Here is a 72,089-nt window from a genome sequence, read left to right on the forward strand (position 1 = left end):
TTTAAAACCCAGAAAATTATTGCAGTATTTCAAGCTTAAACTTCACACTGACTAAAGCAGCAAAGGCCCCAGATGGAGGGTTTTGCCAAAAATGGGTGCTTTTTTAAACCCAGAAAATTATTGCTGTATTTCAAGCTTGTATTTAACAATGACAGATGCAGCCAAGGCCGCAAATTTAGTATTTTGCCCTAAATGGGTGTTAGATAGTAATGTCAGAATATGACAGTAGTATCTAGCGCTTGTATTTCACAATGACAGATGCAACAAGGGCTGTATAATTTAGTATTTTGCCCAAAAAGGGTGTTTTTTAAAACCCAGAACATTATTGCTATATTTCAAGCTTGTATTTAACAATGACAGATGCAGCAAACGCTGCAAAATTTGGATTTTGCCCTAAATGGGTGTTTTTTTTAAATAACAGAATATGACAGCAGTATATAAAGCTTGAATTTCACACTGACAGATACAGCAAGGGCTGTAAAATTTAGTATTTTGCCCAAAAAGGGTGTTTTTTAAAACCCAGAAAATTATTGCTGTATTTCAAGCTTAAATTGCACACTGACTAATGTGGCATAGGCCCCAGATAGAGGGTATTGACAAAAATGTGTGTTTTTTAAAACCAAGAAAATTATTGCTGTATTTCAAGCTTGTATTTAACAATGACAGATGCAGCCAAGGCCGCAAATTTAGTATTTTGCCCTAAATGGGTGTTAGATAGTAATGTCAGAATATGACAGTAGTATCTAGCGCTTGTATTTCACAATGACAGATGCAACAAGGGCTGTATAATTTAGTATTTTGTCCAAAAAGGGTGTTTTTTAAAACCCAGAAAATTATTGCTATATTTCAAGCTTGTATTTAACAATGACAGATGCAGCAAATGCCGCAAAATTTGGATTTTTCCCTAAATGGGTGTTTTTTTAAAATAACAAAATATGACAACAGTATATAACACTTGAATTTCATACTGACAGATGCAGCAAGGCCTGTAAAATTTAGTTTTTTGCGCAAAAAAGGGTGTTTTTTTAATAACAGAATATGACAGCAGTATCTAACGCTTGTATTTCACACTGACAGATGCAACCAGGGCTGTAAAATGTAGTATTTTGCCCAAAAAGGGTGTTTTTTTAATAACAGAATATGACAGCAGTATCTAACGCTTGTTTTTCCACATAAGGATGCAACAAGGGCTGTAAAATTTTGTATTTTGCCCAAAAAGTTTTTTTTTTTAATAACAGAATATGACAGCAGTATCTAACTCTTGTATTTCACACTGAAAGATGCAACAAGGGCTGTCAAATTTTGTATTTTGCCAAAAAGGGTGTTTTTTTTATAACAGAATATGACAGCAGTATCTAACGCTTGTATTTCACACATAAAGATGCAACAAGGGCTGTAAAATTTTGTATTTTGCCCAAAAAGGGTGATTTTTAAAACCCAGAAAATTATTGCAGTATTTCAAGCTTAAACTTCACACTGATTAAACCTGCACAGGCCCCAGATAGAGGGTATTGCCAAAAATGGGTGCTTTTCTAAACCCAGAAAATTATTTAAGTATTTCAAGCTTATATTGCACACTGACAAAACCTGCATAGGGCCCAGATGGAGGGTATTGCCAAAAAGGGGTGCTTTTTTAAACCCAGAAAATTATTGCTATATTTCAAGCTTGTATTTAACAATGACAGAAGCAGCAAACGCCGCAAAATTAGGATTTTGCCCTAAATGGGTGTTTTTTTTTAATAACAGAATATGACAGCAGTATATAATGCTTGAATTTCACACTGACAGATACAGCAAGGGCTGTAAAATTTAGTATTTTGCCCAAAAAGGGTGTTTTTTAAAACCCAGAAATTTATTGCTATATTTCAAGCTTGTATTTAACAATGACAGATGCAGCAAACGCTGCAAAAATAGGATTTTGCCCTAAATGGGTGTTTTTTTTATAACAGAATATGACAGCAGTATCTAACGCTTGAATTTCACACTGACAGATGCAAACAGGGCTGTAAAATTTAGTATTTTGCCCAAAAAGGGTGTTTTTTAAAACCCAGAATAATTATTGCTGTATTTCAAGCTTAAATTGCACACTGACTAATGCGGCATAGGTTCAGATGGAGGGTATTGCCAAAAATGGATGTTTTTTAAAACCCAGAAAATTACTGCAGTATTTCAAGCTTGTATTTAACAATGACAAATGCTGCAAAGGCCACAGATGTAGGGTATTGCCAAAAATGGGTGCTTTTTTAAACCTAGAAAATTATTGCTGTATTTCTAGCTTAAATTGCACACACACAAATGCTGCAAAGGCCACAGATGTAGGGTCTTGCCAAAAATGGGTGATTTTTTTAAACCCAGAATATAATTGCAGTATTTCAAGCTTCTATTTGACTGTCACAAATGCACATATGCTGTGCTGGTGCACAGAACTTCCATAAAATGGCTGCCGCCACCCACCTAACTAACAGACGGATAAAAGTTATTTTTCTGGGTCACTGGGCTCAGGGCAGGGTAAAAAGATTGTGCACTGCACCCACAAAACAAAATCTAGGTAGTTCGCTGAGTTAACAAGCACTTCAGATTAAAGTTTTTTTTTCTATTCTCTCCTTCACAGCAGCAGCATTCTATCCCTACACTAATCAGAGCAGAGCGATGTGCAGCGCTACGTCGCTCCAGCTTATATAGAGGCTGGGTCACATGCTACACTGGCCAATCACAACCATGCCATTAGTAGGCATGGCTGTGATAGCTTCTGAGTTTAACGCTTATTGATTGGCAGCTCTAAAGCCTTTCAAAAGCGCCATTAACTCGCCGAACACCGAATCCGAACCCGAACTTTTACTGAAAAGTTCGGGTTCGGGTCCGTGGTCCAAAAATCCTAAAGTTCGGTACGAACCCGAACTTTACAGTTCAGGTTCACTCAACCCTACTCACAATAACTGATCAAAATAACTGTTCAAATAACTGGTGTGACCTCAGCCTAACAAAGTTTACTAAGGTCCCCCAGTAAACCAGTGTATTAGAATTCAAGTAAAACCCCTGCTACCCTTATTTACATTATAAAAACTGGAGGCTTTAAAAATAGTTAAGTGCATTCTAATTACATAAATCTATAGCACATTTGTTGTTTTCTTTAACTACAAAATAAACGAGTGCATATTATTCAAGTGCAGAAATAGGTATTCTTTTGGTGAAACAAAGTACCTTAGACGATTTTTCTTAATTACTAAATATTTATGATATAATTCTAAATAGATTATTTAGTACCAGTATACAAAGTATTATGGGAAAAAAGACAAAATACATAAAAATTAGAAAAATATGTATTTTGTACATTATTCCGTTGTAGTAAAATAAATAGATTATATAAAGTATGGAAAGTAATCTCTATTTCTGCATTTCATGATGGTTGCCAGGATACATACAAACAAGTGCTGAATTGGGTTATCTAGCTAGAATGGGATGGGCAAGCTTCAGTTACAAAGGATGGATATGAGATTTTTTTTTCTAATAATAATGACTAGGGATGAGCGAATTGACTTTAGATTAAACATCCGAAGTCGATTCTCATAAAACTTTGTTCCAATACTGTACGAAGCAGGAGCTCCGTACAGTATTAGAATGTATTGGCTCAGATGAGCCAAAGTTATTGCTTCGGGTATTAACTTCATAAATTAATTTGTACTGTAAAAAAACATTTCCCCAACTCAGGTTCGGTTCCAAGTGGTACCTTGGAACTCAACCCGAGTTCGGGAAATGTTTATTTACAGTACACATTTTATGAGGAACAAAGTAAAGTGAAGAATATTAAATAAATTAAATAATAAAAATTAAATAATTAAACTCAATGTAAAAAATTTGAAGGAGTTGTGTATGTTGTAGCATGATAGTGGTAGCTAAAAGTAATTACTAGTCCAAAATTGCCTTTTCTTCTGACTTCTGTATGAATTATGTATGTGTCCTTGCATGTTCATAAATGTTAAAACATCTACAAAGCACATAAAAAAATCCTTCCATTTCTTTGAAAAGTGTTGCTGAAAGCAAAGGAACCTGCAGCAAAAACACATAAAATGATACTGTAAATTTTAATTCTTTTTGTTCCAATTTCCTTGCTGTGTGAAATCATTTGTGTTATAATGAACGGTCTTCACAGACTGCATTACAGACATAGCAATGTAATAAGTAGGCAGCAACAATCAGTGAGAGATTGGTAATCTTTGATCAATCTACTCTCTGCATTCTAATAACAGCATTTGCACAATTCTGCAGATGTTCTGCAGTGAAAAGTTTTATATAGCTGAATGACTAACAGATCCTACAAGTAAAAGGTTTCTATTAGTAAACTGCAGAAACAAACATTAGGCAGCTGCAGACTTTAATTTTCGAAGAGTTGACATTTGCAAGCTGACTGCCTTTTAAAGAAAATGATGTCATTCCCACCAAGCTTAATGACAATCACCAAGCTGATAAAGCACACTGCTGACAATCATCGCCTGCCCAATTCATTTCATTCTGTTCTCGTTACTGAAGCATTGATGAGTTTCAAATAAATTGAGTACTTTTTTTTTCGATTGTGAAAAATTCTTGCTGTTTACTGATAACACTCCTAGAAGAAGTAATCACAGTTGCCTTTTAAGTAGCAGAATAACTTTGCATCCCTTGGGGAAAAAAAGTATGCAATTTTATGGCCTATTTGACATTAACACACAGACACACACACGAAAATGTATAACAATTTTTTTTAAAAAAAAGCTTTGGTTACATCTTTTACTGCATTTATCCAAGCATTTTAATAGTTTTTTTGTATAATCTACAACAGGCGCTTTTTTTTTTTGTGTTTTTCAAAAATGGATGAAAATGTCAGCAACCAGCAGAGATGGCTTTGCGGTTCGCCTGGCGGTAATTTCGTGGCAAACGTTGCATGTTTGCGTTTCGCCGAACATGCGAACATATGGCGATATTTGCACACGCCATATTTTTTTGCTAAGCGCCGAACTTTGACCCATGACACATCCATCACGTGGGACAGGACAGCCAATTGAGATGTCTCAGCACATGGACACACCCCCTAGCCTATAAATAAACCCGATCTGGCAGCCGTTTTAGACTGTTTTTTGCCAATATGAAAGATAGCTGCTAGGCCAGGACAGGAATCAGGGAGCAGGTCACCTCCTATCACATCCCTAATTCTGACCCTGTCTCCTAGCCGTATGAGCCGACCCTGATGGTAGGAGGGCTTATACTCAGTAACCTAAGATCCCTACTAGCCCTCAGGATCACCCTGGACTAGGAGCAGAGTAAGACGACCTGTTCCTCCACATCATGGACGAACAGGAGTCTCAGTGGCCAGGCTGCAAGGAAAGGGGCACCTGTACAGCATATGGCAATGGCAGGTAAGTAAACTAGTATTACACGTACCTGCCACAGACACACAGCCCACACCACATATCACACAGGAAGCCAGGACCATAAGCTGCAATAAAGATAAAGACACCACTAAGACATATAAACAATACCAGAACAATAATGTCTAACATAACTTATGACCACAAGGGTGGCCCTCACTGGCAGATGGTATATAACCAGGAGGATGACTCCAGCTCAGATACAGGCATCCAGTACCCCTCAGATACAGGCATCCAGCGGGAGCTAAATAGCCCAAGTAGCCACACCCACACACAGACACACCCAGTGTTCACACACTAAGAAGGGAGTTAACCCTTCCTACACCAGGCAAGGGAAGAAAGCCACTAAAAGGGGAAGTGTACAATCAACTATCACACTGCAGCTGTTACCGCAGGCAACGACATGCGTGGCAACCATGTCCTGGGAAATAGCCCAAAAGGCCGAGACACTGCCACCACATGTACACAACACCACATGGTGCCACGGGCAGCCACAAGTGAAGGGAAGTGTCACAGTGCACACATACATAACCTCGTGCACAACAAACCGGGAATGTGCACACATACACACACACGTAGCCAGAGGCAACCGCACGCATCAACAGTGAGGCGCCTAGCAACCAGCTCAGGCTGCTACACTGCCAATAAACACCTGTTGTCCGCGGCAACCGCACTAGAGGCAAACTACTAACAGCCCCCAGCTGCGGTTGACAAAACACCCAGACCGCGGGCAACTGCATGCGGCTCCCAAGGAGTCACGACCATGCACATGGGCGTGACAGACAGACTGTTAGTGAAACCAAACCCTAGCTAATAGGGCCACAAAAGTCCTTTTAAGGACTGGTATAGGTGCGCTATCAATAGGTGTGGCATACTGAGGGATGTGATATACTTATAATATACTTTCTAACATATAAAGTATATTATAGTGTATTAGTATTGTGCAGCAGTTGTGTGTGGTTCTGCTGCGATACTGCAGCTAGATAGAGGGACAAACGCTATTGGAATAACTAATTGCAACTGGTGTGATATACCTGTTGCCCCTCAAAAAAAAAAACTGATTGAGGGGTTGTGATATACCTATAACATACCTTCTAAAATAGAAAGTATATTATAGTGCATTTGTATTGTGCAGCAAACGCTATTCGAAAAACTAATTGCAACTGGTGTGATATACCTGTTGCCCCCAAAAGCTGATTAAGGGGTGCGGTATACCTGCCTCCACAAAATAATGATTGTGAAGAGTGATACACCGGCTTTCACAAAATTTTTATTGAGGGGTGTGATACACCAGCTTACACCAAATATTGATTAAGGGGTTTGATATACCAGCTTCCAGCAAATACTCATTATTGGGTTCTATATACCTGTTTCCACAAAATACTGATACAGGGTATTGATATACCGGCTTCCACCAAATATTAATTGAGGCCTGCGATACAACAGCTTCCACCAAATATTGATTAAGGGGTTTAATTTACCGGCTTCAAGCAAATACTAATTATTGGGTTCTATATACCTGTTTCCGCAAAATACTGATAGAGGGGATTGATATACCGGCTTCCACCAAATATTGATTGAGGCCTGCGATACACTGGCTTCCAGCAAATATTTATTAATGGGTTTGATTTACTGGCTTCCAGCAAATACTCATTATTGGGTTCTATATACCTGCTTCCACAAAATACTGATACAGAGTATTGATATACCGGCTTCCACCAAATATTGATTGAGGCCTGCGATACACCAGCTTACAAAAAATATTGATTAAGGGGTGTGATTTACCAACTTCCAGCAAATACTCATTATTGGGTTCTATATACCTGTTTCCACAAAGTACTGATAGAGGGTATTGATATACCGGCTTCCACGAAATATTGATTGAGGCCTGCGATATAACTGCTTCCACAAATTCTGCTCTTCTATATTGACTTTGGCACAGGGTCATTTTGAAAATGACAGGCAGAGGAAGAGGCAGGCCATTCCGCAGGGGTGGTAGGGGTCAGGCAGGTGCACCAGGCCGGAGGCTAAGTAGGAAGTTGGAGAAAGTGCATGCGATTACGTCAAAGGAAACACCAAGGTTGGTTGAGTGGCTCACTCAGCCTTCCGCTTCTGCACCCTCCTCATCCTCTGTATCAGCACCCTCCTTACTCTCTGCTGTGTGCACCCCCAAAGACACCACCACCAACACCACCATAGCCCCCCCACTCGAGTCAGAGGAATTATTTTCCCATTCATTCCCAGACCTTACCGATGCAAAGCCATTATTGGCATCAGATGAGAAAGAGGGGGTAGCAACGGCCGCAACCCAGCGGTCTGACGACAGTACGCAGATCAGCCTAAAGAGGGTGGTCCCCACTGTTGCTGCCTACTCCAGGATCTCTAATGTCAGTGGTGGTGAAAGTGTAGATGATGACATGTCGATGGACGTCACGTGGGTGCCCACAAGAGAGGAAGAGGAGAGGATTTCAGATGGAGAGACGGAGCAGCAGATAGGGAGGAGAAGCAGGAGAAGCAGGCAGAACTCGCAGTGCACAGGAGGCAAAAAGCAGACTGCAAATGTATCTGGAGTGAGCCATCCAACATGCACGGTCACATCTGGCGCTCCCAGGATGCCGGCACATGGCTCCGCAGTCTGGGCTTTTTTTAACGTGTCAGCTGCTGACAATAGTGTTGCCATCTGCAGCCTGTGCTGTCAACGCATAAATCTCGGTAAGCACGGATTGCTTGCAGGCCTGCCTCTTCTTCTTCTCCTCCTACTCAATCATCCATCTCCTCCTCGGCTGAATCCTCCTTTTCTACTGCTACCGCCTTCTCCTCTGCGTCCCCATAGCTCCCCAGAACCTATTCGATGTGCCAGGTAAGACTTTGTGCTGCAGCTGTTGTGCCTGGAAGCCAAGCGTCACACCGGTCCTGCACTCCTTTCAGCTCTGAGGTCACAGGCCTATCAGTGGCTAACCCCACTCAATTTAACAGTTGGTAAAGTGGTGTGCGACAACGGTGCCAAACTGCTGAGTGTGCTGAAACAGGGCAAAATAACACACGTGCTGTGCATGGCACACGTCCTGATCTTAGTCGTGCAGCGATTGGTTGCCAAATACCCTGGGGTCCAGGACGTCTTGCGGCAGGCCAGGAAAATCTCTGGCCATTTTAGAAGCTCTTACACGGCCATGGCTTGCCTTGCTGACGTTCAGCAGCGACACCACTTGCCCATCAGACATCTGATTTGTGACTGGCCGATGTGCTGGAACTTCTCCCTTGTATATGCTTAATAGGCTGCTCCAGCAGAAACATGCAATTAATGACTACCTGTACGAACTCTGCGGCAGTACAGGTTCTGGGAGCTTGTTTTTTTCTTTTCACCGCACCAGTGGCTACTCATGCTTGACGCATGCAGACTTCTGCAGCCATTTAATGAGATCACCAAACTGGTCAGTTGCAGCCAGGGTGCCATCAGTGACATCGTACCTTTCGCCTTCTTTCTGGAGTGTGCATTGCTTCATGTCATTGATCAAGCCGTCAAGGAGCAGGAGCAGGAAGATGAGGAAGTCGCAATGCTGAATGAATTCCCAGGGGGATTTATTCCATCTGAGACAAGTCAGCAGGAGTCTGATGAGTAGTCAGTGGAGGATGGTGACTGGGGGGAGGAGGAGGAGGAGCAAGAAGAGCAGCCTTTAAACTTTTCTGGGATCCCTTGTGTTGTCCGTGGATGGGGGAGGAGACCGAGGACGACATTCTCCTGGGCGATGAGTAGGAGCCAGGCCGCTCCACCGCTTCCAATTTAGTGCAAATGGGGGCCTTCATGCTCCAGTATTTAAAGAGGGACCCCCGTATTAAAAGCATAAAGGGCAAGGACCAGTACTGGGTGGCAACGTACTTAGACCTCCAGTACAAACACAAAATGGTGGACATGTTACCAGCGTCACAGAGGGCTGTCAGAATGCAGCATTTCCAGGCCTTGCTTCGAGAGATGCTGCATTCTGCTGTTGCGGGCGCTGGCAGAGGAATTTTCACCCACAGAGAAACAGTTGCGGGTACCAATCCTACAGCGCATGCAAGAAGAGGGCGATTTGAATATGTGTTGGTCACTTCGGATATGCGATTATTCTTGCAGCCAATTCATCGACAGCCGCCCTCCGGATCTAGCCTCAGGGAACGCCAAGACCTACAGGTGTCCGACTACGTCGGGTTAACAGCCGATGTGGACGCTCTGAGAAGCAAGGAACTCCTTGACTACTGGGTGTGCAGGCTTGACCTGTGGCCAGAGCTGGCACAATTTGCCATGGAACTCTTCTCTTGTCTCTCATCGAGTGTCCTGTCCGAAAGGACGTTCAGCGCATCAGGGGGGGATCGTGACCAATAAGCGCACTCGCCTGGCTCACGACAGTGTGGACTATCTCACATTTCTAAAAATTAAAGAAGCATGAATAACGGAGGAATTCAACACCTGTGACGATCACGTGTTATCGAATTTCAATTATTATTATTTAGATTTTTTTCAAGAGGGTGGATTTCGTTAGCCATGTTTTTAATCTAATTTTATATTTTTAGTTATTTTAAACATATTTATTTGACATGTATTTGTACTTGCCTGCAGTAAAATTGATATCCAATGACTGTCTAATATACCTCCAGCCACATAATCACTTGTTCTTTTCTGTACCTTGAATGAATAATTTTTGGGGCAAGTACTACACTGGCCTGCATTTAAATTGTTATCCAATGACCGTCTAATATACCTCCAGCCACATAATCACTTGATGCTTTCTGTCCGGTGTATGTCTAATGTTTGGGGCCTGTACTCCCGTGGTCTAAAATAAAAAATTTCTAGGCTACAGCAGGGCACATTTTTGTCAGTTTCCCTTTAAGACGCATAAAAATGGCCCCTGATTAAAATACATATTTTTTGTGGGAATTTTTGCCATTGATCCCCCTGGTACGTCACTGTCCATGTTGTGGGATAATTTGTGCACTTCTAGTAAGTATTTGGTGGTTGCAAATATGACCTGAAGGTTTTTCAGGTTCGCCTGCCATTAAAGTGAATGGGGCCCACCGCGAACTTGCGGTTCGCGAACATTTGATCGCAATTGCGCATCGTCCCGGCCAATATTCGTCCATCACTAGAAACCACCATACCGGAAGCATGCTGCTTCTGAAAATAACATGAAATGAACGAAAAAAGCCACCAAACCAACACTGGAATTGAGGTGGCTGTGTATGCACTTTAATTGCATGTTCAAAAATAGTCAAGTCAGTGCCCATGCACATACAGTACTGTGCAAATGTTTTAGGCAGGTTTGTAAAAAATGCTGCAAAGAACCTGCTGCAAAGGAATAGCATGTTAATGGTTTATCAATTTTTATCAATTAACAAAATGCAAAGTGAGTGAACAAGAGAGAAATAAATTTTGGTGGTACCATCCATTGCCTTCAAAACATCATCTGTTCTTCTAGATACACTTTACACAGTCTTTGAAGGAACCCAGTAGGAAGGTTGTCCCAAATATCTTGAAGAATATAATCCCAGGCAGACACAATGATGTTCATCAGGGCTTTGTGGGGAGCATATCATCACTCCCAAAACTCCTTGTTCTTCTATACGCTGAAGATAATTTTTAATGAGATTCACTGTGTGTCTGGGGTGATTGTCATATGGCTTCCTGATTTTTACTGCATCAGGGATATGCATACTTAGGGCTCAAAGGGGGCTTGAGCCCCTGCCTCCTACTGCCCCTGCCACTTTAATGCCCAGCTACAGGGGAGTGCTGCCATGCTTGCTGGTAAGGTGTAGTATTCTCACAGAACACAGGCAATCCAGAGCGAACTGTGAGAGAGTGAGAGCTGTGGGAGAAAGGACCTTACATGACATTATCACCATGTGACCAGTAACATAGCGATTTTACTGGTCACATGGCTATGGAATAATCAAAGGTCCTTTCTTTCTTCCAGGACTCAGTGTTGCTGCAGCCTGCAGGAGAAGGGTAGGTCACGTGGGTAGGCAGCGCTCTGCTATCACAGGCACTGGCCAACTGTCTGCAGAGTAGGAAGATCAGGGATGGCTGCTCAGCAGGGTCTGTAGAGGTGAGAGAGTGTGTCAGTGCTGGAGAGGTCGATGTGTCTACTGGGGAGGGTCTGAGGATTGTATGCTGGGGGAGACTGTGTGGGATTATATACTGGGGGGGCTGTTGTGGGGTATTATATACTGTAGGGCTGCTGTGTGGGATTATATACTGGAAGTGCTGCTGTGTGGGATTATATACTGTGGGGCTGCTGTGTAGGACTATATACTGGGGGGCTGCTGTGTGGGATTATATACTGTGGGGCTGCTGTGTGGGATTATATACTGTGGGACTGCTGTGTGGGATTATATACTGTGTGGCTGCTGTGTGGGATTATATACTAGGGGGGCCACTGTGTGGGATTATATACTGGGGGGGCTGCTGTATGAGATTATATCCTGGGGCCTGGGGGACTGCTGTGTGGGATCATATACTGGGGGGCTGCTGTATCAGATTATATACTGGGGGGCTGCTGTATGAGATTATATACTGGGGGCGCTGTATACTGTGGAGTGCTATACTGCTCTACTGTATACTGTGGGGTGCTGTATATTGTGGGGTGCTGTATACTGGGTGCTATACTTCTCTACTGTATACTGTGGGGTGCTGTATACTGGGTGCTATACTGCTCTACTGTATACTGTGGGGTGCTGTATACTGGGTGCTATACTGCTCTACCATGTACTGTGCTATACTGTATTCTATAGGATGCTATACTGCATACTGTGGGGCGTTATATTATTTATTGCATACTATGGGGTGCTGTATACTATAGTCTGCTATACTGCATACTGTGGGGTGCTATATACTATAGGGTGCTATACTGCATACTGTGGGGTGCTGGGGTGGACTGTAACACTAGGGTGAGCCGAGCCCCGGTCTCATTTCTAAACTGCAGAGCGGTGCCCACTTTCAGCCCTGAACGCCCAGCTGCCCAGAGCACTGGTCCTGAGCCTGCTGGAGTCTTCAGAACTGTAAGTATTTACAGTCACTCACTGTAAGCTATATTTTATATAGTGGTGGAGGGTGTGATTGCCTGCTAGGGTGTGGGAAGGCAGGATCCAAGGGGCCCAAGAAAATTCTCGCCCAGGGTCCAATCAATATTAAACACGGCCCTGCCCAAGCCGACCCACTGCAAGCGCGGCACGAGTCTGCACGCGCTCCCCCCTCCATCCTGCCGGCGGCAGTGCAATTTATTCACCGATACAATTTATTCACCAGTCCGCCCGCTCACCAGTGCAGGGTCAGGGTGACAGTGTCCTTTAAAGTGATTCTGTCACCTCTTTTTCCCCTATACAGATGCGGACATGCATGGCTAGATCGCCGGAAGCTTGTCCGCAATATACCTGTCCCATAGCTCTGTGTGGTTTTATTGAGTGTAAAAAATAATTTTATATACAGTACAGACCAAAAGTTTGGACACACCTTCTTATTCAAAGAGTTTTCTTTATTTTCATGACTATGAAGGCATCAAAACTATGAATTAACACATGTGGAATTATATACATAACAAACAAATGTGAAACAACTGTAAATATGTCTAATTCTAGGTTCTTCAAAGTAGCCACCTTTTGCTTTGATTACTGCTTTGCACACTCTTGGCATTCTCTTGATGAGCTTCAAGAGGTAGTCCCCTGAAATGGTCTTCCAACAGTCTTGAAGGAGTTCCCAGAGATGCTTAGCACTTGTTGCCACTTTTGCCTTCATTCTGCGGTCCAGCTCACCCCAAAACATCTCGCTTGGGTTCAGGTCCGGTGACTGTGGAGGCCAGGTCATCTGGCGCAGCACCCCATCACTCTCCTTCATGGTCAAATAGCCCTTACTTTCAAAGTTTGCCCAATTTTTCGGCTGACTGACTGACCTTCATTTCTTAAAGTAATGATGGCCACTCGTTTTTCTTTACTTAGCTGCTTTTTTCTTGCCATAATACAAATTCTAACAGTCTATTCAGTAGGACTATCAGCTGTGTATCCACCTGACTTCTCCTCAACGCAACTGATGGTCCCAACCCCATTTATAAGGCAAGAAATCCCACTTATTAAACCTGACAGGGCACACCTGTGAAGTGAAAACCATTTCAGGGGTCTACCTCTTGAAGCTCATCAAGAGAATGCCAAGAGTGTGCAAAGCAGTAATCAAAGCAAAAGGTGGCTACTTTGAAGAACCTAGAATATGACATATTTTCAGTTGTTTCACACTTGTTTGTTATGGATATAATTCCACATGTGTTAATTCATAGTTTTGATGCCTTCAGTGTGAATCTACAATTTTCATAGTCATGAAAATAAAGAAAACTATTTGAATGAGAAGGTGTGTCCAAACTTTTGGTCTGTACTGTACAGGGAGTGCAGAATTATTAGGCAAGTTGTATTTTTGAGGATTAATTTTATTATTGAACAACAACCATGTTCTCAATGAACCCAAAAAACTCATTAATATCAAAGCTGAATATTTTTGGAAGTAGTTTTTAGTTTGTTTTTAGTTTTAGCTATTTTAGGGGGATATCTGTGTGTGCAGGTGACTATTACTGTGCATAATTATTAGGCAACTTAACAAAAAACAAATATATACCCATTTCAATTATTTATTTTTACCAGTAAAACCAATATAACATCTCAACATTCACAAATATACATTTCTGACATTCAAAAACAAAACAAAAACAAATCAGTGACCAATATAGCCACCTTTCTTTGCAAGGACACTCAAAAGCCTGCCATCCATGGATTCTGTCAGTGTTTTGATCTGTTCACCATCAACATTGCGTGCAGCAGCAACCACAGCCTCCCAGACACTGTTCAGAGAGGTGTACTGTTTTCCCTCCTTGTAAATCTCACATTTGATGATGGACCACAGATTCTCAATGGGGTTCAGATCAGGTGAACAAGGAGGCCATGTCATTAGATTTTCTTTTATACCCTTTCTTGCCAGTCACGCTGTGGAGTACTTGGACGCGTGTGATGGAGCATTGTCCTGCATGAAAATCATGTTTTTCTTGAAGGATGCAGACTTCTTCCTGTACCACTGCTTGAAGAAGGTGTCTTCCAGAAACTGGCAGTAGGACTGGGAGTTGAGCTTGACTCCATCCTTAACCCGAAAAGGCCCCACAAGCTCATCTTTGATGATACCAGCCCAAACCAGTACTCCACCTCCACCTTGCTGGCGTCTGAGTCGGACTGGAGCTCTCTGCCCTTTACCAATCCAGCCACGGGCCCATCCATCTGGCCCATCAAGACTCACTCTCATTTCATCAGTCCATAAAACCTTAGAAAAATCAGTCTTGAGATATTTCTTGGCCCAGTCTTGACGTTTCAGCTTGTGTGTCTTGTTCAGTGGTGGTCGTCTTTCAGCCTTTCTTACCTTGGCCATGTCTCTGAGTATTGCACACCTTGTGCTTTTGGGCACTCCAGTGATGTTGCAGCTCTGAAATATGGCCAAACTGGTGGCAAGTGGCATCTTGGCAGCTGCACGCTTGACTTTTCTCAGTTCATGGGCAGTTATTTTGCGCCTTGGTTTTTCCACACGCTTCTTGCGACCCTGTTGACTATTTTGAATGAAACGCTTGATTGTTCGATGATCACGCTTCAGAAGCTTTGCAATTTTAGGAGTGCTGCATCCCTCTGCAAGATATCTCACTATTTTTGACTTTTCTGAGCCTGTCAAGTCCTTCTTTTGACCCATTTTGCCATTACATTACAGAGATGCACATCACCTAATATGCTTAATTGGTAGTAGGCTTTCGAGCCTATACAGCTTGGAGTAAGACAACATGCATAAAGAGGATGATGTGGTCAAAATACTCATTTGCCTAATAATTCTGCACGCAGTGTATATGTATGGTTACAGGCGATGCTGGGCTCCTTCACATGGGGCGTGGCTGGGCTCCAGAACGGTTAGTACAGCCCCTTGGGCTCCTTACCAGGCTGATTTACATATATATAAAATCTTTTTTTACACTCAATAAAACCACTCAGATATGGGACAGGTATATTGCGGACATGCTAGCAGCGATCTAGCCGTGCATGTCCGCATCTCTATAGGGTAAAAAGAGATGACAGAATCCCTTTAAGGCTAGCGCAGGGGCTGCCTGGGTAGCGGACGTGTGTGACGCACGTCTGCTACGTCACATGACCCCCCCCAGCTGGATTAATGCAGGGGAGCAAGCGCCGGCCTGTGTGACTCCGTCTGCTGCCTAAGTTCCTTTAGTGCCTGTCTGCCCTCAGTGCCCGCCCTGGTAATATATTGTATATAATTTAAAGTCCAGGACCAAAACAAGTATTTGTAGCGCTTTGTCTCTTTGCATTTTAAAGTCTGTAGAGTCTTGTAATGACATCATTTTACCATAATATGTACGGTGAAACAAAAAAAGTTATATTTGTTGATTTTGTCGTGTTTACAATTACAGTATCAAAACATTCATGGAGAACAAGGTAGGACTTCTAGAAAAGTAAGCTTCGTGGTACAATTTTTTTTTTTAAATTATGACAAGTACCCCTTTTTTTTTTTACTTAAGCCCCTGCCCTTCAAAATGTCTGTGCACGTCCCTGTACTGCATGAGGCCTCTTTCACACTACCGTTTTTTTTTTTTCGTTTTGCGGGCTGTTTTTTGCGTTCCTTATGCGGTCCGTATACGGAACCATTCATTTCAATGGGTCCGCAAAAAAAAGAATGTACTCCGTATGCATTCCGTTTCCGTGTTTCCGTATCTCCGTTCCGTGCAAAGATAGAACATGTCCTATATTTGGCCGCAAATCACGTTCCGTGGCTCCATTAAAGTCAATGGGTCCACAAAATAAACGGAATGCATACAGAAATATATCCGTATGTCTTCCGCATCTGTTCCGTTTTTTGCGGAAGCATCTATTGAAAATGTTATGCCCAGCCCAATTTGTTCTATGTAGTATACTGTATATGCCATACGGAAAAACGGAACGGAAAAACGAAACCGAAACGGAAACACAACGGAAACAAAAAATGGAACAACGGATCAGTGAAAAACGGACCGCAAAACACTGAAATAGCCATACAGTAGTATGAAAGAGGCCTGATGGATAATTATCTGCCTGTATCAAGCTCTTTTGAAGAAGCACAAAGAAATCGCAACATTGAGGACCATACACACAGTAGTCAGCCAAGGAAACTAATTTAATCTTTTTCTATGAGGAGGTAAGTTCTAGACTTCCCCGGGGTGAGTCAATGGATCTCATATCTTGACTTCTCCAAAGCATTTGATACTGTGCCAGATAAAAGGTTAATATATAAAATTTGAATGTTTGGACTGGGAGAAATGTATGTCTGTATGTGGGTAAGTAACTGGCTCAGTGATAGAAAACCAAGGGTGGTTATTAAAGGGTTTCTGTCACTAGAATTTTCAGTATTAAATTGGCTGATATTAGCTATGTGCTAATGTCAGCTGCACCTAACCCTGCTATTCTAATGATTATCCATGCCCCTGTTACTGTAGAATTCTTACTTTTACCATATGTAAATGAGCCTCTAGGATACCGAATGGCGCGAGATTTCCCCAGTGCACAGGGCAGGCAGAAGGATGCAAACAATGCCTGGCCCTGTCAATCAACACTTGGAAGGTGTGACTTGAGGTGGGAGACGGGAGCCTCTAGGTGCAGGAGCAATGCCCCCTCTGCTCCTAGAGGCTCATTTACATATTATAAAAGTAAGAATTCTACAGTAACGAGGCATGGATAATCATTAGAATAGCAGAGTTAGGTGCAACTGACATTAGCACATCGCTAATGTCAGCCAGTTTAATACTGAAAATTCTAGTGACTGAAAGCCTTTGACGGTACATACTCAGATTGGGTCACTGTTACTAGTGGGGCCCCACAGGTGTCAGTATTAAAGCCCTATTCTCTTCAAATATTTATTAATGATCTTGCACAGTAAAATATCACTTTTTGCAGATAACACTTAACTGTGCAAAGTAATTGACACAGAAGAGGACAGTATACTGCTACAGAGGGATCTGGATAGATTGGAGGCTTGGGCAGATAAGTGGCAGATGAGGTTTAACACTGACAAATGTAAGGTTATGCACATGGGAAGGAATAATGCAAGTCACCAATACACACTAAGTGGTGAAACACTGGGTAACACTGACATGGAAAAGGACCTAGGAATTTTAGTGGACAGCAAACCAAGCTGCAGAAACCAGTGCCAGACAGCTGCTGCCAAGGCCAATAAGATAATGGGTTGCATCAAAAGGGGCATAGATGCCCATGATGAGAACATAGTCCTACCACTTTACAACTCACAAGTCAGACCACACATGGAGTTCTGTGTAGAGTTCTGCGCTCCTGTGAACAAGGCAGACATAGCAGAGCTGGAGAAGGTTCAGAGAAGGGCAACTAAAGTAATAACTGAAATGGGTAGATGACAGTACCCAGAAAGATTATCAAAAATAGGGGAGATCTAATAGTTATGTATAAATATATCGAGGGTCAGTACAGAGATCTCTCACATCATTATCCACAGGACTGTGACGAGGGGACATGCTCTGTGTCCGGAGGAAAGAAGGTTTTCACACAAACATAGAAGAGGATTCTTTACGGTAACAGCAGTGAGACTATGTAACTCTCTGTCTGAGGAGGTGGTGTGGTGAGTTCAAGAAGGGCCTGGATGTATTTCTGGAGTTACAGGTTATAGTTATTAGATTTCTGGAGAAGGGTCGTTGATTATTTTAATATTCTGATATTTGATCACTGATAAACAATAGTTGGCTCCTTCTTTGGGTCATCTGCTGCACAGTTTAAACAGGGCAATTATTGTGTGTAGATAGGATAGGTATCTAGTGTACAAGATCTTGTTCCCAATAATTTCCCCCGAACCTCAGGCTGTGTAAAACGGCTTTCAGTCAGTCATGCTTATACTCTAATACATTATAGCATTTGAGAATGAAGGTACAACAACAACAACAGCAACAACAACAAAACATTTGTAAAGCGCTTTTCTCCCGTAGGACTCAGATCGGTACATAGTGATATGTACAGGGGGGGGAAGTTATGTGATCGTAAATGTCAGGCTAAACAGGTGGATTTTCAGTTTTGATTTAAATGTGTCCAGGGTTGGAGCTGTCTTTATTGCGTTTGGCAGGGCATTCCACAGGGTAGGGGCAGCATGACAGAAAGCTCTGGCTCCAAAGGTTTTTAGTTGAATTCTGGGGGTGGTCTCTGGGGGTGGTCAAGTTATTGGATCCTTTTGATCTGAGGTTGAGTGAGGTGTGATGCAGATTCAACAAAACCTTCAGGTATCCAGGGCCTAGGTCGTGTAGGGATTTGAATAGCATGCCAATTTTGAAAAGGATTCTCCATTTTATGGGTAACCAGTGTAGTGAGCAGAGGATTGGTGTTATGTGACAGGGGCTGGGTTGGCTTGTTAACAGTATTGCGGCAGCATTCTGTACTAGCTGCAGGCAGTGTGGGTCCAGCCGTGATGTGATGAAGGCGTGAACTAGGGTTGGAAGATCTTCTGAAGGAATGAGTTGCTTTATTTTTGCAATATTCCTTAGGTGAAAAAAGGAGTGTTTCACCACAGCTGAAATTTGGTTCCAGAGGTTTAACTTATCCATCAGTAAACCCAAGCTGTGCACAGTGTTGGAGCTAGTAAGGTCTGAGTTCCCTACCCTCAGTGGTGTTGACTGTGTCTGGAACTGTTTTGCTGTTAGGCACTGGCCTCCGATGACAAGAACCTCTGTTTTGTCAGCAATTAGTTTATCACCTTAAGGACACAGCCTTATTTCACCATAAGGAGTTCGCCATTTTTTGCAAATCTGACCAGTGTCACTTTAAATGGTGATAACTTTAAAACGCTTTGACTTATCCAGGCCATTCTGAGATTGTTCTTTCGTCACATATTGTACTTCATGACACTGGTAAAATGGATCAAAAAAAAAATCATTTTTATTTATAAAAAAAATTACTAAATTTGACATTTTTTTTTCTACATTTGCAAATTTCCAAGTTTCAACTTCTACTTCTATAATGCATAGTAATACCTACAAAAATAGTTATTACTTTACATTCCCCATATGTCTAGTTCATGTTAGGATCATTTTGGGATTGACATTTTATTTTTGGGGGACGTTTCAAGGCTTAGAAGTTTGGAAGTAAATTTTTAAATTTCTCAGAAATTTTCAAAAACCAACTTTTTAAGGACCAGTTCAGGTCTGAAGTCACTTTGTGAGGCTTACATAATAGAAAAAAATTACCCCATTCTAGAAACTACACCCATCAGGGTATTCAAAACAGATTTTACAAACGTTGTTAACCCTTTAGGTGTTCCACAAGAATTAATGTAAAATAGAGATACAGATTTTCCACTTTAATATTTTTTTTTCCAGTTACAAAGCAAGGGTTAACAGCCAAACAAAACTCAATATTTATTGCCCTGATTCTGTACTTTATAGAAACACCCCATATGTGGTCATAAACTGCTGTACGGGCACACTGCAGGGAGCAGAAGGAAAGGAATGCCATACGGTTTTTGGAAGGCAGATTTTGCTGGACAGTTTTATTTTTACACCATGTCCCATTTGAAGCCCCCCTGATGCACCCCTAGAGTAGAAACTCCATAAAAGTGACCCCATCTAAGAAACTACACCCTTCAAGGTATTCAAAACTGATATTACAAACGTCGTTAACCCTTTAGGTGTTCCACAAGAATTAATGGAAAATAGAGATACAATTTAAAAATGTCACTTTTTTGGCAGATTTTCCATAAAAATTTTTTTGGGGCAGTTACAAAGCAAGGGTTAACAGCCAAACAAAACTCAATGTTTATGGCCCTGATTCTGTAGTTTACAGAAACACCCCATATGTGGTTGTAAACTGCTGTACGGGCACACGGCAGGGCGCAGAAGGAAAAGAATGCCATACGGTTTTTGGAAGGCAGATTTTGCTGGACTGTTTTTTTTTTTTACACCATGTCCCATTTGAAGCCCCCCTGATGCACCCCTAGAGTAGAAACTCCATAAAAGTGACCCCATCTAAGAAACTACACCCCTCAAGGTATTCAAAACTGATTTTTACAAATGTTGTTAACCCTTTAGGTGTTCCACAAGATTATTGGCAAATGGAGATGAAATTTCTGAATTTAAATTTTTGGTCAAATTTTCCATTTTAATCCATTTTTTCCAGTTACAAAGCAAGTAGAAACTCCAAAAAAGTGACCCCATTTTAGAAACTACGGGATAGGGTGGAAGTTTTGTTTGTACTAGTTTAGTGTACATATGATTTTTGGTTGCTCTATTTTATACTTTTTGTGAGGCAAGGTAACAAGAAATGGCTGTTTTGGCAAAGTTTTTTTGTTATTTACAACATTCATCTGACAGGTTAGATCATGTGGTATTTTTATAGAGCAGGTTGTCATGGACATGGCGATACCTAATATGTATACAATTTTTTTTATTAGTTTTACACAAAAATCATGTTTTAGTGTCTCCATAATCTGAGAGCCATAGTTTTTTACAGTTTTGGGCGATTATCTTGGGTAGGGTCTAATTTTTTGCGGGATGAGATGATGGTTTGATTGGCACTATTTTGGGGTGCATATGACTTTTTGATCGCTTGCTATTACACTTTTTGTGATGTAAGATGACAAAAAATGGCATTTTTTAAAAAAAAAAATTTTTTTTTACGGTGTTCACCTGAGGGGTTAGGTCATGTGATTTTTTTATAGAGCTGTTCGATACAGACGCAGTGATACCTAAAATGTATACTATTTTTTTATTTATATAAGTTTTACACAATGATTTCATTTTTGACACAAAAAAAATCATGTTTTAGTGTCTCCATAGTCTGAGAGCCATAGTTTTTTTCAGTTTTTGGGGCAATTATCTTGGGTAGGGTCTAATTTTTTGCGGGATGAGATGCCAGTTTGATTGGCACTATATTGGGGTGCGTATGACTTTTTGATTGATTGCTATCTTTTTGTGATCTAAGGTGACAAAAAATTGCTATTTTTACACTTTTTTTTTTACGGTGTTTATCTGAGGGGTTAGGTCATGTGATATTTTTATAGAGAAGGTTATTATGGATGCGGTGATACCTAATATGTATACTTTTTTTATTTATGTTAGTTTTACACAATATCATTTTTGAAACAAAAAAATATCATGTTTTAGTGTCTCCGTAGTCTGAGAGCCATAGTTTTTGTCAGTTTTTGGGCGATCATCTTGGGTAGGGTCTAATTTTTTGCAGGATGAGATGACGGTTTGATTGGCACTATTTTGTGGTGCATATGACTTTTTGATCGCTTGCTATTACACTTTTAGTGATGTAAGGTGACAAAAAATTGCTTTTTTGACACCATTTTTTTGTTTGTTTTTTACGGTGTTCATCTGAGGGGTTAGGTCATGTGATATTTTTATAGAGCCGGTCGATACGGACGCGGCGATACCTAATATGCATACTTTTTTAAATTTACTTAAGTTTTACACAAATAAGAGTTTTTTTAAAACAAAAAAAAATATGTTTTAGTGTCACCATATTCTGAGCCATAGTTTTTTTTATTTTTTGGGTGATTGTCTTAGGTAGGGGCTCTTTTTTTGTGGTATGAGGTGACGGTTAGATTGGTACTATTTTGGTGTTCATACAGCTTTTTGATCGTTTACTGTTGTACTTTTTGTGATATAAGGTGACAAAAAAATGTTAATTTAGCACAGTTTTTATGTTTTATTTTTTACGGTGTTCATCTGAGGGGTTAGCTCACATGATATGTTTATAGAGCCGGTCGATACAGACACGGCGATACCTAATATGTCTACTTTTCCTATTTATTTTTTTAACTTTTGTTGGGGAAAATGACCTTTTTGTTTATTTTTACTTGAAACTTTTACTTTTTTGGGGGTTAACATTTTTTTAACTTTTTTTTACATTACATTGGGACTTCAACTTTTGGGGGTCTAATCCCTTTTACAATGCATTCCAATACTTCTGTATTGGAATGCATTGGCTGTATGAGTAATACTGTGTGTATTACTCATACAGCTTCTGGCCTATGAGATCCAGGGGGCTGGATCTCACAGACTCGTCACAGGAAGGCAGCGCCGATGCCTCAGGAAGGCATCACGCTGCCTTCCATGCCATCGGGTCCCCACTACAGCCCCATGGGGACCCGATGGCACCGCCGCCAGCCCAGCCGCCCCCGCAACATTGAAAAGCCGCAAACCGCATTTCTGAATTGACCTGCGGTTTGCGCCGATCGCTGACACGGGGGGGTCACGGAACCCCCGCGCATTTAGCCAAGGTGCCTGCTCAACGATTTGAGCGGCAGTGATCGGAAATGCACATGACGTACTGGTACGTCATGTGTCCCGAAGAGGTTAAGCCAGTTTCCATTCATCGACTCCTGAAGCTCGGCTAAGCATGTGTTTATTTTTTGCATTGGGTCTGTCATATCGGGTTTGAATGACATATATAGCTGGGTGTCATCAGCATAGCAGTGGTATGTTGAATGATTTTCCCAAGTGGCAGCATGTATATGGTAAACAACAAAGGGGATAGGATTGAGCCCTGGGGCACACCATATTTTAGTGGTACAGGGTTGGACTGGAAACGCCCCAAGGCTACCCTTTGAGTTCTGCCAGCCATGAAGGAGTAGAACCATTGGAGGACTAAACCATCAATGCCACAGTATTCTTGCAGTCTGTTGAGCAAGATTTCATGATCAATTGTATCAAAAGCAGCTGAGAGATCAAGCAGTACCAGGATGGAACACTCACCTCTGTCTCTGGCCATGAGCAGGTAATTGCAAATCCAGACAAGAGCTGTTTCACAGCTGTGGTGCTTCTTGAATCCAGTTTGTAGGGAGTCAAAGATGTTGTTCATTGAGAGCCTGGCTTCAAGTTGGAGATATGCAGCCTTCTCAATAACTTTTCCCAAAAAGGGAAGGTTGGAGACCGGTCTGTAGTTGTTCAGAATATCCGGATCTAGGGATGGTTTCTTGAATAGTGGCCTGATGATTGCTTCTTCCAGACAGGTAGGAAACTTCCCGGCTTGCAAGGAGCAGTTGACTATCTTATGGAATGCTGGCATGAACAGATCAGGGTTAGGGTTAGGAAACCTGGGTCGAGCGGTGTTATAACAACAGAGATTTATTCTGTTTTACGCCTACTGATTTTATACCTTTGTAAATATAATAAAATCTATTATCATTGGAAACATTGGTGGACCTTCACTATGTGCCTGAACCTTTATATCTACAGAGGGGTGGTTTTGTGACCGAGATTATCCTCCTGTTGAACCTCGTTGTTTGGTATCACCAAAAAGCTGTTGTATCCTATCCTGATCAGGACTCTTGAATTATAGCCAAGTGAGGCAGCGCAACTCCGTCTTTGAACTGTCTGTTGAATCTGAAAAAGCCTGCTTCACACGGTGGTCTGCGACGCCAAAAAAGAAGAAAACACGGGGGGGCGGAGCCTGGACGTTGGCGTGGATGGCGGTGTGAAAGACCTGCTCCTCCTCATACTAGCATCTACAGCCTTGTTAATAGCGGTGACCAGACCAGAAATGGTCAAATATGGCAGAGATAGGGGTCTAGACCCCCCAGATACCCCTCGATCACATAAAGGCCAGCAAGACATGCAGAAATTCTTGAAAAAGAGAAGCGCTTACCCACCGGGAGCTGGCGCCAAAATGGCGGCGGTGCGCATGAAGGAAGCTGAAACCGAAGACTCAGGGGAAGACAGTGAACATGGCGGCGTAACGGAAGAGCAGGATCCGGCACCCGTGTCTAAATCCTTCCTCACTAAGGTGCTTAGCCAAGCACTAGACAAAGCTCTTAGACCAGTCTTATCTGAACTTGCAGACATCAAAACGGAGATCTCCCAGGTGGGAAACAGGGTGGAAGCCCTGGAGCAAGCAACGCAAGATTTAAGATCACATGCTAACGAAGTGGCTGAGTGTCTCACCGGCCATGCTGAAGAACTTAACAGAGCATTTTCGCTGCTGGAGGACCAGGAGAACAGTAGCAGACGGCGCAATATACGTATAAAAGGCCTACCTGAGACCTGGGCAGCTGAATCGCTACGCAAAGTAGCTATGGAGATCTTTGCAGACATCCTGGATCCTGACTCGGCTGCGTCGATCGTCATAGAACGCATTCATAGAGCGTTAAGACCCCAGCCAAAACCAAGTGAGAGGCCTAGAGATGTGGTCTGCGGCCTACTGTCCTTCGTGGACACTGCACGGATAATGGAAGCGGCTCGTGCTAAGAGCCGGATCGCCTATGGAGATGTAGAAATTGCCCTAAATCAGGACATTGCTCCTTCAACTTTGGCAAAAAGGCGTATACTGAAGCCCCTGCTGGATTCACTCAGAGGAAAGAAAATCCCATATACCTGGATGTAGCCATTTGGCCTCTCCATTAATAAGAATGGGAAGCGTATCATCATACATACACCGGACGACTTGGATAAAGCATGGGAACATATCGGCATCCAGCCCATCGACATACCCACTTGGCTGCCAGTGAATTATCCGACGACGCTTCCGAATCTACCGTACCTAGAGTCCTGGAAAAGAGTCAGCCGCACCAAGTCCGGGAAATCGCCAAAACAACTGATCGGATCCATGGACTTTCCACCTTGAGTCTCATTCGTTAGCTCCGGGTCTAGTATTAATGTAACATGGAGGGACGTCAGCGATAGTCCTACCATGTTATCAATGTTTTACATTTAGTTGTACTTAATGTACACAATGTTCTCTGTTCACTACACATTAGGGAATATTAAGTTCCGTTACTCACATAACACAAGTCATGAGACTACTACGTTATCTATCTCTTGAGACCCAGATTAGCTATAGTCTCAGTCGATTGTATTAGATCCTGTTTCTGCCAGTTATATAGAAAATGTTATCTGACCTGTTAACATGCGTCTCCGTACGCATGAAGTTAGGGAAATAATGCATCCCTGGTAAATCTTGACATGTGATTACCATGGGGAGGTGAGCAGAGTACTGCACGAGCTATATATCAGATTAGAGTCCCATGTCCCTGACTTACCAAACAAGCCTCGGGTTCTCATTGCGCTCAGCTCACTGGTTGCGCTGGGTGCTGTGAGTGACACCGACACGTACAGAATGATTATCCGCAAGATGGGAGATAAAGCAAGGTTGTACCTACTGTCAACGCTATTGCGACTAACTTGACTAGGAAGCGAATCAGATAGAGGCCAATAGCAGTCAACCCCCCCCCCCCCCTTTTTAATGTGGATCGAGTATTGGCTCTTACGAACCTTAGGCTATTACCCCCTATTTACCAAGCTTAAGCCAAATAGTGTATTATATCCAAAATCAGCCTACCCTGATATAATAAGCCCAATAAATGTATGCTCCCCTTCTCCTATTTATTCCAATACAAGTACTCTGCCCTCCTTCTCATCTGAATACAAAACACCTTAAGATTGTTTAGCATCTTCATCTTTGACTATAGGAAGTTAAATAAGAGAATAAGTTCACCAAATGTTGTATTATACCCTGTGGCTGTGATGTCTAAGTATCACGTACAGGCTAGTTATATATTTGTGTTCTCCCCCCTTGCTATCTACATACATAATTGTTTGCTCCGGTTCTGATAGCACACTTTCCGGTTTTAATTCCGGTATCTATTAGAACCACTGTTTATTTCTTCTTTCCTTCTCCTTTCTACCTATTTTTTCTCTATTTTCTTCTCTTATCCCCCCCCCCCCACCCTCCTTAAAACCTTCCCACCCCCTCCTTCTAGTGGATATCTCTCTCAGGCCCACAAAAGTCTCATAAGGAGACTTTGAGGTTCACAATTTTATTTCAGCAGCGAATTGCTTATTCACTAAGATGACTGATATAAAGGTCACGACATTTAATGTCAAAGGTTTAAACTCGCCACAGAAACGAGGTCAGGTCATGTTAGCTCTCAGAAAATTGGGTTCACAGATAGTGTTTCTTCAGGAAACTCACCAGAAGAAAATGCCAAGGATGCCTAAACGTCCGTTTGCGCATTGGTTTCATAGTGTCCAACCAGCTTCGGCCTCTAAAGGGGTAGCTATAGCAATCCACCAATCCATTCCGTTCACAATGTCAAAACAACACACAGATACTGAGGGACGCCTTCTTTTTGTCAAAGGCTTAATAGCAGGTAGAAAATTCACTTTAGCAAATCTTTATGTCCCAAATAAGTCTCCTGTACAATGGCTTCTACAAGCTTTAGATACACTCAAACTCTTCGCTGAAGGGGAGATAATCTTAGGAGCAGACTTAAACCTAGTTTTAAATCCAGCCATTGACTCATCCTCAGCTAAATCCCAAGTGACGCAAAGGCTTCTTGGCAAACTCCATAAGAAACTTCATGACCTACGTTTGATTGATGTATGGAGAAGCCTTCACCCTACTAGTAAAGACTTCTCCTTTTATTCAACTCCACATAAAACATACCAGCGTCTAGACCACGTCTTAACCTCTGTATCTCTTCTTCCCTCTTTCAGGAAGGCAGAATTGGGCAATATCACCTTGTCTGATCATGCTCCATGCTGCGCGACCTTTGCCCTCGCCTCTCTGCCAAAAAAGGATTGGAACTGGAAGCTAAATGAATCTCTGCTGTATAATCAACTCCATTTGGATCAGGTCAGGATTCAACTTACAGAGTACTTTGCACTTAACTCCCCCACACACAGCTCACAACCTATGTTTTGGGAGGCCCACAAGGCTTTTATTAGAGGATGCTTTATTTCTTTGGGCACTAGAGTAAAAAAGGAACAGCAAAAAAGTGTCGACACACTATTAGCAGAAATAGCGACAATAGAAAGGAAGCATAAAGCTTCACTATGTAATGACTACCTAAAAACCCTGTCTGAACTCAGGCTTAAATTACAAGACCTTCTTGGTCATAAAGTAGCGAAACAAATTATGAACTTCCAGCACAAGGTCTATGCGCATGGAGAGAAAGGAGGAAAATTGATGACATCCTTGCTTAAGAAAGCTAGAAATGTCACTCACATCTCCTCAATCAAACAGCCAAACGGTAACTTGACTAGCGACACTCCAGAAATAGCTAGTGCCTTCAAGGAGTTTTATTCAAAACTATATAACCTAAATCAAGCAGGTGCCCCCGAAGAGGAATCCCAGAAGGAGAAACGTATAAAAACTTTCTTAGAGTCCCTTCACCTCCCGACAATAACACCAGAAGACTCAAGTTACCTAGTTAGGCCAATATTGGTTGAAGAAATAAGTAGCATCCTTAATACTTTTCCCCCAGGGAAAAGCCCGGGACCTGACGGCTTACCCCTATTATATTATAAAAAGTTTCAAGACATCCTCATTCCCAAGTTTACAGATGTGTGTAATGCGCTCATGCAGGGACACTCCCTGCCTAAGCAGACGCCCGAATCTTACGTTACCCTGATACCTAAAGAAGGTAAGGACCCCTTGAATTGCGGCAGTTATCGGCCAATTTCCCTCTTGAACCTGGACTTAAAACTATGGGCCAAGATTTTAGCCTGCAGGCAAGTTTCTGCCTAGCCTGATAGGACACGAACAATCTGGTTTTGTCCAGGGTCGAGAGGGAAAAGACAACACACGCAGGATATTCCACGCTATACACATGGCACATGAAAAGAAGATACCCTTGACTCTGTTAAGTATAGACGCTGAAAAAGCATTTGACAGAGTTAACTGGCTATACATGAAACAGACATTGCAACGTTTCGCCTTTCCGGAAGTTTTCATAACAGCTATATTCACACTATATAAAAACCCATACGCCAGACTAAAGGTAAATGGCACGCTTTCTCCTTCCTTTGACATAACAAATGGAACCAGGCAGGGATGTCCTCTGTCCCCCTCACTGTTTATCCTAGTAGCAGAATCACTCTTACAACTAGTTAGACAGACCCCAGAAATCCTGGGAATTAAATATGGCAAGAGAGAACTAAAATGTACTGCATTTGCAGATGACTTATTGTTTCTAGTCAGGGACCCGGAGAGGGGACTATCCCCGCTGATTGAGAAAATAGATGAATACAGCTCTTTATCAGACTTCAAAGTTAACCACTCTAAATCGGAGATAATGAATGTTTCTCTTCCCAATTCCAAGATTGCCCCCTTGAAGGCCCGTCTTCCATTTCAATGGACCAGAGGACCAATTAAATATTTAGGGATCTTGATCCCCAGTAGTACTCATGACCTGTACCAACACAACTACATCTCACTTATGAAGGACATTCAGCGCTTGCTACACACTTATAACTTACCCTATCTCTCTTGGATGGGAAGGAAAAACGTCCTGAAAGCATACGTCATGCCGAAAGTCCTATATACCATGCAATTAGTACCGATCTGGCTTCCTAAATCCTTCCTACAGAGTATGAGAAGTATGTTCTCTAGGTTCTTATGGAACGGTAGAAGGTCTAGGATATCACACGAAATCCTAACTAGACACAAAGAAAAAGGAGGGCTTGGCCTACCAGATATATCCAGATACTATAAAGCGATACAGCTTAATAGATGGCTTGAAATGGTGGACCCCAAAAGACAACCAGATGTCCAAGCAATTTGTAGCCATAGTGTAGGTAAGTGTTTTCAGAAACACTTATGGCTCCCAGATAAAAACATACATAATGACAAAACAATGGATCCCTTGATGTGTAGTCTAAGTAAAACCTGGAAAGAAATGAAAGAGAAACTGGCCCCTGACCCATCTCCTCTACTCCCGGTGAGCTTGCTGCCAGACCTCCTAGAACATAACAACTTAGGCAAACCACAGGTATGGAATTTTCTAGCATCGGTAAAACTAGGTGAAGCCACCCCAAATATAGAATCTTCCATCTTAACAGCTCTCCTGTGCTCGATTACTGATTCCCCAGGTTTCTTCCTAGCAAAATCACATATCAAAGCTGTGTGTGGGGAGTTGACAGTGAAGTATCCTCTCCAGAGATCCTTAACGGAGTTTGAGAAGTTAGTATTGTCACCTCTTTCTGCTGCAAAGAAAGTGGCGAAGCTGTACCCAGTGGTGGGAGGCGAGGGTGAACAGTCGAGACCTCAATACATCAAAGATTGGGAAAAGGAACTGAACAGGGTGTTAACAGATGCAGAGGTAAAACGAATATTAAGAAGCTCTCATGGCTTCTCCCGTTGCTCTCGACTACAGGAGAACCATTATAAGCTTCTTTCAAGGTGGTATAAAACGCCTGAATTTCTATACAAAAGGGGCCTGGCACCTACTGGAGAATGCTGGAGATGTGGCAATGGAGTAGGCTCCCTCTCGCACATTTGGTGGAATTGTCCGAAAATTAAGACTTACTGGAGTGAAACAGAATCACTAATTAGGAAACTTACATCCCACAGTTTTAATCTCACCTTAGAAATGGTAGTACTTGCACTCCCAACATCTCAATACTCCCCTTCTAAAAAGAATCTGGTCTCACATATTATAGCGGCTGCAAAAGCATTGATCCCCCTACATTGGCTGGATGTCAACCCCCCCTCCACACAGGAAATGATAGCCAAAGTGACTCAAATCTGTAGGTTTGAGGAAATGTCTAGCTGGATTGAAAGGACACATGATAAATTTGCCAAACTATGGAGTCCTTGGAGATCTCTGGCGAGGGTGAGCCCTGAGCCCTGACTGGCATTTAAAGAAAGAGATGAACAAGCTAATGTTCGGTACCAGTGCTGGGGGTGTAATAGATAGTATTAGTTTGGTAATTACCTTATTCCGGCAGGACCAGGGGTATGGTCAAATGAGGTATGCACCGACTGTCCGGTCTGGCAGTAGGATGAAATAATTCTGCAGTGCTTGTTGCTTCTTGCTCAACCTCAGAGTGCATACGCGCTCTGAGGTTGAGCAAGAAGCAACAAGCAACAAGCACTGCAGAATTATTTCATCCTACTGCCAGACCGGACAGTCGGTGCATACCTCATTTGACCATACCCCTGGTCCTGCCGGAATAAGGTAATTACCAAACTAATACTATCTATTACACCCCCAGCGCTGGTACCGAACATTAGCTTGTTCATCTCTTTCTTTATATATACCATTTTGGATCGGAGCAGCCGTAATCCACCCAGGTACCAAGCAGCAGCTCTGTCTGCCTTTGTGCATATAGAGAAAATTTAATAGCGATAGCGCAGGCACTACCGTATATTTACTGACTGCCATTTACTTCAGCTTTAGGACCTAAATTTGCGATATCCCCAACCCCCCCCCCCCCCCCCCCCCCCGTCACCCCACACTCTTTCCCTCTATTCCTCACTTTTACCTTAATCTCTTACTCTTCTCTTCTTCACCTCTCTGAACTATTTTACATATTACTTTACTTCTCAAGCAGGGTTTTAATAGGAGGCATCCTAGATACTCTGAAAAGAAAAATATTTACGCTCTTACTCACGTAATAGAGTGTTGTGGGGGGCCAATTTTTGACAATTAATCGGACCCATGTATGTACTAGAATAACATGTATTGATCACTGAGATACAACTATATAATATGTACCATAAATGCATCTTTTTCTTATGTCACATCAATGCATATATGTTGTTAACTTTATGAAAATGGAAAATAAAGAATTTATAAAAAAAATAAAAAAAAAAGAAGAAAACACAGTGGTGAACTTTTATCATTTTTATTTTTTATTTTTATTGAAGAGGATGAACAGATCAGGGCATTTCAACATGAACTGTGGGGTCCAAGGTAATCACCGCCATTCTCCTCCTGTAGATTTTATTCTGTATGTGCATAATTAAAATATGTCTAATATTCATAAGTGCTTGTTGCTATACTATATCACTCTTGTGAATGTAACAGTAGTCATTGTACTAGATATTGCATACATAAGTTCACATGCATTGTATGTTGTATCTATAGTTTTACTTTATTCCCTTACACATTTAGTTTACATAGAAGAAAATAGGATTTTGTTTTTTAAAGAGGGTTTGATATGAAGTTGAGTTGTCGCTGGAGTGAAGGGATTAAGGACATAGACTGGATGGCAGCCAATATTCATTAAGAAATGGTAAGAAGGGTATTGTCTGACAAACCATTAACTGAAAATCACCTCCTTTTAAAGTATTTGTTTTTGAAATACCAAATTTTTCTTTGGCTTCAGTGTCAAAAATTTGAAAGAAATTTTCACTCATTATTGATACAAGATTTTATAGATGTCTAGATGTATAAGTAAAACATTTGTATTTAGCAAAAGATCAGCATGTAAGGTACAACAGGTATATTTATCATGGTACAAAATGGCATTAACGGGGTATTCACATGGTAAAGTGATGTCATTTTATTAGGATATGACATCACTTGTAGTGTTGAGAGCGAATATTCGAGAATTTTTATCGCAAATATCGGCACTTCGAAAATTCAAGAATATTTAGAATATAGTGCTATATATTCGTAATGACGAATATTATTATTATTTTATTTTATTTTTTAACACAGTACACATCAGGTGATCATCTCTCCCTTCTTCTAGATTGTGGGCCAATGAGAAGGCTTTGTCACAGCTTAGCAACATCCCTAGCAACCAATAGAAAAGTTGCCTGCCCCTTACTATATAAGAACCTCCCCAGCAGCTATTTTCTAAATTTTATTGCAGTTATGAAAGAGACAGCAGTGTCACTGCAGTGCTCTGTTCTTTGTGTTATTACATTAGACAGTTAACTTGTATATATAATTCAGATAGTTAGGGGGAGATAGTCAGTGTAGGTTAGAATGATCTATAGTGTAGCAGATATTGCCGAAAATTATTAGAGCACTCTATCTGCATATAAAGCTATTCTAATGTTCTTTCGTGCCAACCATTTTCTCCAGTCTCAGAAAACTTGTACCAGCTTGAAAAATGTAGTATAAGTGACCCACGCCTGTATTTTACCTGCATTACGCAAATATTACATTGCCAATTTTTGCAATCAAGAATATAATCTCGAATTTGCGAATATATGATGAATATTCTACAAAATACTCGCGAAATATGGCGAATTTGAATATTGCCCCTGCCGCTCATCACTAATCACTTGATCACTGGTATTAAATTAGGCTCTGGGACTCATGCTGATCCTCTGTACCCTTCTAGGTTTTGCTTGCATATGGACACTCCTGAAGGGAATTGCAGCTGGCACCATTTATTTGAAATGGGTTATGCTGCAGTTCCTTGCACAGTAGATGGGGGCACACAGCAATAAAGGGGTGCAGTGCTAAATAATCATTCTGCTCCCTTTACTTTAAGGATCAGTTGGGGTTTGAGATGTTGGACCCCCACTGAAAATAAAGCAATATGCTAATATCCTTTAACACATGCAGCAGGACGTTTCTCCTAGCAACCAGGAGGATGACCACTGCAGGAAGGATGGGAAAAGGAGTGCAACAAAGGTCAGACAGATGTTGGTGGTAGGGGATTCTATTGTTAAATTCTCAATTATTCTATTCTCAAAATACAAGGAAGCACTGCCTCCGGCTGGAGAAGAAAAAGTTCAGTCTCCAGAAGTGTCAAAGCTTCTTTACTGTAAGAACTGTGAATCTGTGGAATAGACACTGTGAATCTGCGGGCACATATGAACATTGGACCAACACAGATGCCTTTAGCTGCCAAGCGCACATGCAGTTAGCCAGTTTCATAGCTACAAATCTGCTGACAGATGCCCTTTAAGGACTATTCCATTCTATAGAACACCATAAAATTGTTTCAAAAATTTCTATATAAAAAGTTACTGGAAAAAACTAGAATTTAATATGATCTGCTGTTATTTTCTACAAGTGTAAACCAGGCCTTATTCATTTGTGAGACCACACTGCTCCGGCTCATAACCAGTGCAAACAGTTTCCATACTTGGTTGGAAATAGCTATGCATGTAAAGAAGACGTCCCTCAATTCCATTTTTCCCACAGACCTACAAGCCTACAGCTTAAACTGTCCATACTCAACATTTACATCATTCCATCCATATCCAGCAGAGTTCATTCAACAGCATCATAACCTGAAAAAAAAAGGGAGAAGACATGTTGGAATCAAAGCATTTCTGTTGGGGATAGGGACTTCATTAGAGAGGGTAAAAACAAAGAGCATGAATGCATGTGCATACTAAATTAAATTCCCACAGTTAAGATCCAATACTTTCACAATAAAATCACTGTCCACACCACACCAAAAAATTCAATCACCCTCTTCTAATATACCAATAATTACGCTACGAAGTTTCTTGTTGCATGTTAAAAGATGTTAGCGTTCAGTTATTCCACAAAAGTTGCTTTGCTAAATGAAAAAAAATAAAAATAAAAAAATAAATAGAACAGTTTAATTGGGGCTTGGGGATTTAAAGGCTATTGTCCTTTGAGAAGACTGCATCAGTGCTTCTGATGTGCAGACAGAATAAAACAAGCATGAGAAGCAAGAGAATTTAATTGGTTTAATAAATCCAACCAGTTGCTGTGTTTTGCCCTTTCTTCTCGGCAATAGGGTAATTGGTTACAAAGGATGTAAGCGCAGTTTTGTAAACCAATGTCAATTATTATTGATTTGTGTTACTTGTTGAGGAAGGTTGTAATACATTTCCTGGTTATGTGGAACTTAAGAGGTGAGCTTTTAAAGTGTCTGGAAAACAGTCCTCTCCTGCAAACACTGCAAACATTGTCTGTAAGGTGGACGTGCCACACAAAGGAAAGATGATACAGAATGTATCATAAAAAGCTAATAAGGACATTTTGTGCAGTAGACACCTGACAGCATCTGTCCTTGAATTACCCATGGTTAATCACTTCTAGAGAGTCATGGGTGCATTTATTATTTATCTGCTCCTTTACTGAAGACTGCTAGAAGGTGACTGCTATGGAAGGTTCAGGAAAACAATCATTTGCATTTTCCCTTAGTGAATGTGTCTGACAATATCATCTTAGGTTAGACAATCTATTAGGTTACAGCCGTCTGTCACGTATCATGTAATAGCATCACAAAGTACAGACATGGCTGTGCTTTGATAAAAGCTAAGAGCTCATTATTAAATGCACAACCTGCTTGTATTTGTCTGCTATTTGGCAGGAACATCTCTGCTGACCACACAGAGGAAACAAGAAACCTTCTCTATTGGCGCCAGGGACTCAAAATTAAAGTTGGAATTAGTTTGAAGAGTCTCAGAATAAATCCATTGACATGCTAACAATATTTGTTATCAATGAAATCTTAAATGATGACTTGACTCACTGATTAAGGAACGTTTAAAGAGAACCTGTCTCTACAAAATGTGGTGCAATCTATAGAGCAGGTGGAGCTGATCAGGTTGCTATACAGTTTTATGGGTACAGATTCAACAAAATTTGTAATCTATACATTTAAATCTCAGCTTTTTCTCACTTCGGTTGTAAACGGGGGCCCTCTCATCAGTTAATGGTAGTGTTCCCTGTGTAAGTGTGTCTACAGATAGTTGTCAGTAGTGATGAGCGAATCGAAGTCCACAAAGGATTTTGATCCAAATTTCAGGATAAATTAGATTTACGGCGAATCCAAATTTCCTTGTGCTTCGCAGTAACGAATCGCTTTAACCTGAAATAGTGTAAAAAACAACAACCAATAAAAAATAATACTTACCCAGTCCATTTGTTCACAACGGGTCGGCGGCCGCCATCTTGGTTGAAGATCTCGGCTGAAATCCAGTGCGCGGTGACTTATGATGTCACCACGCCATGAGATTTTGCACCAGAGCTTCAAGCAAGATGGCGGTGGTTGGCCTGTCGCGAGCAAATGGATCAGGTAAGTATTTTTTTTGGTTGTTTTTTTTATTTTTATTTGACACTGTATTATTCCTATCAGATGCTGTGATCAGCTATGAATCTAGTGTGTGACGTGATCGATGTTTCCTGTTATTGCACTGGCTACATACAAAGGAGTGCGCTTCATGACTAAGTTATTCATCACAAATCAAATTTGGCAAAGCTTCACTCATTAGTGATAACCACTAATCACCAGTGCAATAGCCATATACATTTGAGTTTTCCCAGTTTTCCTGTTATTGATGACTTATCCTCAGAATAGGTCACAAATATCTGATCTGTGGAGACACAGTGATCAGCTGTTCCCCACATTCTATGGCACTGGAACTGACACTTTGAACAGCTATTCAGGGTTATAGCAGGTCAACTCCCATTCAAGTGACAGATACAGTACATCATCAATATCAGGAGCCTAGAAAGCTCCTTTAACAAAATAACAGTCTCCCAAACATTGCATACATATATTCAGTCTCTAAATTAAGGCTTAACTGGAAGTGGCTCACATGGGTATTGGCCTAACTGCCAGAATTAAAGTCTGAAAAAAAAAGCTCTGTTAGACCAACTAGAAACTGGTAAAAGTGCTCTTACTGTAAGACTTGTCCTCCACGCAGGTGTGTCTCGCCGATGGCATTGATTATTCTCCCGCCCACTGTCTAACAGGGGCAGCCCGTAGCTTTGAGACATACGGTCAGAGGTATACTTATCTGGAAGTGACACATCTGCCACAGTCTGTGCTTCTCTGTCATATCTGGCTAACAGGCCAGGAGGCTGCTGCCACCTTCCCAATGACCACTATGTCAGTAGGCAATCTGTGATCACTTGGCAGCCCCTAGAATATTTTCTGTGGGTTCTGCATATGTTCTTGTCTGCTCCATACAGAACCGCAACTCGCTTGGGCTCCTCTCTCCATGCATACTTCCTGGTCCCTCAAATTGTCTTTTTCTGGAAGAAGCACTCCTCCTTTTGTGCCCCTCCTATAGACTTTAAATATATTTAGTAATGCTGTATATGTAACTGCTGTACATTGGGTCTACCATCACTTTTTGCGTAAACCTTTAGTATCTTCTTCACCATGTAGTACCCAATAGCCCTACATTTAATATAAATGTACAGCTGCTAGATTAAGATTTATGTAGTTTGAAACAATGAGTTCCTTTTAATTATGAAATGACCATGAAACATTTTTCTTTAAACTGGGGTATATTAATTTATTTTTCTACTGCACTTGAAGAGCTATCTTAAACTTACTCAACCTTTGTACTGTAAAGTTTCTTCTCTTCTTGAAGATAATGATCGGCTGTCTCAAATCTGTTATATTGTCAGCTAAGTAATGAGTCATTCAACACAGTGTTCCTTGTAGGCTGAAGACAACAGTCAACTGTACATAGCGGGTCTTATCTTATTACCACTTAGTCATCAAGAGACATAGGAGTCATTTTCAGATTGCCAATTGAAAAGCAAAGGGAAGAGCAGCAGTCAGGTTAAGCACAGGTTACCATTTCACCTGTCCTGATTGATCCCTTTAACTTAGTCATAGACTGTTTTCTTAAAGACTTGGCTATCACAAAAATAGGCAAGTAGAGAACGGTAAGATAACACTGGGAAAGTTTTTCATTATGTGTCACTGATAGGGTCTGTGAAAAGCAGTGACCTTTGTAGGGTAATGCTATGTGTGTTTCACTACTTAGTGAGGGAATATCTCAAATTAAAGCACTAAAAATACCAACAGATCATCACAAACTGATAAAGTTGTTCTGTTTCTTTGAAGCCGTATGTGATCTTATCAATCAGTAAATCATTCAAGTGTTTAAACAATGCAGTCATTTGTTCACTTGCGGGAATTTTAACAAGTTGCATTTTGTAAGCCTCTCATCTTAGGTTTGGATCATTACGGAGACATGTTAAATACTAGACTGTCTATAAAAGGCATGACACACATGAATGCAAAAATAACAGAAAAAAAGAATAATACAAAATGATTCTCTGTGCTAAACCCTACTAAATATGAAGGAGGGCTTGTCATGAATTACTACAGGTAGCAGAATCTTTCATTAAAGCTTTCCAACTAATTCCACATGAGGCTCCGAATCTAATTTCCTATTGTCTTTATGCATATTGCAATTTTAGGAAATGAATTAACCTTAGCATTATCTAAAATTAAGCCAGAGAACCCATTGGAAACCTATACAGACATAATGAGAGTAGGCAAGCCATGCAACTTATATTATGTCCATGCAGGAACATTACATCTAATTCTTTGACATTTAATCTTTAGTGGTGGCATCTTGAAGACATTTGTCCTGTACAGTATTTTATTTTGGGGAATGGCTTTAGTCTTTGTACTACTTACACATACAGTATAAGCAAACTAACTACGTTAGCATACTTATTATATACATGTATTTCTATAATTTTTTCAAGCATACTATGTGTGCACACATACACAAATACTGTACATACAGTAAACCTTCAGTCACATGTACACATACACATACTTTCACTACACAGAACAACATACATTGATAAAAATAGCAGAATGTCTCCAAGCTCATGATCTCTAGACCTCCCATGCTATCCTGCGTTAGTCACTAGAATTGGCTCCCTAATATAGTCCATCCTACCTGGTCTATGTTACAACATTCAGAGATATTCTTTACAGCAGTTAAAGACCATAGGAACAGGTAGACAAGGAGATGACTGACTTCTATTGGACAATGTTCTAGGTATGCTGTGTGAGCTTTGCACCATCTATTATATATTGTGGATCCAGTGTTATCTACACTATATGGGCAAAAATACTGGAACACAATTCTAAATTATTGTATTCAGATGTCTTAGTCAGCCTTATTGCCATAGGTCACTAAATTTGAGCAGATGCCTTGCTTGCAACAAATTATCTTCTTACATATTCCATGATCAACTGTGAATGGTATTATTGCAAAGTGAAGGCGTTTAGGAAACACAGCAACTCACAAAGTTACAGAACAGGGTCTATAAAAGTTACCAATGCTCTGCTGACTCTCAAACTGCAGATCTCTAAACCTCCTCTGGCATTAACATCAGGACCAGTAGTTTCATGGCATGGGTTTCCATGGCCAAGCATTTGGTATGCAAGAATTACATCAAAAAGTGCAATGCCAAATGTTGGATAGCTTAAAAATCCCCACTGTACTCTAGACCAGGGGAAACCAGCTCAAAGGAGTGACAAATCATGCTTCTCTATTTGGCAGTCTGATTGGTGAGTCTGGTTTTGGCAAATGTCAGGAGAACATTACCTGTATGGCAGCATTATGCTATTAAGTTGGGTGAACTAGGGATAATGTTATGGTGTGTTTTTTTAGAGGTTTGGTTCCTTATTTTCGGTGAACAGAAATCTTGATGCCTAAGCATAACAATTGACATTAAAGACAATTGTATGCTTCCAACTTTGTTAAGAAAGGGATGCAAATGTGTTCTTAACAGTTTGGGAAAAGCTTTTGTCTGTTCTAGCATGACTGCACCCTCATGTATAAAGCAAAGTCCATAATGGCATGGTTAGGTGAGATTGGTGTGGAAGAACTTGACTGGCCCACACAGAGCCCTGACCTAAACTAACACCTTTAGAATGAACTAGATTATGAGCCAGGCCCACTCAGTTTCTGACCTCACAAATTCTATTCATTTCCACAAATTAGACAGTCTACTGGTTCACCTTAACCGCTTGCCATCACGGTCACGCCGATAGGCGTCCGGACGGCAGCGCTCTCAGGTCTCAGCGACGCCTATTGGCGTCATCTCGTGAGACCTGAGATTTCCTGTGAACGCGCGCTCACAGGAGCGCGCGTTCACAGGATTGCGCAGTTCACAAGTTCAACTACAGCCTGCCAGCAGCGATCATTGGCTGGCAGGCTGTAGATTCTAAAAATAACCAATCAAATAGGTATATCAAACGCTATTTTGTAAATAGTGTCTGATATACCTGCTACCTGCTCTTCTGGTGGTCCCTTTTGCTTGGATCGACCACCAGAGGACACAGGCAGCTCTGTAAGTAGCACCAAACACCACACACACATTACACCCCCCCTGTCACTTATTAACCCCTTATTAACCCCTGATCACCCCATATAGACTCCCTGATCACCCCCCTGTCATTGATCACCCCCCTGTAAGGGTCCCTTATCACCGCCAGTTACTTAGCTACTTGTTAGGTAGTTAGCGCCCAGCCCACCGCAGTCACTCATTAGTCGCTGATTAGCGTCATCGCTGTCGCTAATCAGCACTAGTACTATATAGTATCTGTAAGGGATCAAGACTGATCGCAATCAGATCTATATCAGTACATTAGGGTCACCTTAGGCTCTACAAAAAATGCAGTGTTCGCCCGATCAGGCCTGATCTTGTGCCCACACTTGCGTTCAGTCCGCCCCACCGCAGTGACAGAATTTTTTTTTTCTGATCACTGCAAAAACACTGTAAAATCGCTGCGGCGCTATAAAGATCTTTTTGAGCTTTCTGGATCTTTATTAGCGATCGCAGCTTTACTTCGCAAGCACTCCTTTTTACTAGGCAGGTGTGCTCTTTTTCCTGGGTAGTCTCAGAGGAATACCCCCTAAATTTAGTTAGCCCAAAATGTCAAAAAAGGGGTATTCCGCTGAAGAGGCCTACAGGATTCTGGCCCTGATGGATGAAAGCGATGGGGACGCCTCACCCGCTGAATCCAGTGGTTCAGAATATGAACCTGTAGACAGCAGTGGCATTCTAACCACTAGTGAAGATGACGAGGTTGAGGTCCCTGCTATCGTCAAGCGTACCCGACCCCATGTCAGTGTTCTGCATACCCCGCGTGATGAGCCTCATTTGCAGCAGAGTGGTGCCAGCGCTGATCTTTTTTATGGTGCGGCATACACCAGCAGCGCAGCACATCCTGGACCTTCTACTAGCACTGCCGTATTCCCTGGTGAAGTGGCGAGCACCAGAAGGGCAGTTCAAGCTGGTACGGTGGCACGTGCAGTAACTCCCCCGTCGCAGCCACCACGTTCACAGGCCCGTAGAGCCCTTAGTCTCCCAGAGGTGCTGGCAAACCCAAATTGGCAATCCCCTGCTTCTGCCGCACCCGTATTGCCCCCTTTCACCGCCCAGTCTGGAGTTCGCGTGGAGACAGATCATTTAGGATCAGCCCTTGAGTTTTTTGAGCTGTTCTTCACCGCAGATCTCTATGACTTTGTGGCAGAAACCAACCGCTACGCCACACAGTATATAACCGCCAATTCGGAAAGCTTCTATGCCCAGCCTTTCCGGTGGAAACCAGTCACAGTTTCCGAATTTAAAATATTTTTGGGCCTTATCCTCAGCATGGGTCTAACAAAAAAAAAATGTATTGCGGTCCTATTGGTCTAAAGACCCAATACATTACATGCCCATGTTCTCTGCTGCTATTTCCAGGGCACGTTTTGAGGTCATCATGCGCTTTATGCATTTCACTGACAATAAAACCTGTCATCCAAGAGGCCACCCTGCTTATGACCGGCTCCACAAAATTCGGCCCCTCATAGACCGTTTGTCATCCAGGGTTGCAGATGTGTATACCCCCAATCAGAACATCTGCATAGACGAGTCCCTAGTACATTTTACCGGGCGCCTTGACATCCCCAGCAAGCGCGCCCGGTATGGGGTCAAAATGTATAAGCTCTGTGAAAGGGCCACAGGCTATACATATCATTTTAGGGTCTATGAGGGAAAAAACTCAAAACTGGAGCTGGTCGGATGCTCTGACTACCTGGGGAGCAGTGGCAAGATTGTCTGGGACTTGGTGTCACCCTTACTCCACAAGGGGTACCACTTATACGTGGACAATTTTTACACAAGCGTGGCCCTCTTTCGGCACTTACATATAGTCGGAATTCAATGCTGTGGCACCGCACGACCTGGTCGCCGGGGCTTCCCCCAACGGCTCGTTAATACCCAACTTGCACGGGGGGAGAGGGCTGCCTTGTGTGACCAAGAACTGCTCATGGTGAAGTGGAGGGACAAGAGGGACGTTTACCTTCTGTCCACCATTCACGCAGACACGACAGTACAAATTGAAAGGGCAACTGGAGTCATTGAGAAACCCCTCTCTGTCCACGACTATAACCTTCACATGGGAGGGATGGACTTCAATGACCAGATGTTGGCTCCCTATTTAGTGTCCCGCCGCACCAGACGCTGGTATAAGAAGGTGTATGTTTATTTAATTCAATTGGCTGTCTATAATAGTTTTGTTCTCTACAGTAAGGCTTGGAGAACGGGATCCTTCCTAAAATTCCAGGAAGAGATCATTTCGGAACTCCTGTATCCAGGAGGGTCCGTGCCCCAAGTCCCTGATGTAGTTAGCTGGCTACATGATAGACACTTCCCTAGTGTCTATCCTGGTATCCCAACTCAGCGTTCCCCAAGAAAAAGATGTCGTGTCTGTAGCAGGGCTGGAATAAGGCGTGACACCACCGTTTCTTGTCCTGACCAGCCTGCCCTATGCATAGGGGAGTTTTTTTCGCAAGTACCACACACAGGTACACTATTAGTGTAGTGATCGCGTGACACAGGACAGGCACACAGGGGTCTTAGGGCCCTTTCACACAGAGCTGCTACAAACCTCTCCTTTCACCTGGGACAAAGTGCATAATGTACTTCGCCATATTTCTGGGCGATTTGCGCTTTGCACGTTGTCCCATGGGGAAGGAGAGGTTTGTCCTCTAAAGGTAAAAAAAAAAAAAAATCACAGGGAAGCAAAAAAGTTAATGTTCTGTTTCAAATGTTATATAAATTTTATAAAAGTTGATGTTAATAAATTTATTGCGTTGCTGCCTGTTTTTTTTTTTAGCTTCTAGGTAGACCAAGCGATCAACCAGCTGCAGCACTGATGTGCATTCTGACAGAAGCATTGCGCTGCTGTCAGATTACACAAAGTCGGTGTATGCGGCGCTGCAAGACGATATTTCTCCTCTGCAGTAAAAAAGATACGCTTGCCGAGGCTTAATAACTGTTCATATGCTTTGGCAAACACTTTGTATAAAAAAATAAAAATTCTGGCAATGATTTATTCATCCACATCGATTGATGTGAATGGAGAAATCGGGTTTGCCAGGGCATACGAGCTGAAGTGGGTTTGGATGTTGGGCGTAGCTCCTATGTCCTGGCAGACGCCTTTCCCCTCAGACGCCTTTTTTTTTTGCACATTTTTTGGCAGAGAACTTTTCATCCACATTGATCGATGCGAATGAAGAAATCTGTGCCGTTCATTTTTTCTTTCAGCCCAGAGGCTGAACGGAGAAAAAAAAATCATTACCCGTATGCTCAATATAAGGAGAATAGCAGAAACTCCTAATGCTGGCCATACAGGTAATGATTGTGGAGACCCTCAAATGCCAGGGCAGTACAAACACCCCACAAATGACCCCATTTTGGAAAGAAGACACCCCAAGGTATTCGCTGAGGGGCATATTGAGTCCATGAAAGATTGAACTTTTTGTCACAAGTTAGCGGAAAGGGAGACTTTATGAGAAAAAAAAAAAAATAATCAATTTCCGCTAACTTGTGCCAAAAAAAAAAATCTTCTATGAACTCACCATGCCCCTCACGGAATACCTTGGGGTGTCTTCTTTCCAAAATGGGGTCACATGTGGGGTATTTATACTACCCTGGCATTTTAGCGGCCCTAAAGCGTGAGAAGAAGTTTGGAATCCAAATGTCTAAAAATGCCCTCCTAAAAGGTACTCATTGGAATTTGGGCTCCTTTGCGCACCTAGGCTGCAAAAAAGTGTAACACATGTGGTATCGCCGTACTCAGGAGAAGTAGGGCAATGTGTTTTGGGGTGTCTTTTCTCACATACCCATCCTGTGTGTGAGAAATATCTCTGTAAATTACAACTTTTTCCATTTTTTTATACAAAGTTGTCAGTTTACAGAGATATTTCTCTCACCCAGCATGGGTATATGTAAAAATACACCCCAAAACACATTGCCCTACTTCTCCTGACTACAGCGATACCTCATGTGTGACACTTTTTTGCAGCCAAGATGCGCAAAGGAGCCCAAATTCCAATGAGTACTTTTAGGATTTCACTGGGCATTTTTACACATTTGGATTCCAAACTACTTCTCACGCTTTAGGGTCCCTAAAATGCCAGGGCAGTATAAATACCCCACAAGTGACCCCATTTTGGAAAGAAGACACCCCAAGGTATTCCGTGAGGGGCATGGCGAGTTCATGTAAAATTTTATTTTTTGTCACAAGTTAGTGGAATATGAGACTTTGTAAGAAAAATAAAAAATAAAATAAAAAATCAATTTCCGCTAACTTGTGCCAAAAAAAAAATCTTCTATGAACTCGCCATGCCCCTCACGGAATACCTTGGGGTGTCTTATTTCCAAAATGGGGTCACTTGTGGGATTTTTATACTGCCCTGGCATTTTAGGGGCCCTAAAGCGTGAGAAGTAGTTTGGAATCCAAATGCGTAAAAATGCCCTGTGAAATCCTAAAGGTACTCATTGGAATTTGGGCCCCTTTGTGCACCTAGGCTGCAAAAAAGTGTCACACATGTGGTATCGCCGTACTCAGAAGAAGTAGGGCAATGTGTTCTGGGGTGTATTTTTTACATATACCCATACTGTGTGTGAAAAATATCTCTGTAAATGACAACTTTTTACATTTTTTTATACAAAGTTGTCAATTTATAGAGATATTTCTCTCACCCAGCATGGGTATATGTAAAAATACACCCCAAAACACATTGCCCTACTTCTTCTGAGTACGGTGATACCACATGTGTGACACTTTTTTGCAGCCTAGGTGCGTAAAGGGGACGAAAGTCCAACGAATACCTTTAGGCTTTACAGGGTTGCTCACAATTTAGCCCCGCCCAAAATTCCACAACAGTAAACACACCCCACAAATGACCCCATTTCAGAAAGTAGACACCCCAAGGTATTCACTGAGGGGCATAGTGAGTCCGTGGGAGATTTTTTTTTTATTTGCCAGAAGTTAGCAGAAATGGAAACTTTATTATTCTTTTTTTCTCAGAAAGTGTCATTTGCTGCTAACTTGTGATTTTTTTTAATCATACATGAACTCACCATGCCCCTCCGCAAATACTTTGGGGTGTCTTCTTTCTAAAATGGGGTCATTTGGGTGGTATTTATACTATCCTGGCATTCTATCACTTCAAGAAACATGACAGGTGCTCAGAAAGTCAGAGCTGCTTCAAAATGCGGAAATTAACATTTTTGTACCAACGCTATAACTTTTGCGCAAACCAATAAATATACACTTATTATTTTTTTTTTATCAAAGACATGTAGCACAATACATTCTGACACAAACTTGTATAGAAATGTAATTATATTTGAACAATTTTACCAGAAAAAGTTAAAAATACACTTTTTTTTGAGAAAATTGCGGTTTATGAGAAGCTGTATTTGTGAGAAGAAAATGAGGTAAAATTAATTTGGGTGCCAAGTTGCATGACCGAGCAATAAACCGTTAAAGTTGTGAAGTGCCGATTTGTAAAAAAGGGCCTGGTCACTAGGGGGGTATAAACCTGTGGTCCTTAAGTGGTTAAAGAGACCAGCCCTGATTGGAGACTTACTGGAAGTGTTGTATACAATTGAGACTCCTAAAATAACCATTTCACTAGCTCCACCTTGTGGAAGTGGCTCCTAAAGAGTCACAATCTGACTTTTTAACAAGCCTTTTGGACATGACAAAGGGAAATAGCCAGACCAGATATTTTGCTTGGTCCCAAGGCGTGTTAAAAAGTCAGATTGTGACTCATAGGGGGCCACTTCCACAAGTTGGGGCTAGCAAGATGGTTCTCTTTTCTCAGGAGATACTTCTTTTACAATGTCCCACAGACAGCCAAAAATCTTGTATAAAGTCTTCTGAGAAGAGTGTAAGTAGTTTATTCTGCAAAGGGGGAACAACTCCATATTAATGCCTATGGATTTAGAATCTCATAAACCTCCTGTATGTGTAATGTGTATTGTCTCAATACTTTTGCCCATAGCCTATAGAACCACTGATATGCTTGGCACTTGAAGTCAACATTTAAGGAAAATCTGAAAAGGATGTTCTTGGATTTTGATACTGATGACCTATTCTTAGGATAGGTCATCAGTATCTGATCGGTGAGGGTCTGACTCCTGGGACCCCTGCCGATCAGCTTTCTTGTGAGTGCCGCAGCCTTCTCGCAGCTTACCAAGCACAGCACAATACATTGTATAGCGGTTGTGCTTGGTATCACGCTCAGACCCATTGATTGCTGCTGCCTTCTCAAACAGCTAATCGATGGGGTTTCCATGTATCGGACCCAAACCGATCAGATACTGATGAATAGGTCATCAATATCAAAATCCCGGAAAATCACTTTAAAGGGGATGTCTGGTAAACTTAAAATGTATAGCAATGTTGTGTCAGCAGCATGAAAGGAAACTCTCCCCCACCAGACTGTGTTATGAGTTTTGGGCCTGATCCTATTGGTCAAATAACTTGAGGAATGCAGCATTTAGTGTAATGGCAAGTCCCGTCTGCTTGAAAAAAGCTTCTTTACCTAAAATGTCACATGATGTAGGATTAAACAGGGGTTTCTTTGGCTACATCACTGATCACAATCCATCTAAGGGGATGGGTCAAGCAGTTGGGGAAAACGCAAGTCTCTTCAGGGACAACAGGGGTAATAATATACTCTGATGATTAAGAGTTTTGTATTATGTCAACGTAACATTGGTCTTTCTAAAAACCTGTTTAACCGCTTGCCGCCACGCTAACGCCGAAAGGCGTCATTGCGGCGGCTCCCCCAGGCTACGCTAACGCCAATAGGCGTCATCTCGCGTGAGCCGAGATTTCCTGTGAACGCGCGCACACAGGCGCGCGCGCTCACAGGAACGGAAGGTAAGAGAGTTGATCTCCAGCCTGCCAGCGGCGATCGTTCGCTGGCAGGCTGGAGATGTGTTTTTTTTAACCCCTAACAGGTATATTAGACGCTGTTTTGATAACAGCGTCTAATATACCTGCTACCTGGTCCTCTGGTGGTCCCCTTTGTTTGGATCGACCACCAGAGGACACAGGTAGCTCAGTAAAGTAGCACCAAGCACCACTACACTACACTACACCCCCCCCCCCCGTCACTTATTAACCCCTTATTAGCCCCTGATCACCCCTGATAGACTCCCTGATCACCCCCCTGTCATTGATTACCCCCCTGTCATTGATCACACCGCTGTAAAGCTCCATTCAGACGTCCGCATGATTTTTACGGATCCACTGATAGATGGATCAGATCCGCAAAACGCACACGGACGTTTGAATGGAGCCTTACAGGGGCGTTATCAATGACTGTGGTGATCACCCCATATAGACTCCCTGATCACCCCCCTGTCATTGATTACCCCCCTGTCATTGATCACACCCCTGTAAAGCTCCATTCAGACATCCGCATGATTTTTACGGATCCACTGATAGATGGATCGGATCCGCAAAATGCATACGGACGTCTGAATGGAGCCTTACAGGGGCGTGATCAATGACTGTGGTGATCACCCCATATAGACTCCCTCATCACCCCCCTGTCATTGATCACACCCCTGTAAAGCTCCATTCAGACGTCCGCATGATTTTTACGGATCCACTGATAGATGGATCGGATCCGCAAAACGCACACGGACGTCTGAATGGAGCCTTACAGGGGCGTGATCAATGACTGTGGTGATCACCCCATATAGACTCCCTGATCACCCCCCTGTCATTGATTACTCCCCTGTCATTGATCACACCCCTGTAAAGCTCCATTCAGACGTCCGCATGATTTTTACGGATCCACTGATAGATGGATCGGATCCGCAAAAGGCATAAGGACGTCTGAATGGAGCCTTACAGGGGCGTGATCAATGATTGTGGTGATCACCCCATATAGACTCCCTCATCACCCCCCTGTCATTGATCACACCCCTGTAAAGCTCCATTCAGACGTCCGCATGATTTTTACGGATCCACTGATAGATGGATCGGATCCGCAAAACACATACGGACATCTGAATGGAGCCTTATAGGGGGGTGATCAATGACAGGGGGGTGATCACCCCATATAGACTCCCTGATCACCCCCCTGTCATTGATCACCCCCCCTGTCATTGATTACCCCCCTGTCATTGATCACACCCCTGTAAAGCTCCATTTAGACGTCCACATGATTTTTACGGATCCACTGATAGATGGATCGGATCCGCAAAACGCATACGGACGTCTGAATGGAGCCTTACAGGGGCATGATCAATGACTGTGGTGATCACCCCATATAGACTCCCTGATCACCCCCCTGTCATTGATTACCCCCCTGTCATTGATCACCCCCCCTGTCAGGCTGCATTCAGATGTCCGTATGATTTTTACGGATCCACGGATACATGGATCGGATCCGCAAAACACATACGGACATCTGAATGGAGCCTTATAGGGGGGTGATCAATGACAGGGGGGTGATCACCCCATATAGACTCCCTGATCACCCCCCCTGTCATTGATCACCCCCCCTGTCATTGATCACCCCCCCTGTCATTGATCACCCCCCTGTCATTGATCACCCCCCTGTCAGGCTCCATTCAGACATTTTTTTGGCCCAAGTTAGCGGAAATTATTATTTTTTTCTTACAAAGTCTCATATTCCACTAACTTGTGTCAAAAAATTAAATCTCACATGAATTCACCATACCCCTCACGGAATCCAAATGCGTAAAATTTTTTAGACATTTATATTCCAGACTTCTTCTCACGCTTTAGGGCCCCTAGAATGCCAGGGCAGTATAAATACCCCACATGTGACCCCATTTCGGAAAGAAGACACCCCCAGGTATTCCGTGAGGGGCATATTGAGTCCATGAAAGATTGAAATTTGTGTCCCAAGTTAGCGGAAAGGGAGACTTTGTGAGAAAAAAATAAAAAATATCAATTTCCGCTAACTTGTGCCAAAAAAAAAAAAATTCTATGAACTCGCCATGCCCCTCATTGAATACCTTGGGGTGTCTTCTTTCCAAAATGGGGTCACATGTGGGGTATTTATACTGCCCTGGCATTCTAGGGGCCCCAAAGCGTGAGAAGAAGTCTGGTATCCAAATGTCTAAAAATGCCCTCCTAAAAGGAATTTGGGCACCTTTGCGCATCTAGGCTGCAAAAAAAGTGTCACACATCTGGTATCGCCGTACTCAGGAGAAGTTGGGGAATGTGTTTTGGGGTGTCATTTTACATATACCCATGCTGGGTGAGAGAAATATCTTGGTCAAATGCCAACTTTGTATAAAATAATGGGAAAAGTTGTCTTTTGCCAAGATATTTCTCTCACCCAGCATGGGTATATGTAAAATGACCCCCCAAAACACATTCCCCAACTTCTCCTGAATACGGCAATACCACATGTGTGACACTTTTTTGCAGCCTAGGTGGGCAAAGGGGCCCATATTCCAAAGAGCACCTTTATGATTTCACAGGTCATTTACCTACTTACCACACATTAGGGCCCCTGGAAAAAATGCCAGGGCAGTATAACTACCCCACAAGTGACCCCATTTTGGAAAGAAGACACCCCAAGGTATTCCGTGAGGGGCATGGCGAGTTCCTAGAATTTTTTATTTTTTGTCACAAGTTAGTGGAAAATGATGATTTTTTTATTTTTTTTTTTCTTACAAAGTCTCATATTCCACTAACTTGTGACAAAAAATAAAAACTTCCACGAACTCACTATGCCCATCAGCAAATACCTTGGGGTGTCTTCTTTCCAAAATGGGGTCACTTGTGGGGTAGTTATACTGCCCTGGCATTCTAGGGGCCCAAATGTGTGGTAAGGAGTTTGAAATCAAATTCTGTAAAAAATGACCAGTGAAATCCTAAAGGTGCTCTTTGGAATATGGGCCCCTTTGCCCACCTAGGCTGCAAAAAAGTGTCACACATCTGGTATCTCCGTATTCAGGAGAAGTTGGGGAATGTGTTTTGGGGTGTCATTTTACATATACCCATGCTGGGTGAGAGAAATATCTTGGCAAAAGACAACTTTCACCATTTTTTTTATACAAAGTTGTCTTTTGCCAAGATATTTCTCTCACCCAGCATGGGTATATATAAAATGACACCCCAAAACACATTCCCCAACTTCTCCTGAATACGGAGATACCACATGTGTGACACTTTTTTGCAGCCTAGGTGGGCAAAGGGGCCCACATTCCAAAGAGCACCTTTTGGATTTCACCAGCCATTTTTTACAGAATTTGATTTCAAACTCCTTACCACACATTTGGGCCCCTAGAATGCCAGGGCAGTATAACTACCCCACAAGTGACCCCATTTTGGAAAGAAGACATCCCAAGGTATTTGCTGATGGGCATAGTGAGTTCATGGAAGCTTTTATTTTTTGTCAGAAGTTAGTGGAATATGAGACTTTGTAAGAAAAAAAAAAAATCATCATTTTCCGCTAACTTGTGACAAAAAATAAAAAGTTCTATGAACTCACTATGCCCATCAGCGAATACCTTAGGGTGTCTACTTTCCGAAATGGGGTCATTTGTGGGGTGTTTGTACTGTCTGGGCATTGTAGAACCTCAGGAAACATGACAGGTGCTCAGAAAGTCAGAGTTGCTTCAAAAAGCGGAAATTCACATTTTTGTACCATAGTTTGTAAACGCTATAACTTTTACCCAAACCATTTTTTTTTTACCCAAACATTTTTTTTTATCAAAGACATGTAGAAAAATAAATTTAGAGCAAAATTTATATATGGATCTCGTTTTTTTTGCAAAATTTTACAACTGAAAGTGAAAAATGTCATTTTTTTGCAAAAAAATCGTTAAATTTCGATTAATAACAAAAAAAGTAAAAATGTCAGCAGCAATGAAATACCACCAAATGAAAGCTCTATTAGTGAGAAGAAAAGGAGGTAAAATTCATTTGGGTGGTAAGTTGCATGACCGAGCAATAAACGGTGAAAGTAGTGTAGTGCCGATTTGTAAAAAAGGGCCTGGTCTTTAGGGGGGTATAAACCTGTGGTCCTTAAGTGGTTAAGACCATAGAAATAACAGGAGGCAGAAACTTGAGAAATAATGAGGAGAATTCAGATATAAAGAAATAAAGGAACACAGTGGTAGCCGTATCTGTTTCTCAGGCTCCCTCGTAGTTACCCATAGTCACCATGGTTTGCGCTGACAATAACATTGAAAGTTGATAGGCCAGACATCCGAATGGATCGTCACCGTCACGGGGACGTACGATCGGTCCCACGTTATCTAGAGTCACCAAAGCGGCAGCAGGCCCTCACCGATAATGTTTTAGATGGTCAGATCAGCAGGCCCTTGCTCCAAATGTTTTTGAGGGTCACCAGCAGGCCATCAATCATAATTTTTCAAGGCTATGTATGATGCCCTCCTTTATGTGTAACAAAGGGTGTATTGCAGTGCCGGTTCCTTGTAATTTTTGGCAGCCCTTTCACTTAGTGCATAGGCTTTATAAGTGTAGGAGTTCCACTACATGAACAATTGTACAACAATGTGAATGAGGCCCTCCATTATGTGATATACAGGTTGTATCGGAGTACCTCTTCCTTGTAATTTTTGGAAGCACTTGCACTTTATATACAATTAAATATACAGGAAAGAATGTTTCCTAACAATTTTTCATCTAAAATCGATTTTATCTTCGGTTTTGTGCATATTATTGTCAGTCTGTAAAAGTGGCGTACTACTCGGACAACATCGTTCCCAGCAGCGACCTGGGAGTCCAAGATGCATCCAGACATCTTCCCCATGCTGTTCGCGAACCATTTCGGTGGTGTTTCCATCAATTTCTAACCTTCCATCAATTTCTGAACCAGGCATCCTCCCCTCTTCAAAGCAGGGCATGCATGGTTTAATGCTCGGGTTCTCCCATTGACCTCCATTAGCATCCCAATGTTTTCAGCCCAAGCATCTATGCACTATGGCGCTCGATCGACACTACTTGCCTCCTTAGTCTCCTGCTCCATAGCCAACTGGAGGAGTAAGACAGAAGATGTTAGGTATTGATGGCCACCACAGAGGGACAGCTTTTGGGGCAGTATATTGTGCTGCACTGTGTTATTTGGTTCTGCTAGGATGGTATTTTGCACTGTGGTATTGTTGACACCACCTACTTGTGTTGTCCTGCTTTCTGTTAATTTTTATCGGCCTACAAAATGACACTTTTCATTTTTTTCTCCAGGGCCACTTTAAGTTCCCAGTCCGCCCCTGACTGGGTGCATCATTTTTATTAGTCTAATATGCTGTGAGTATTAAAGCCTGGACAAAATCTAGTTCCTTGGGTGCTGGCTTATTGTCATTTGAGCATATAACCTTATCTTAAACAGTATACATGATTTCAAATTTTAGAAATCACTGAAGTCTGTCAAGCTAATTTAGTTTAATCGTGTGTTAGCAAATAATTACTTTAAAAATGTTCTATGGCAAGAGGAATTTCAAAGATTGTAAAGTACTAATTAGAATAAAGAGTCAAATTTATCTTTTAAAAAGCTAACGTTAAGTCTAAACTCTTAGATGTAAATTAATCAAAGTAATGAAAATATGGAATGGTCTATTATTTACGCACCAGATTAATAAAGCATTGTGTCAACTATGAGACACAAATATCTCCTGCATCCCCATGTTCATAAAATTAACTATAAAATTAAGAAAATTAACTGTGCATGCCCAACCAGCCCAATACAGGAGACTGCAGGTCATAACCATGGGGAACAGGAGTAGGCAAAAGGCTGGGTGACCTACAATGATTTTTTGTTTTATTTTGTAAAACAATAGTGCAAAACTGCTAGTAAAATGATATTAAGGAGTTTATTGTATGGTAACACATTAAAGGGGTAGTCCTGTTTCAAGAGGAAACTGACAGTAAGTCCATTTGGGTGACTTACCCAACAGATCCTGTACTGTCATTTCTGCGGAGCTCTGTTTACCCAGATACAGTGGTGATGGGATTTCAACAACATGACACCACTGCAGCCACCCACTGGCCTCTTCAGTGCTCTACAGCAGTCACATGTTGTGACAATATAATGTCACTGCAGCTCGGTAAACAGAGCCCTGCCAGGAGAACCGGAGCGACAGCACAACGCAGGTAAGTAACAATCTTTTCTTGTAAAATATGTTTATTTAAAGGAATTATTATAGTTACTCCACTCCAAATCAATTTTAATACAATTATATGATTATGCTTCCTAGAGATTCTATATCAATCCATGTAAAACAACAACATTTAAACATGTTTATCTAACAAGGTAGAGATGGGAAAGAGGGGGAAGGGGGAAAAGGAGGGGGGGAAGCAAGGAGGGGGGGGAAGAAAGACAGGGGGAACGGTACCAGTCAGATTATTGAAGTTCCAGATGTTAAATTATGTATTTTCGTTTTATTAAAAAGAAGACAAATGTGTACATTTAAACTATAAAGCTAAGTCATTAACAAGGCAACTTTACCAGATGTTAGATATTCTGTCCATTTACTCCAGGTAGCCTCAAATTTGTTCAGGTTTTGGGCTATAGTCCATCTCTGTTTCTCATAACTTTGGATTTTCTGGATTTCCAGGAACCATTCTTGGACAGTTGGTGGGTCTTCTTGTAACCATTTCCTAAATTTTACCTATGTATACAATCTTTTCTTTATTGCAGGTGGATTGTATGCGTTGTCTGGTTTCCTCTTTAAACTGGACAACCCCTTTAAAACATAGGTTCAACCTTGTTTTATACCTCTTTAAGTTATTTTGTTACCATTCATTTTCTATTGCTGTTCACTATTTGGCCATTTGCATCCTCCCTTGGGGGAAAAGAATTGAGACTGCTGACTTTGCATGTATTTTATGTGGACCTTCTATAATATTAAGGGTAGCACAGAGAATAAGGGTATCTTGCAAAGAAGAATAGGCATATCACAATGCATCATGAATGATGTTCTTTATTTGTAGTAGATACAGCCAAATTGAATGCCAGACATGTGGCTGGCCAAGATGTTAGTGATATATTGAATGCTAATAACAAATTTGAAGTGAATTGAAAATAGCATATTGCCTTTCCTGCCTAGTGGAAGGTGCATCCAGCCCCTCCTAGTAAGGCTGACACATCACTACCGCTAGTCATATGAGATAAAGCAGCTGTCAAAAGGCAGCCACATTCTTTTAATTCTGAAAATATAGTGCAAGAAAACCAAATTCTCATTTTTTTCTGCAGTGATCTTGTGAGTATCGTCTGGTGAGTCTTAAAAAGTAACCTGGATAGGGTGGAGTCGGCAATGAAAAACTTCAATGGAGACAGCAGGTTAAAAAGTCCAAAATAGAGTTTATTTTGTCTCTGATACAATAAAAGGTCCAAGTAACAGTTAACACAAAACTTCAAAATAAACACCTGCCCATCTTGGATTTAGCCCTTTCTACAGCGGAGGTTTTTTTCATTTTCATTTTGCGCTCCCTGCCTTCCGAGAGCCATAACTTTTTTATTTTTCCGATCTCATAGCCATAGTCATTTAATATTGCATATGCTGTAGTGGGAAGCAGGAAAAAAATCCAAATGGGGTGGAATTGAAAAAAAAAAAAAGTAAAAGCAACTTTTTATTTATGACGTTCAATGTGCGATAAAACTGACCAGTAACTTTCATTCTACAGGTCAGTATCAATCCAGCAATATGTATTGTTATTGAGTTTTGATACTGATAAAATTAAAAACCTTGGAAAAAAATTCTGTTTTATTTTTTCATCGCTATATTCTGACCCCTATAACTTTTTTGTAGTTGTTTACGGAGCTGTGTGTGCATTCATTTTTTGCAGGGTGACCTGTACTTTTCATTGATACCATTCTGGGGTGTATATGACTTTTTAATCACTTTTTAATAATTTTTTTTGTGGGAAATGACATGAACACGAATGAGCCATTTTGACCCTTTTTTTCTGTTTCGCTGTTTGCCATATGGGGAAGATATTTTTATATTTTTGTAGTATGGGCATTTTCGCATGTGGCAATACCGATGATTTGTATTTTTTTTTAGGTTTGAAAGTTGAATTTCTATATATTTCTTATTTTTAAAAACTTTATTTTATTTTTTTACTCTTTTTTATAGTTCCCATAAGAAACTACAAAAAGCAATCATTAGATTGCTATTCTCATAGACTCCAATGCATTAGCATTGGAGTCTATGAGAAATGTACTAGTTTCCTGTAGAGCCCTGCTACAGACAAGGGCTCCATAGGAAACACTATGCAGCAACTTCATGTTATTCTCTATGACAGGAACTCGTATCACCACATGGGGGAGCCGGAGCATACCCAGAAGCGCGTGCTTCTGGTAATACACGTGCTCAGTTGCCGTTGACCAAGTTTGACCACGGCATCTGAAGTGTTAAATGTCTGCCTGTCGTGGACCTAAGCCGCGGCTATGGTGCATGCTCCACTTAGGATTTCATGGAGGCACTGTTAATAGTACTTTTGGATGGGTCATTGTAGTTGGTTAAAAGGTTATTATATTGGTTGTACAAGAATGGAGCGGGGGGTTTGGCTGCACCTGGAAGATTACTTACCTGCTTCAAGGCTCTGGTTCCCCACTCCTTCTCCTCCAGGGCTGAGATGCTCCATTGGGCTTTCTCCTAGTAAATATCCAGTTTGACATCCTCCAGGCAATCACTGGCCATGGCGGTGATGGCTCCCCTCATGTCATGACAAATAGTTACATGACGCAAGGGGATCTGGTCTCTGCCATGGTCAGTCAATGGCTGGCAGTCCTGGGGTACTTGAAGTACCTTAACCTATGAGAAGGTAACTAAGCAATTGGGCTCTTTTGCTTGCTAGTTCTTGCTAGTTGTGCTGTTCCTGTTGTCTGCCTGTGTACTGATCTCTACCTGTTTACTATACTGTGAACTTCTGCAGTCTGACCTGACCTTGGATTGTTTATCATATTGCATGCCCTCAAACAGCCCTGACCATATACTGCACTGGTGCCCCAGACCCCTGTAGATCAGCTACTAACCACACAAAGACTATACCAGGAGGATGTGGCTCCTCTGCAGTTAAGTCAAAATACCTGTATAGGGGTTAAAGGGATACTAGGGTACTACCAGGATAACTCCCTTAGGATTAGCCAAAAGCCAAATCTGTTGGGCAACACACTGGTTCCACACCAATTGCCGTAATATCAAAGTAGTGCTACACATTTTTACAGCAAATATCATGTCATGACGATGAGTTGGTAACCAAATTTGGAAAGCAGTTTGTCTAATTTGTTTCTGACAAAAGATTAAAAATATACATTAATATATAACATTTACTGTAATGTTTTTTTTTCTATTTACTTACACTTTTTGTTATAACAAACATCTCTAAGATTGAACAGTGCAATCTATCGAAAATACATCATTTCAGCATTTTGGTCAATTAAATACTTAATTCACATTTCTCTCTCAAATATGAATTATCTCACCTGACTCATGGTCTAGTTCTTGCCAATAGTATCAATAGTACATACATACCTATACATGGAAATAAGTTTCTGGTTACTTAATATTTTATGTTCAAAAGAAATAAGAGACAGACTAAAAATCAATACTGTAGAATTGGCAACAGACAACAGTTAAGGTCCTATTTAATCGAAGGAAAGGATTTTGAGAATCTGTACATAATGGAGATTTATTAAATCATGATATGATGCAGCAGGTTCATTTTGTTGTAAAGATTAATATTTTCACCTCTACCAACCTCAATAACAATCTCAACTGCTCAAATGCTACTTTAAATACATTTCTGCCTGATTTTCTGTACCTGCATATATATCATATGAGATACACACAGTGTTATATGCACATTCCTTTGCCCTTAACTTTTCAGTGGAATGAGGGATTGTTTTGTCTAACCTTCGCATGTATTCTGGACATATGCTAAATACTTCCATGGTATGCCACATATTTTCTTCATTGATTCTTAAATACTTTCCACTTTTTCTCCAATGTCAGGATCAAACCCAAGTACAAAAGTTAAATAGTCTTAAAACCTTAACATATTGGTCCAAGCATACAGCTGGTAATCATATTAATTGCATATGTTTAATAATACTTAAAAGTTAATGCTTATCCACATATTACTGTATATTTTGCATTATATCAAACAGGGGCATAGCTAAAGACTAATAAGTCCTGGTGAAAAAGATCAGCTTGTGCTTTCATTCCCCTGATCAACTTCTCTTCAAGGCCTGTGGAACACCCATCTATGGCACTGCTCCCTCTAGGTATTTATATATAGCTAATGTGCAAGAAAGTTTGGCACATTGGCACTTTACCCCTTAACTCAAGCAATACAGAAGCAGATCAAATACATTATATAATAATTTATATTATCCTAATAATTACATATAAAGTAGCCAGATATTGAATGCCAAATAGCATTCAGGCAAATACTGTGGAATTAAACTGCATTCAGGTGAAGTGCAGTAAAGGTTACTGTCTGATGATGTAGGGCAGTGAGTGGGTTAATGTCTATATCCCCGGTGGTCTAAAACAAAGAAGGGTGTAATGTGTGTATGCCTCCATGCCTCATGGTTTATGACAATAGAGGTATTAGTGCCAGCATATCTTTTTCAATGTTCCCAATGGGAATCTAGGGAAATACAGAGGTAAAATATCAGAATCCCTGGTGATCTAGGACAGTGAATGGGTTTAATGTCAAAATGCCTGGTAGTCTATAGCAGTAAAGCGATCAACATCAGTATACCTGGCTGCTTAGGGCAGTGAGGGTTTTATTATCAGTGTCTCTAGTGGTTTCAAACAGTGAAGGAATCCATGTAAACAGCCCTGGTAGTCTTAGACAGTAAAAAGCTTAATGTTATTATCCCTGATGGTCTAAGACAAAGAAGGAGTTAATGTTATTATAACTGGTTGGCTAAGGCAGTGAAGGGAATAATTTCAGTATTCCCCATGGTCTAGGAAAATTAAGTGGTTAATATTGGGTTCCTTTTGGAAGGCAATAGAAGGGTTAATGATTCATACCTGGGTTCTAGTGTTTACTCACCAGGCTCCAGCATTAATCTAGTTGTAAATGTCTGTTTCCTTCCAGCACTAATTGTCAAGCTGAGTCCACCAAGAGGATAGAGAGGACTGTGTAGCTGTAACTATGACTGCACAGTTCTCTCTATAATTAGAGTGATTCAGGACCACTTTACCAGATCATTGAGGAAGGAAGTCGTATGTGGTGAGGATAGACTGTGGCCTCCCCTGGCTTACAGAACCATTTGCAAATGCAATACTTGAAATCCCTATAGATGAGCAGCACTCCTGCCTTGTGGTGCTGAGGTAAGGGTTTGAATGTTCTCCCTGTGTTTGTGGGAGTTTCCTCCCACACTCCAAAAGACATACTGATAGGCAACTTGTATTGTGAGTGCCATTGGGGACAGTGAGTGATGATAATCTCTGCAAAGTGCTGCAAAATATGTTGCTGCTATATAAGTGAGTAAAATAAATAAATACAATATGCTACTTATGTCAAATACTATTTTTTTTTTTACATATTCAAGTTGTATCTTTGCACTAAGTATGCATTTTTTGCATCATTTGTCTGATTGTTATTTTATGATGTCAAACTTAGGGTAGTTTGCAGAGCTATTCTTGCCATAAGAAATCTTCTAATGTCAACTTTGAATTCAGTGGGGTCCATCAGTATCCATATGGATCTTTGGAAAATCGGCCACATAGGTCATGACTCTGTTAGAAATGGAAGCCATACTGCTACAGTGAATAATGTCTTTCTACTTTGTTGCATAGTTTTCTGTTTAAAAACCACTGTGTTACTGATTGAAAAGACAACAAAGCAGGATACATGACAACCTTTTTCAATTTATATTTCTAGTGAAGTCATTCTAAATCTTAGTTATGCTGTGCTTATTAATTTATCCAGCTTGACGGAGTGCTGGCAACTAGCTGACAATGATGTAATACTGTATTGTGTCAGGCCATTGTCCAGTTATCAGTCTAACAATACTTGTGTTCATTCTTGATTAGTATGACATTTCTCAAATATGACTATAAGAGCAAGCAATGAAAGCATTGCTATTAACCTCTTCACTACCGAGCCACTTTTCACCTTAAATCCCAGGCCGATTTTTGCAAATCTGACATTTGTCACTTTATGTGGTAATAACTTTAAAACACTTTTACTTATCCAGGCCATTCTGAGATTACTTTCTCGTCACATATTGTACTTCATGACAGTGGTAAAATGAAGTAAAAAAATAATAATTTATTTATAAAAAAAATAAAAGAATTTGCCAGAAATTTGGAAAAATTTGCAAATTTTCAAATGTCAATTTCTCTACTTTTATAATAGATAGTAAAAACTCCAAAAAATAGTTACTACTTTACATTCCCCATATGTCTACTTCATGTTTTGATAATTTTGTGAATTACATTTAATTTTTTGGGAACGTTTGAAGGCTTAGAAGTTTAGAAGCAAATCTTGAAATTTTTCAGAAAATTTCCAAAACCCACTTTTTAACCTCTTAACTCCTTAAGGACACAGCCTTATTTCACCTTAAGGACCAGGCCGTTTTTTGCAAATCTGACCAATGTCACTGTAAGTGGTGATAACTTTAAAACGCTTTGACTTATCCAGGCCATTCTGAGATTGTTTTTTCGTCACATATTGTACTTCATGACACTGGTAAAATGAAGTAAAAAAAAATAATTTTCACTTATAAAAAAATACCAAATTTAGCAAAAATGTGTAAAAAATTGCAAATTTCCAAGTTTCAAATTCTCTACTTCTATAATATATAGTAATACCTCCAAAAATAGTTATTACTTTACATTCCCCATATGTCTACTTCATGTTTGGATCATTTTGGGAATGATATTTTATTTTTTGGGGATGTTACAAGGCTTAGAAGTTTAGAAACAAATCTTGAAATTTTTCTGAAATTTTCAAAAACCCAATTTTTAGGGACCAGTTCAGGTCTGAAGTCACTTTGTGAGACTTATAAATAGAAACCACCCAAAAATGACCCCATTCTAGAAACTACACCCCTCAAGGTATTCAAAACTTATTTTACAAACTTTGTTAACCCTTTAGGTGTTCCACAAGAATTAATGGAAAATAGAGATACAATTTAAAAATTTCACTTTTTGGGCAGATTTTCCATTTTAATAATTTTTTTTCTGTTACAAAGCAAGGATTAACAGCCAAACCAAACTCAATATTTATGGCTATGATTCTGTAGTTTACAGAAACACCCCATATGTGGTCGTAAACAGCTGTACGGGCACACGGCAGGGCGCAAAAGGAAAGGAATGCCATACAGTTTTTGGAAGGCAGGTTTTGCTGGACTGTTTTTTTTTACACGATGTCCCATTTGAAGCCTCCCTGATGCACCCCTAGAGTAGAAACTCCATAAAAGTGACCCCATCTAAGAAACTACACCCCTCAAGCTATTCAAAACTGATTTTACAAAGGTCATTAACCCTTTAGGTGTTCCACAAGAAATAATGGAAAATAGAGATACAATTTAAAAATTTCACTTTTTTGGCAGATTTCATTTTTAAATATTTTTTTTCTGTTACAAAGCAAGGATTAACAGCCAAACCAAACTCAATATTTATGGCTCTGATTCTGTAGTTTACAGAAACACCCCATATGTGGTCGTAAACCGCTATACGGGCACACGGCAGGGCGCAAAAGGAAAGGAATGCTATACGGTTTTTGGAAGGCAGGTTTTGCTGGACTGTTTTTTTTGACACCATGTCCCATTTGAAGCCCCCCTGATGCACCCCTAGAGTAGAAACTCCAAAAAAGTGACCCCATTTTAGAAACTACGGGATAGGGTGGAAGTTTTGTTGGTACTAGTTTAGGGTACATATGCTTTTTGGTTGCTCTATATTACACTTTTTGTGAGGCAAGATAACAAGAAATAGCTGTTTTGGCACCGTTTTTATTTTTTGTGATTTACAACATTCATCTGACAGGTTAGATCATGTGGTATTTTTATAGACCAGGTTGTCACGGACGCGGCGATACCTAATATGTATACTTTTTTTTTATTTATGTAAGTTTTACACAATGATTTCATTTTTGAAGCAAAAAAAATCATGTTTTAGTGTTTCCATAATCTGAGAGCCATAATTTTTTCAGTTTTTGGGCGATTACCTTGGGTAGGGTTTGATTTTTGCGGGATGAGATAACGGTTTTATTGGCACTATTTTGGGGTGTGTGTGACTTTTTGATCGCTTGCTATTACACATTTTGTGATATAAGGTGACAAAAAATTATTTATTTAGCACAGTTTTTATTTTAAATTTTTTACGGTGTTCATATGAGGGGTTAGTTCATGTGATATTTCTATAGAGCCGGTCGATACGGACGCGGCAATACCTAATATGTATACTTTTTTTATTTATGTAAGTTTTACACAATGATTTCATTTTTGAAGCAAAAAAAATCATGTTTTAATGTTTCCATAATCTGAGAGCCATAATTTTTTCAGTTTTTGGGTGATTACCTTGGGTAGGGTATGATTTTTGCGGGATAAGATGACGATTTTATTGGCACTATTTTGGTGTGCGTTTGACTTTTTGATCGCTTGCTATTACACATTTTGTGATGTAAGGTGACAATTTTTTTTTATTTAGCACAGTTTTTATTTTAAATTTTTTACGGTGTTCATCTGAGGGGTTAGGCCATGTGATATTTTTATAGAGCCAGTCGATACGGACGCGACGATACATAAATAAAAAAAAAGTATACATATTAGGTATCGCCGCGTCCGTATCGGCCGGCTCTATAAAAATATTACATGACCTAACCCCTCAGATGAACACTGTAAAAAATAAAAACTGTGCTAAATAAACAATTTTTTTGTCACCTTACATCACATAAAGTACAACAGCAAACGATCAAAAAGGCGTTTGCCAACCAAAATAGTACCAATCTAAACGTCACCTAATCCCGCAAAAAATGAGCCCTACCTGAGACAATCGCCCAAAAAATAAAAAAAACTATGGCTCAGAATATGGAGACACTAAAACATCATTTTTTTTGTTTCAAAAATGATATTATTTTGTAAAACTTTCATAAATAAAAAAAAAGCATACATATTAGGTATCGCTGCATCTGTATCGACCGGCTCTAGAAAAATATCACATGACCTAACCCCTCAGATAAACACCGTAAAAAATAAAAAATAAAAACTGTATCTGTACTGTAAATTGAGAAAATTGGATTGCCTAAAAATTAAAAAAAACTATGGCTCAGAATATGGAGACACTAAAACATCATTTCTTTAGTTTAAAAAAAGCTGTTATTGTGTAAAACTTACATAAATATTTTTTTTTATACATATTAGGTATTTCCGCATCTGTATTGACTGGCTCGATAAAAATATCACATGACCTAATCCTCAGATGAACACCGTAAAAAATTAAAAATAAAAACTGTGCTAAATAAACCATTTTTTGTCACCTTACATCACAAAAAGTGTAATAGCAAGTGATCAAAAAGTCATATGCAACCCAAAATAGTGCCAATAAAACCGTCATCTTATCCCGCAAAAAAATGAGACCCTACCTAAGATAATCGCCCAAAAACTGAAAATACTATGGCTCTCAGCATCTGAAAATACTAAAACATTATATTTTTTTGTTTAAAAAATTATATTATTGTGTAAAACTTACATAAATAAATAAAAAGTATACATATTAGGTATCACCGCTTTCTTATCTACCAGCTCTATAAAAATATCACATAACCTAACCCCTCAGGTGAACACCGTAAAAAATAAAAAATAAATACTGTGCTAAATAAACCATTTTTTGTCACCTTACATCACAAAAAGTGTAATAGCAAGCGATCAAATAGTCATACGCACCCCAAAATAGTGCCAATGAAACCGTCATCTCATCCAGCAAAAATCATACCCTTCCCAAGATAATCGCCCAAAAACTAAAAAAACTATGGCTCTCAGACTATGGAAACACTAAAACATGATTTTTTTTTGTTTAAAAAATGAAATCATTGTGTAAAACTTACAAATAAAAAAAAAGTATATATATTAGGTATCGCCGCATCCGTGACAACCTGGTCTATAAAAATATCACATGATCTAACCTGTCAGATAAATGTTGTAAATAACAAAAAATAAAAACGGTGCCAGAACAGCTATTTCTTGTTACCTTGCCTCACAAAAAGTGTAATATGGAGCCACCAAAAATCATATGTATCCTAAAAGAGTACCAACAAAACTGCCACCCTATCCCGTAGTTATTAAAATAGGGTCACTTTTTTGGAGTTTCTACTCTAGCTGTGCATCAGGGGGGCTTCAAATGGGACATGGTGTCAAAAAATCAGTCCAGCAAAATCTGCCTTCAAAAAAACCTATGGCATTCCTTTCCTTCTGCGCCCTGCCGTGTGCCCGTACAATGGTTTACGAATGTAATTTACAGAATCAGAGCCATAAATATTGAGTTTTGTTTGGCTGTTAACCCTTTCTTTGTAACTGAAAAAAAATTATTAAAATGGAAAATCTGCCAAAAAAGTGAAATTTTGAAATTGTATCTCTATTTTCCATTTATACCTAAAGGGTTAACAAAGTTTGTAAAATCAGTTTTGAGTACCTTGAGGGGTGTAGTTTCTAGAATGGGGTCATTTTTGGGTGGTTTCTATTATGTAAGCCTCACAAAGTGACTTCAGATCTGAACTGGTCCTTGAAAAGTGGGTTTTTGAAAATTTCTGAAAAATTTCAAGATTTGCTTCTAAACTTCTAAGCTTTGTAACATCCCCAAAAAATAAAATGTCATTCCTAAAATGATCCAAACATGAAGTAGACATATGGAGAATGTAAAGTAATAACTATTTTGTAGGTATTACTATGTATTATAGAAGTAGAGAAATTGAAACTTGGAAATTTGCAAATTTTTCTAAATTTTTGGCAAATTTGGTATTTTTTTATAAATTAAAATTAATTTTTTTACTCCATTTTACTAGTGTCATGAAGTACAATATGCGACGAAAAAAAAATCTTACAATGGCCTGGATAAGTCAAAGCGTTTTAAAGTTATCACCACATAAAGTGACACTGGTCAGAGTTGCAAAAAATTGCCTGGTCCTTAAGGTGAAAATGAGCCTGGTCCCTGAGGGGTTAAGGACCAGTTCATGTCTGAAGTCACTTTGTGAGGCTTACATTATTGAAACCATCCAAAAATGACCCCATTCTAGAAACTACACCCCTCAAGGTACTCAAAACTGATTTTACAAACTTTGTTAACCCTTTAGGTGTTCCACAAGAATTAATGGAAAATAGAGATACAATTTCAAAATTTCACTTTTTGGGCAGATTTTCCATTTGAATTTTTTTTTTCCAGTTACAAAGCAAGGGTTAACAGCCAAACAAAACTCAATATTTATGGCTCTGATTCTGTAAATTACAGAAACACCCTATATGTGGTCATAAACCATTGTACGGGCACACGGCAGGGCGCAGAAGGAAAGGAATGCCATACGGTTTTTTGAAGGCAGATTTTGCTGGACTGATTTTTTGACACCATGTCCCATTTTAAGCCCCCCTGATGCACTGCTAGAGTAGAAACTCCAAAAAAGTGACCCCATTTTAATAAATACGGGATAGGGTGGCAGTTTTGTTGGTACTCTTTTAGGATACATATGATTTTTGGTTGCTCCATATTACACTTTTTGTGAGGCAAGGTAACAAGAAATAGCTATTTTGGCACCGTTTTTATTTTTTGTTATTTACACTGTTCATCTGACAGGTTATATCATGTGCTATTTTTATAGAGCAGATTGTTACGGATGTGAAAATACCCAAAATTACTACTTTTTTGGGTTGTTTGTTTCAGTTTTACATAATAAAGCTTTTTTTAAAACATTTTTTTTTGTGTCTCCATATTCTGAAACCCATAGTTTTTTTTATTTTTTGGGCGACTATCTTTTTTTTACAGCGTTTTTATTTATTTTCTTGATGGTATTCACCTGAGGGGTTAGGACATGTGATATTTTCATAGAGATGGTCAATACGGAAGCGGAGATACCTAATATGTCTACAATTCTTTTTTTTCCTATTTTTTAACATTTTTTTTTCTTTATTTTGGGAAAAGGACTTTTTTTTTTTTTTTTACTTGAATCATAAAATTGTATTTTTTCAGCTTTATTTTTTTTTTACTTTATTTTTTATCCCACTCTGGGACTTCAACTTTTGGGGGTCTGATCCCCTTTACAATGCATAACCATACTTCTGTATTGTAATGCATTGGCTGTAAGTGTATTACCACTGTAATCTCACAGGCTCTCTTGGAAGGCAGTCACGATGCCTAAGGAAGGCATCAGGCTGCCTTCCCTGCCATGGGGTCCCCGTCAGAGCAGCGAGGGCACCCCATGGACACCGGAACCTGTGAGGATACTGCACATGCAGCGATCAGCGCTGACCGCGGTCGTGCAAGGGTTAATGCGCCAGCATAGGTGTTTTCACCGATGCCGGAGCATACAGCAGGTGTCCGGCTATCAGTACACCTGCACTCGCCCGATCAGCGCAACCATACCTGTACTGCGCTGTAATTTCTGTCCCGCATTTCTGCGCCGTACATGCTGGTAGTGAACGGGTTAAGTAATACGTTTGGAAGCTAAGATTGTTAAGACGTTTATGACCCCCATCCATACTGGATCATGACCTCACTTTTCTATTCAGCAGTTATTAAAATAATTGCTTTGCCAAAAGGAGCGAGTGAAGATCTAGTTGCCAGTATCCTGTGAAGTTATACAATATCACAATGTAATCAGATATCGGATGGGTAAGAGAAGATAAGAAGCCACACAGTCACCCTAATTAATCTCAGTCAGATGAAAGCGTGCTAAGTCAATATGCAGTGTGAACAGTTTAATGCACAGAGTATAAAAATGAGGAAACAGAATCACAAGCACCAAGATAAAATGGAGGAAGTGGAATAAAGTGGTGATCAAGAATAGGCTGAACTTTGTGTTCAGTTCAGTTGAATTCTGTCAAATGCTGTGATAAATACTGTAGCTATTACCACAGCTATTAAAATAAGAAATAGGGAACCTGTCGGAAATAGAGAACCTGTCACTATGTTTGGAACTACTAAACCATCCACTAAACCAAACAACCATGGCCGTCAGTGAGGATCGAGCATGCTCGGCCGAACACCTGTTCGGCTCGAGCATCTCGATGCTCGGCACATGGCGGTATTCGGCCGAATACCGCATGTGTTCGAGTGCAATGCTGGAGTCTCCTCCCCGAACTTTTTTTTGGCTGCTACGTAGCCAATGAACGTGCAGGTAACTACTGCCCTCACTGTAATGCTGTAGCCATGTTGGCTATTGTCATTACAATGATTGGCTGGCCGAAACGCGTCATCAGGTATTATATAGCAAATTATGACGCATGTTCGGCTCATTCTTAGTCAGGGAGAGCTGTGCCGATGAAGGGACAGATAGTGTAGGGAGTGATTTAAGAATATTATTACCACAAAAACTTTTCAGAGACCCAAAAGTCCTTTTAAGGACTATTGTGTGTGTGGCAGCAATCTATATTTTTAGCGCAACCTGCGCTAAATGGCTAAAACTTTACAGACCCAAAAGTACTTCTAAGGATTATTGTGCATGGCAGCAATATCTATTTTTACACATCCTGAGCTAAATAGCGTACAATAGTTAGGCCGCTGCAGACAGCGACATTAGCTGCGCCACATCATCGTGTAAAGTGTGCGCATCCAAAAAATATCTTGCATCCAGTGTACTTTTTCCGTAGACAGTGTCTGCTGCGAACAGTGACATTAGCTGCACCACATCTCCTGTGTAAAGTGTGCGCATCCCAAAAATATCTGTGACATACAGTGTCCTTTTTCCGTAGATGGTTTCCGCTGCGGACAGTGACATTAGCTGCGCCACATCTAATGTGTAAAGTGTGCGCATACAAAAAATATCTGACATCCAGTGTACTTTTTCACATTAGCTGCGCCACATCTCCTGTGTAAAGTGTGCGCATCCAAAAAATATCTGTGATATACAGTGAACTTTTTCCGTAGATGGTGTCCGCTGCGGCAGTGACATTAGCTGCGCCACATCTCCTGTGTAAAGTGTGCGCATCCAAAAAATATCTGTGATATACAGTGTACTTTTTCCGTAGATGGTGTCCGCTGCGGACAGTGACATTAGCTGCACCAAATCTCCTGTGTAAATTGTGCGCATCCCAAAAATATATGCGATATACAGTGTGCTTTTTCCGTAGATGGTGTCTGATGCGGACAGTGACATTACCAGCGCCACAACTGCAGTGTTACGTGTGCGCTTCTAAAATTTATCTGTGACATACAGTGTACTTTTTCCATAGACGGTGTCCGCTGCGGACAGTGACATTAGCTGCACCAAATCTCCTGTGTAAATTGTGCGCATCCCAAAAATATATGCGATATACAGTGTGCTTTTTCCGTAGATGGTGTCTGCTGCGGACAGTGACATTACCAGCGCCACAACTGCAGTGTTACGTGTGCGCTTCTAAAATTTATCTGTGACATACAGTGTACTTTTTCCATAGACGGTGTCTGCTGCGGACAGTGACATTACCAGTAGTGATGGACGAACGTCGGCCGGGACTATTCGCGAATGATTGCGCAAACGCGATCAAATGTTCGCAAACCGAAAGTTTGCGGCAGGCCCCATTCACTTTAATGGCAGCCAAACCTGAAAAACCTTCAGGTCATATTTGAAGCCACCAAATACTTACTAGAAGTGCACAAATCGTCCCACAACGTGAACAGTGACATACCAGAGGGGGATCAATGGCAAAAATTCCCACAAAAATATGTATTTTAATCAGGGGCCATTTTTATGCATCTTAGGCCTCATGCACACGACCGTTCCATTTTTTTGCGGATCCGCAAAAAATGGAAGCCGCCCGTGTTGCCTTCCGCAATTTGTGGAACAGAACGGGCGCCAGCAATATAAATGCAAAGCGCGGATAAGAATAGGACATGTTATATTTTTTTAGCGGCGCCGCGGAACGGAGCCACGGATGCGGACAGCACACGGAGTGCTGTCCACATCTTTTGCGGCCCCATTGATGTGAATGGGTCCGCATCCGAGTCGTCAAAACGGCGGCTCGGATGCGGACCCAAACAACGGTCGTGTGCATGAGGCCTTAAAGGGAAACTCTCAAAAATGTGCCCTGCTGGAGCCTAGAAAATTTTTATTTTAGACCACGGGAGTACAGGCCACAAACATTAGACATACACCAGACATAAAAGATCAAGTGATTATGTGGCTGGAGGTATATTAGACAGTCGATGGATATCAATTTTACTGCAGGCAAGTGGAATACAGGCCCCAAAAATTATTCATTAACTGTACAGAAAAAAAACTATTGATAATGTGGCTGGAGGTACATTAGCCGGTCACCGTATAACAATTTTACTGTTGGTCAGTTAGATTACAGGTTCCAAAAATTATGCATTCACCGTAAAGAAAAGATCAAGTGATTATGTGGCTGGAGGTATATTAGACGGTCAATGGATATAAATTTTACGGCAGGCCAGTACAAATACATGTCAAGTACATATGTTTAAAAGAAATAAAAATATAAAATTGAATTAAAAACATGGTTAACAAAATCCCCCCTCTTGAAAAAAAAACAAATGACAATAGTTGAAATTCTATAACACGTGGTCGTCACTGGTGTTAAATTCCTCCGTGACCCCAAACATTAGTTTTGGGCGCGAATATTCGAATAGCGAATATTAACCCCTTAGGGACACAGCCTTATTTCACCTTAAGGACCAGGCCATTTTTTGCAAATCTGACCAGTGTCACTTTAAGTGGTGATAACTTTAAAACACTTTGACTTATCCAGGCCATTCTGAGATTGTTTTTTTGTCACATATTGTACTTCATGACACTGGTAAAATGAAGTAAAAAAATAAATAAAATTTATTTATAAAAAAAATACCAAATTTACCAAAAGGGAGAGTGAGCACTCACAACGTCTGTATCATATGGAATTAGTTTTACTAAGACCTGGTTGGTCAAATAAGGTTGAACACTAGTACATTAAACACTGATGCATTCACATTAAAATACAATTGACTTAAAATATATAAAATTGTTGTAATATGGTACCAAATATGATTTCCACTATTTGTGGTCGGGGTAGAAAGTTCGTGGCCGCACTCCGTAATACTTGTAGCAAAAAATGTCAGTAACTGTGAATAGAGTGGGTAGAAGCGTCCTAAAAGTTCCTCATATAGTACACTTCTAAGCGGACTCCTTTTGTAATAATTCCTTTAGGAGAGTTCACTCCTATTAAGACAGTGAAGGCAATGTTCCAGACTTGTAATTACCAGTTCCTACCTGGTTCCTTGATGGTATGTCCCACTGTGTGGCGTCTCCTCGAGGCGAGCGGTGCCGGCCGTCCGAGTATCTTCTGCCGCAAGTATCAGGCGGGTGACGTCACAGTATCGCGGGATCCTGGTCAGCGGTCTACGCTGAAGGCTGTGTCTGTATTAGCTTTGCCAGGAATTCATTCATGCATGGCCATGCAATCCATAGGGGGGTCCGGTATATTCGGTGGGCGCTTTTTCTCCTCTGCTTACCAGACGCGTTTCGGGGCGTCTACACCCCTTCCTCAGTGGTCAAAGCGCCATTACCCCATCTCCACCTTTTATAGTCTCTATGGTGATCCACAAAAACCGGAATCCGGATCCTCTGGACATAGAAACTGCCATTACAATTTTAAGTGCGGTATTTGTGCGGTTTTTCAACCGCCATTGCGTTTTTTATTGTAAATGCAGCTAGCACACAATAGTGTACTCCCGACACAATATTAAGGATAAAAATAATAATTTAAGATACACAATGACAATTTAATATACATATTAAAATTGGAATGGTTAAAAACAGTAAATATACATACATACTAACCCTTTCTATACACACATTAGTAAACATCGGCTGATATATCTGGGGACATTAATATATAAATACATGAAAATATAAAATATAAATATATAAGAATATAAATGACGGTTTCTGGGGGAATTTCTGCCAATGAAATAAATGTAGAAAGTGGGGTTCAGAAGTCTTGGATGCCGGTCTCCTCTCGGAGGGGGGGCCCCAGAGCCAGAAAGGCTAACATGGGATCTCCCCTCAGAGAGGGGAACAGCATCCTATAAGAAACCAAAGATCTCCAGGTCCGAATTCAGGCCTGCTGGTAATAGGCAGCCAAATTCATAAATATGTTTTGATTCGGCTCTGGACATCCTCCTAATGTAATCACCCCCTCTCCAATGTCTCTCGATTTTTTCCAGGGCCACAAAAAATAATTTAGATGGGTCCCTGTTGTGTACTTCATCATAGTGTTTGGAGAGGGAGTGTTTTAGATAGCCCTTTTTTATATTTGATACGTGTTCACTTATTCTAACTTTCAATAATCTTTTTGTTCTGCCAATATATTGGCGCTTGCATGGACACTGTATCAAATAGATAACTCCGGATGAATTACAGGTGAGACAATTGTTGATTTCCCAGACAAAAGAGTTATGTGCTGAGTGTACCGTAGTAGTTTTCCTTTCTTGTAGGCTCATCCTGCATCCTATACATCTCCCGCACTTAAAGAAGCCTTTTAGGTTCATGTAAGATCCTAAATTAGTGATCATGGGTCCTTTTTCTTTTTCTTTCACTGACGGGGCTATTTTAAGTTTTAAGTTTGGGGCTTTTGTGTATATTATTTTCGGTATGTTCGGCAGTAACGGGCCTATCACTCTGTCACTTGCTACATGATGCCAGTGTTTGGATATGATGTTTTTTATCTTTTTATAATCACTGCTAAAAGGTAAAATTATTTTAATATCACTCTTAAAATCCTCAGTTGAAGTAGACATACTTTACATTCCCCATATGTCTACTTCATATTTGGATCAATTTGGGAATGATATTTTATTTTTGGGGGATGTTACAAGACTTAGAAGTTTAGAAGCAAATCTTGAAATTTTTCTGAAATTTTCAAAAACCCACTTTTTAGGGACCAGTTCAGGTTTGAAGTCACTTTGTGAGGCTCACATAATAGAAACCACACAAAAATGACCCTATTCTAGAAACTACAGCCCTCAAGGTATTTAAAACTGATTTTATAAATGTCGTTAACCCTTTAGGTGTTCCACAAGAGTTAATGGCAAATGGTGATAAAATTTCCGAATTTAGATTTTTTGGCAAATTTTTCATTTTAATCCATTTTTTCCAGTAACAAAGCAAGGGTTAACAGCCAAACATAATGCTATATTTATTGCCCCGATTCTGTAGTTTGCAGAAACACCCCATATGTGGCCGTAAACTACTGTACGGGCACACAGTAGGGCGTAGAGGGAAAGGTGCGCCGTATGGTTTTTGGAAGCCAGATTTTGCTGGACTGGTTTTTTGACACCATGTCCCATTTGAAGCCGACCTGATGCACCCCTAGAGTAGAAACTCCAAAAAAGTGACCCCATTTTAGAAACTACGGGATAGGGTGGCAGTTTTGTTGGCAGTTTAGAGTACATAAGATTTTTGGTCGCTCTATATTACACTTTTTGTGCGGCATGGTAACAAGAAATAGCTTTTTTGGCACCATTTTTTTTTTTGTTATTTACAACATTCATCTGACAGGTTAGATCATGTGGTAATTTTATAGAGCAGGTTGTCACGGACGCGGCGATACCTAATATGTATAAAAAAAATTATTTATGTAAGTTTTACACAATGATTTCATTTTTGAAACAAAAAAAATATTTTAGTGTCTCCATAGCCTATGAGCCATAGTTTTTTTTTATTTTTTGGGCGATTATCTTAAGTAGGGTCTCATTTTTTGTGGGATGAGATGTCGGGTTGATTAGCACTATTTTGGGGTGCATATGACTTTTTGATCGCTTGCTATTACACTTTTTGTGATGTAAGAAGAAAGAAAATGGCTTTTTTTACACCGTTTTATTTAAATTTTTTTACGGTGGTCATCTCAGGGGTTAGGTCATGTGATATTTTTATAGAGCCGGTCGATATGGACGCGGCGATACCTAATATGTATAATTTTTTTATTTATGTAACTTTTACACAATGATTTCATTTTTGAAACAAAAAAAATCATGTTTTAGTGTTTCCATAGTCTAAGAGCCATAGTTTTTTCAGTTTTTGGGCGATTATCTTGGGTAGGGTATGATTTTTGCGGGATGAGATGACGGTTTGATTGGTACTATTTTGGCATACATGCGACTTTTTTGATCACTTTTATTACCTTTTTTGGGAAGTAAGGTGGGCAAAATTTAAATTTTCTCATAGTTTTTATTTTTTTATTTTTATGGCGTTCACCGTGCGGGTAAAGTAACATGACTGTTTTATAGATTAGGACGTTACGGACGCGGCGATACCTAATATGTGTAGTGTATTTTATTTTTTAAACTTTTATTCAGTGATAAATGTTTTTGTTTTTTAACTTTACTTTTTTTACATTTTTTTTACATTTTTTTTAAACCCAGACCCACTTGGTTCTTGAAGATCCAGTGGGTCTGATGTCTGTATAATACAGTACAGTACACTATATCGTGTATTGTACTGTATTTTACTTACACTTTTTCTGAACAGATCTATGCCTTTAGCACAGATCTGTTCAGCACCATGGACAGCAGGATGCCTGAGAAGGCGTCCTGTTGCCATGGGAACCTTCCCCGTCTGCTCAGTTGTGGCCACAACTGTGCAGACGGGGAAGGGTAAGGAGGGGGGCTCCCTCCCTCTGTGATCCCATCCTGTCTGGGGGCTGCAAAGGCACAGCAGCCCCCCGATGGGAGAGGGAGGGAGCCCCCGACTGTTAACCTCT

This window comes from Bufo bufo, chromosome 2 (assembly GCF_905171765.1).
Source record: "Bufo bufo chromosome 2, aBufBuf1.1, whole genome shotgun sequence".
Classification (NCBI taxonomy): Eukaryota; Metazoa; Chordata; class Amphibia; order Anura; family Bufonidae; genus Bufo; species Bufo bufo.